Consider the following 70,117-nt stretch of genomic DNA (forward strand, 5'->3'; position numbering starts at 1 on the left):
CCTTTTACATTTCCATTGTTCTCAGAAGCAGAAGTCATCATAGTTTGATTAACTTCTATAACAGTGAATGGGAGATGACAGCAAATTAAATTTTTGTATTTCCATTTGCTTCATGAGTGTAATAAAAAAAATCCATGATGGCGTTTCTGCGACTTTTCGAAAGGGGGGAAAATATCGAGAGATTGATGTGGAGTTTGCGGTCACTCCCACAGCCGTTGCTTTAAAAACACCCTCAAAGCAGTGTTTTTCTTTTTTTATTTTTTTAATTTACTGCCTTGGTAATGTAACACACACAGTACAGTGTAATGAATGTGTATTCAATTATATTTATTTTTATTTTTAAATATGTGAAATATTACTAGATTTGCGAGACTGATCTCATGAAGTAGCGCGTGTATGACACGGCAATTCGTATTTCCATTTTTGGCGTGCTATCAAGACGCATAATCGCTTCAGCGTGTTTGTGAATGCCGTTGACTTAACGTTATTACTGTATAAATAAATATATCACTTACCTCAACCCCGTCCCTAAACCTACCCATCACTGGGGTTGATGGCATTTATGAGTGTTCCCCTACCAGATCGCTCCCCAGATGTAGATCTATGATCTACATTTTGCTTCGTTTCGCTCGGACATTTGACGGCGTGGACAGACACGCGGAATCACTTGGACATTAATGGCGTAGACGTACACGCATACACACGGATAGCTCAAAATGCGTTGAGATAACACGCCACTTGACTCGAAAGTGGCGTGTAAGTTTACGCAAAAGTCATGATGTCGTGTTGGCCACTTGGGTTGTTATGTTGGTTTTCCATAAATGTATACTGTTGTTTAAGGTTACGAATTGTAAAAATATTCCAGTAACAAAATGTATGCTGACCTACTTAGCACTTCTAGATCTAGACATGTGGCATAAAAATGAGACCACAAGGATTAACACCTCATCCACAAACTGAAGAAAAAAAAGACTTGTTAGCAGCTCATTGTCTCCACCCACCCGTATATATTTATACAGTGTTTTATCATGAGAGCTCACTGATCGTCTCCTTCATCATGACCATCATCATCAGCATCTCTCTGCTCCAGCTGGCCTCTCTGCTGCCACATCTGACCTTCACTGGTGAGAATGACTGAACTGAATATTGATTCATCACTAATTCAATGTCATATAGACTCTATTGCTGACGCCTCATGTTCCTTGTCATGGCGAATATGTCAACTAACAGCACCATTTCTCTCTCTCTCAGCTCATGTGGATGTGGGTATAGTGAATGGCACAGTAGCCGAACCCCACTCCAGACCTTACATGGTTTCTATTCAGAAGAACAGGCTCCATTTGTGCGGTGGATTCCTCATTTCTGATCAGTTTGTCTTGACTGCTGCACACTGCCATATGAAGTAAGACTTGTGTTTAGTCTGAACTGCAATTATGGTTGATTATTTATGGAGACTTTTAAAGGGATACTCCACTTTTTTTTTTTTGGAAATTAGCTCATTTTACCACTCCCCCAGAGTTAAACAGTTGGGTTTTACCGTTTTCAAATCCATTCAGCCGATTTTTTGATATTTAGAAGTATGTCAGTAACCAGACAGTTTCTGGTCACATTGACTTCCATAGTAGGAAAAAAATATACTATGGAAGTCAATGAGACCAGAAACTGTCTGGTTACTAATATTCTTCTAAATATCAGAAAATTGGCTGAATGGATTTGAAAATGGTAAAAACCCAACTGTTTAACATGAGCCTATTTCCAAAAAAAGTGGAGTATCCCTTTAATATAAAATGACAGTAGTATATAGTTTACACACTTTTGTTATCAAATCAGTATGCTCAATATGTTTTATTAAAAGAATGCATAAAACTTTGAAAAATAATTCTACTTTCTTTCAAAAGTGATGAAAAACTGACAGCCGTGGTTGGTGCGCACAACCTAAAAAATGAGAATGATTGTTCAGTCCGCATCGGAGTTAAGTCCTACATCAAGAAGAATGACATTATGCTTTTGCAGGTAAATTTCTACACTTGTTCCAGATGCAGAAGAAAGAAAAAAAAATCGAAACAATAAAAATAAAACATATAAAAACTCGCTTCCAGGGCACCTGCACTATAACCTCATAAAATTAAGAAAAATATAAACTGTGGTTTAATCTAATGAATGCTTATAATGAATGCTTTTTAATTACAGCTACGGCAAAAAATCACACGAAGCGAAAATGTAAATTGGATATCATTACCAAAGAAAAAAAACAAAGCAAAAAAAAAAACCCCCAAAAAAGATCCTGATTGTAGTGTTGCGGGCTGGGGAAGTCTGTACATGAACGGTCCAGGGAGTGATTGTCTAATGGAGGCCAAAGTGAACATATTGAATCACGCAGAATGTGAAAACCAATGGGGAAAATTAGGCTCACAGATGATGTGTGCATATGGCCATGGTGGATCCTGCGAAGTATGTAATCATTTTCAATGGAGTTTTAATTGTGATATTGCATTTTATTGATGTGTTGATCTGTGTTTTTAACAGGGGGATTCAGGAGGTCCTTTGGTTTGTGGAGACACTGCAGTTGGTGTCACATCTTTTGGTGACGATAAAAACTGTAATTCACAAAATCATTCTAATGTGTATACTAAGATTTCACCATATCTTCAATGGATACATAAAAAGATAAAACAATTTTAAGTTACTTTATTGAAAATAAAAAAGGGAAAGTATTTCCTGAATTCTTCCAAAAACACAACTTTTATCATTAAAAGCATCACATGGTAAGCATCAATCGGTCTGAGTGTCTTCATTTATCACAACTATTACATGTGGGGCATAAGTCATTTCATATTAACAAGTATGTCCAGAGGTGTACAGTAACGAAGTACATTTACTTGAGTACTGTTCTTTAAGGCTTGAAGCTTACGCTGCTATTTTGAACCAATAATCAGAACAAAAGGCAGTTGAAGGATGACTTGTATAATTCAAATATTTATCTGACTCCAATATAATGAATCTGACTCCATTAAAGTTGTTGTTATTCTTTAACCTCTTATTCTTTAAATGTTTCTTTCTTAGAACTGATAGGGAAACGTAGAATTTAACCTGAATGTTTAGATAATGAAAGTTATAATCACTTTAGCTTTCAACATCATCAGTGATAAAAGCAAGGATTCTAAAGTAATTTATTAAGTTACATTTTAAATATACAGACGATAGAATAGCAAAGCATTGTTAATCGAGTGGTATACCAACAGCAAACCCGACCGACAGGAAACCCAAAGATGAGGCAAGTGGGTCGTGATCAAGAGGGGGAGGAGAACATTCAACTATTTTCATCAACGCATGTTTAAGCGATAATACCTAGATTGTAGGAGACCTTAATATCTCTATTAACTTCACCATTGTTCAGTTCAGTTTATAAGCTGTCAGATGAGACCAAACATGGCATAGTTACATATTAGGACACACTAGTAAATGAGCCAGGGAACTACACTGCATGCGACCTTTTGAAATCCCATTGCGACCCTAATTTTTAATGGGTCGCAAATGTATCACTGACTATTTTGACGGGTCTGTTTTTTTAGTTTCTTTCGGGTTGTATTTAATCTTCTAAAACCTGTCGGATCGTCCGCTTTTTGTCCCGCCAAAGCCTTTTTTGATCGGCGAGTGTTGTATAGTAGAATGACTGATGCATTTGACAGGGCGCAAACGAGCTGAGAGAGCGAGGGAGAGAGCGCCCTGGCTGCGCACGCACACTCTAACGTCTTCACACAACACAAGCGCTGACTTGCTCTATCTCTCTCTCCCTCCCTCATCGCGCATATTATTCAAAATCAATGGACATGATTGTAAAAGGTTTGTGCCTTTATAATAGGCATGCTAATCACAATCATATAGGCTACCATCTGGGCCTGCATGGCGGCAGGAAAAAGACGCAGAGATGTAAGACACCGTGTCTCTACCTTACGGTGATTTTGCTACACCAAAGGTAGATTTGCGCTCTGGAGTTCGGCTGATAAACTCTGCCATGAGCTAACTAATTATATTGCTAGCGCTGATATTGACATCGACTAACGTTACATGATCACTAGTAGTTTTTTAGACTAGTTTTTTTGTGCTGTGTAGGCTGAATCGTAATCGTGTGATTCACGTCAAGACACCTGATTGGCTAATACTACACACTGAAGATAAATTAAATAATGTTTTATTAAATAATTACTAAAAATATCCCTCTCTTCATCCCACACCCCAAACATGGCATACAAAATGTTGTGGAACAGAAACAACAACCAGAGATATAAACTATCATTTTATGTTCATCACAGTTTGCCAACAGTACTGCATCCATGATTCTACATTGATTAAAAAAGAAAATCAAATGTATTTTAATGGTAATTATTTTATACGTAAATCATTTTTTTATAATTCCGATGAGAATAAAGTGTTAATTAAAATTAAGGAAAACAAATATATTGATCTGAAATATAGCAAATTAATTTTACATTAATTCAAGTACAATTACCGAACATATATCAGGGTCATTGTGTCTTTTTATAAATTTAATTAATAAACTAATTATATAAAACTATTGTCAGTGCACTACAAATAAACTGGTTCTATGCCTTTATTAATAAAATGTAAACAACTTAAAAATACAAGGCTTAAGAGATTTATAAAAATGCCTTCTGCATTTTTGTTTTGCTTTTCACTCCATTGTACCAAAATCGTACCGAACCGTCTGGACCCAGGTATGAACCCAACCGTGACTTCTGTACCGTTCCACCCCTAATGCAGTACAGTTTCATTATTACTCATTACTATCCAGAGAGCGGCTTACTATAAATAATTTGTGCGACCAAATCATGTTTTGCGCCAGTAACTGAAAAAGTTAGTAGCGCAAGTGCCACCAGTGGAAAAGGTTAGTGTAGTTCCCTGTGAGCAGTATGTAGTTAAAAACATACATCCTGTCAAGCAAATGATACACACGTCTCATTGAAGTGCAAATGAGACATTACCAACGTGTCTATCTTCAAAGAAGTGCAATCTAAAAATGCAGAGGCACCAAAGTCTGAGGCAAAGATTCAAGATCTTCAAACTACTAGCTGAGCAGTTAGCCCTGACTGAAAAGCGTAAAAATCCCCCCAAACATTTACAGCGATTGGACTAAGGGCCAATCCCAATTCTACCCCTTACCCCTTCACTTTCCCCTTCCCCTCCGTTTTGCGCGTCCACGTGAAGGGGTAGGGTTGTCCCAATTCTCTTTTGGTTGGAGGGGGAGGGCTAGGGGGAAGGGCCAGATAGCCCTTCAAACGAAGATTTTTCGAGAGCACACTTCAAACGAAGGGGTACGAGAAGTGTCACTGCTAACCCAGGCTGGCTGCCCAAGCAACAAAGGAGACCCATAAATTTAAGTATTTGTGGCTTTAATAAGTATTGTAACGACAAATAATGATTTGCTTTATGTTACATTCAATATTGTGTTCATATTTACGGTCAGTTTCTTCACAGAAACGTTTGTAAAAAAATCGCTAAAATTACTGTAGTTTGCTATAGTCCTGCAACATATTTTCGTCGTCTCCGTTGTTTCCTGCGAACTTCACAAGATAAATGCAAGAAAATAGCTGTAACCCACGCGACTGAGATAACTGCAGCTGTCGACGGCATCTTGGACGTTGTGATAAACAGCGCATCTCCTGTGACGTAGGCGCTAGCGACGACTTATAATGACGTTTAACGGAGGCGTAGTGGTGTCCCATTTCTTAGGGGAATATTTTCACCCCTACGCATTGCCACTCTGTTTCAAGGGTCAAGGGGAAGGCGAAGGGGTAGGGCTAGTGGAAAGTGAAGGGGTGAGGGGTAGAATTGGGATTGGCCCTAAAAAGCAGCACTTCTCAGATGAGGCAGCCTGCTCTAATAATCCTGTATCTTTTCAGACAGATGAAGCATGTGATAAAGTTTCGAAAACAGTGCTTGTTTCAGCCCTGAACGTGATATGGCACCCAAACGGCACAGAGTCAACCATTCGGCATCCTTTAACGGTAACTAAATGTAACTTGTTTAAAGCAGAGATCGAACCATTCCCTTTGAAAGGGCCATTTAAACCAAGGTAGAGACGCATTGTTAGTCGAAAACATGCATTCGATACTTGGCAAAGCAGCAAAAGGACCAAATTTGCATCACAACTGGCAAGAGCAATTTTTGTCACCTTAGGTTGGAGCATGGTCACACAAACACATAGCCACACAGCTAAATACAGTCACACAATCAGGTGTCTCACACAAAGCAGTGTGGAACCAGGGAGAACCCCTTCATCCATTGAAGTCTGACCAAACAACACCATTGGAGGTGACAGGATTGGACAAGAAAGGACAGATAATAGTCATGGGGAAGGTGCCACAGAAGCAGAAGTTTCTACATGAAGGAATGACAAGTCAACTTCTGAAACAGCTAAACCTGTTGCTAAAACTTACAGAAATAAAAACAAAACATATTTCAAAACAGAAATGATATCATGAATCCTACTTTTTAGACAGGTCAAAATAAAATGAAATAAAAAAAAAAACTGTGAAAAGCCTCCAGGATTTGAGTTGTAATATCTTCCTGCAAATGTTTGGCAAGTCTTATCTATCCACAGTTAGTTTCAAGCTCGCACCTGATTTCTCACATCTAACAGAATTTACAAGAAATATTAAGTATGGATTACATAATACATGTCACAGATTAGTCAACTCCCATCAAGAACGCAAACAGCACAGCTATCTTTTCCACTTCATTGCAAAGTGAGACCACCACGAAGCTGTGAAAGAGGAAGTTCGAGAGCTATAAGGGGCAATACCATGCAGCCTACTTTAACACTTTACAGAGAAACCTTCCCAGAACAGCATCATGATCATCTCCACGCTTTTGCTAGTCACACTGTTACCATCTCTGAGCCTTCAAGGTGAGTCTGATTAAAAAAAGACAGATGTCTATTGCATTGCCATTTTTAATGCAGATTTCATGCAGTGCTATCACTACTCTCAATATATTGATCTGAAGGAACATTTAGTCAAATCTAGAAGTCAAATTCTTATTTAACTAATTTCTCTTTCAGCATCTGTGGATGTGGGTATAGTGAACGGTACGGAAGCCAAACCTCATTCAAGACCCTACATGGTCTCCATTCAAAGAAATAACAAACACAAATGCGGTGGCTTCCTTGTGTCTGAACAGTTTGTCATGACGGCTGCACACTGCTTTACAGAGTAAGTTTTTTTTGTTCAGTTAGAATTTCGTTGTGAGTCAGAGTCTCAGGCTGTCGCAAAAGGGTAAAGGTAAAGACATAAAGGAAGTCTGCCAAATATAGTTTGAACCTAAAATGTGTTTAAACTTAAACCTAAACCAAAGTTACCAAACTAAAGTTGACCTAAATATTTGTGTCTTTGTAATGGAAGCATCATAACATAGATGGTTCTAAATTCATATTGTTATACTGCAGGTCAAGCCTAAAAAGCAAAACTCAATTTTGAGCAGTCCTTGTTTACAACTAAAACACGCTTTCTTCTTCGTCTTGACAGAGGAGAGAAGCTGACAGTTGTGGTTGGAGCTCATGACCATAATCATGGTACTAGCCGCATTGAAGTCAAGTTCTACCACATCTACCCTGGGTATGAGTCTAAGAGTCTGCTAAATGACATCATGCTACTTCAGGTAAATGATTCAGCAAGATTTTTCAAAGCAAAAATATTTAATTCTTAAGGCTGAATCCCAATACTCTGTCTTACCCCTTCCCCTTAGTTTTGCGCGTTCACGTGAGAGGAAGGGCTATCCCAATTCTCATTTTGATCTAGGGGTAGGGGTAAGGTGAAGGGGTATATACCCCTTAAGACCAAGAATTTTCACGAGCTTACTTGAAACCAAGGGGTAAGAAATGCACAAGTTTTTTCGCTTAAATGATTGATAAAAAAATATGACTGTCTTGTTTTGTGCTCTACACAATTATACATATATATTTACAACTATGTTGTTTATTGAAACGTTTTTAAAGTTTTTAAAAATCGCTACTTTGCTACGCTAGGCTATGCTAACGTTACATTGCTGATTTGCACAATCAGTCCCACATTTCAAGATCACCCAAAATGTCCAGGATTCAGCTTTTGCTTTCTACAGTCGCCATTCATTATGTGTACATTATTTGACACCGACACGTACGCGATTAGCTTCTCAGATGATGCATTCAGCTTCAAACGGATCCCGACTGAGACGAAAACACGGGAATATTAGATCAACAATACATTCAGATTCACCGATTTAAATGAAAGAATTCAGTCCAATTGAAACAACACCTTGTGCATCTAAACATAATGAATAGTGAAGACGGAAAGCTAAAGCCCAATTCCGGACATTTTGACGGCATCTTGAAAGTTTCAAGAAGTTTGTGATCAACACTTGTCGCCCCGGGTGACGCAGACGCCAGTTAAGGACGATGTAAGATGACGTAACCGAGTGGTGTCTCATTTTATAGGGGTATGTTTGCACTAGCGCTTACCACTCGGTTTCGAGGGACAAGGGCTGGGTGTAAGACAAAGGGGAAGGGGTAAGACAGAGAATTGGGATTCAGCCCAACTATATGCTATACAAAATTCGGAGGCAGGTGGTCATAATATTTTGGCTTATTGATGTATGTAGCAATTACAAAGTACTAGCACCTAGTATTCCCATTATCCTTATAAAATAATTAGGTTAAGTTTGTTATTGATATTAGTTTTGAAAAATGATCAGCATTAACGATTTAATTACTTGATGTAGCTGCGTTTTAAAGTCAACAAGACCAACAAAGTTGACTGGATCTCCATACCAAAGAAAGATAAGGACATCAAGGCCAAGGCCCAATGCAGTGTTGCCGGATGGGGGAAATTAACCACCAATGGTCCAGCAAGTGATAAACTTATGGAGGCTGATGTCACAATCTTTGATAAAAAAGCATGTCAGAAGTACTGGGGGAAGCCATACTCCACCTCAAGGATGGTGTGCGCATGGGGTCGTGGAGGATTTTGTCAGGTACAAAGTAAATTCTGGAGAAATCATAACGAGGGCTTGGGGCCAGAGGGGCGTAAGTGGCATTTTGGGCGAATATGAGTTCTTTATATCAAAATAAAGGTCTCTATGAGCTCTATCCAATGGTGCCAAAATACCTATCTGAGATCAAACTCTATTGAATAAAGCAACAAAAAGGCTTTTTATATATATATATATATATATATTTTAGAACATGTTCCTTGTGTTAACATGCCATACATTTTTTACTTAAATACTCATTCATGTAAGTATGCCTGTGGTTGCAATGTTTGTGGTTTAAGATTAATAATACAGGTTTTGTCTCTCCTGTAAAGTTTGTTAAAAGCCACTTATGCCCCTCTGGCTCCAAGCCCTCAGAAATAGTTCAATAGTATTTACAGCCTGTAACTTTCTCCACTTCTCAGGGTGATTCTGGAGGACCTTTGGTGTGTAAAAATGTTGCAGTTGGTGTTGTTTCATTCAATCAGCCAAAGAAATGTGACTCACCTACATTACCCAATGTCTACACCAAGATTTCCAAATTTCTGCCTTGGATAAAATGTATTTTGGGAAGTGTGAAGCAAAATCTTGATTAATAAACATTTTATTTTCTAACAACATACTCTGTTGAATGTATGCGTGGATTTTTGGAGATTGATTTGACATGTTGATCAGATGCGACACTTTTCAGTGGAAAGATGGCCTCGACCCTTCTCAGCAGGTTTCCTGTGGGGGGCTCAACGCTTCACATGTGGTCAGACACCCTGTGTGAAACACGTTTGCAAAGACATCTGAAATAGAAAACCTGATGACTGTGCAAAAGTAATGAGACGCATCACCATAGTTTAGAAAAGGTCTATTCTAACTGGAAGCACCTAAAAAAGCCACAGTGTTTGCACTTTCCAGGGAAATCTACATAAAAAAAATGACTCACTCACTTTTTTTTCCATACAATGAACAGTGGTAATGGCTGACTTATCCCTTTAAACTGTGAACACATTTTGTAACATAACTATTTAAATTTGATTATATTTATATTTACAGTAAAGATTGAATGAATTGTCTTCAACAATAAGTATTTATGTGCAGTTTTCCAGATTTAAACACTCTAGCTGCATAGAAGACTTGTCATGCATTGTAATCTATTGCTCTGTTCTTTGACTTTTTGTTTTGTTTCATTTTAACTTAGTATAAATCTTTTTTTCAAGTAACAGATATTGTGTCTAAAACATAACAGAACATCAAAGAAATGCAGAACTGTGGTTTACTGTGAAGCGAAGGCATGCCTGACCTTGTACTTTGAGCAGTAAAAAGGCAGTGACACATTTTGCACATGCCACAAGCACAATGAGGGGCTTTACTGCGATTCTGCTCGCCACGGCTATGATTCACATTGCACCTCACAGCTAGCTTTTTTCATTAGTAATGCTTGACCTTTACACATTGCACCAGTGCCATTACAGGGTCTTTTTTTAAGTGTATAGTTATTTTAGGTCGGAAAAAAATACCTATTTTTAGGTATAGGTCGGAAAAAAAACATGAACATGGAGGATTTCTAAATATGTGCCCACAGCTGCAATTTGCACACACAGTTTTTACAACATAGCTTTTTAAAAGAAATAGTTAACCCAAACATTTGTCAGTTTGTTGCAAACTCAAATGATTTTCTTTCTTCTTTGAAAAGATTGCTTTGTGTGAAGAACAGGCCAAAATGCAAGTAATTATTCAGTGAAAGTCTTTTCTCCAGTGAGCATTCCTCAAGAAATCTGCTGTAACCAGATCATTAAGTAATTCATGAATAAATTGTTCAGTTCGATTTGTGAATCATACCAAGCGGTTATTAAAAAAAGAACTGGCTCAAAATAATCATCAATTAACTGATCTGGTCAGTTTAAATCATTGGGCCCTATCATACAGTGCCGCCAGGCGCGACGCACGTGTTTTATGCTAGTTTCAGCCCGACGCAATTATCATTTTCACGTCCTGTGCCACGTTGTTTAAATAGAAAATGCATTTGCACCCATCTGTTCGCCCATGGGCGTGCAGGTCTAAAAACGAGGTGTGTTCTGGGGCATTGTTGGCACATTGCTGTTTTGAGGCAACTGAAATAGCAGTATTGTTTTTTTTTTTTATTTAAAAGGCACATTAGTAATATGCGCCTTTAATTCCGCTATATGTAAATTGCGAATTTGCCATGGCGTGACCGCAACTGGCTTTTAAAGGTAATGGGAGATGAGACTCTGGTTGGTTCATTTCATGTTATGCCCAAAATGTTATGTTATGCGTTGGGTGTGCTGACCATTTTTCCCATTGTTAAACTATAAAAGTGAGTTTGGGCACGCACTAAGCGCACTTGTGCTGCACACTTTAGACCATGCGCTTAGATCGTTAAAATAGGCCCATTGACTCACTAATTTGGTTGCAGTGGTTATCAAGTCAACAGCTTACTGAAGGGGAAGATGTTCTGTGAATAATGACTTTTACTGTCCTGCCTTTTATGAGCCATGCATGTTTACCACTAAATGGAAAGAAAAACTATTTAGAATGTCTGATCTTTGGTTCCACTGGAAGTCAAATGACATTAGAATGAGTAAATGTGAGTTTGACTTCCTGTGTTGTATTTGATTCCAATGAAGAGATGACTGTTCTTGAAGAGGAGTAGAGTAAAGTAGGTTTAAAGGGTAAGGGTTAGTAAAGCAGGTAATGAACTTCTGGCCTTGAGTGTCTCTACTGTTGACATCCACAACTGCAAGAAATCTTGGAAGAAATACAGACAGAACATAAATTGCCATATTGTAGGTTTTTAGATTATGGATTCTACTGAGATTATAAATGAGAACGAGAATGCTCAAAAACTACCTCAACATGTCTGTGCTTGCGTGTAGATTACTTTAGAGAAATAATGCATTCAGACAAAATCCATCTTAAACATGGCTGGGAGACTGAATACACCTCAAAGTTACCATAAATCAGACATTCGATGTGTAAAACTAGCTAATATTGTATACTAGATGAAATAAAACCAAACTTATCTAACATTTGCACACACACAAAAAAATAGGAAATGTACATCTAATGCATTAAATAAAGTAGTGGGACACTAGTCTGTACCCTATTCAAAATGCCACATCAAAATAAGCCATGACTTGGGGTTTAAATCAAACCAGATCACACAAAAATTGAGTTTTCCCCATAGTTTTACTAATATATGCTGGAGAAGATCTTGTATTCAAGGAAAGCAAAAGTTTTTGAAGCACACTATACAATAGGTGCCAAATTCCAGCCTGGTCTCATTGTTAATACGTAGCTATTTTACGTTTTTGCAAAGATAGAAAACGTACTTTTTAGTACGTTTGCATAGATGCTGAAACGTATAATATAGACGTATCTGCAACATTTAAACGTAACATTATTACGTTTTTACAGCTACAAAACGTAAAATATTTACGTATATTCTATATCATAAAGATATCTGGATAATTTCCCTTTTTACTATTTTATAGATAAATGTAAGATCCCGTAACCCTAATCCCAAACCTAAACATACCCATTTTATACTTAATATAAAAAAGGATAAAACGTAACAGACAGGTGTTGGGAAAGGGCAGTTTTATTAACAATATAGCATTAAAATATATTTTGAGCCACCTACTCCTACCCCTAAACCTACCATAACAATTCCTTAAAACTACGTAAAAAACTACAATTATGAAGAAAAACATAACTAACAGACAAGTATAATCACAATAATTTATTTATTGCGAAAATGTCAAAACCGATACCAAAAGCCGTTCACATGATGAAGCGTTGCAGTCGCAGTCTTCTCTCTGGCAGTATTGTAATAGTTTTGTATGAAGTACAGAGCAGAAATTAAATTACTAATGAAAATGTTAATCCGGCTTCGGTTGGTTCGCGCTTCTCCATTTCAAAATTCAAATGAACTAAACTAACCAACCGTCTACAGTCCTTCATGTCGCAAACTGTGACGAAGCAGGGAAGAGCCAATGAACGTTTGATATCGCTGCCGTAAAAGATGACGTATGGGCGCAATATTTGAATTTGAATTCATCACCAGCGCGGGGTTTGACTTGTAACGTTACGGTCGCTGCTGAGAATGGAGATCACGAGTCACGACTGGATAAGAGGCTGAAATCGCTGAATTAGGAGTTGTTTCTTGCAAACAACTATGGATTCTAAAGATTTGGATTACATCAAACTATTAAAATTGATGTCTTTTGTGAATTTTTGTTGTGTTTTATAGGAGAAAACGCTTTATGTGTCTCAAGGTAAATAAACTATTACAAAATGGTTGAACGAGTAACGTTAAAGAATGTATTTTTTAAGGTTTTATACACCATGCAGGCGAAACGAGCAAAATGTTAATATTTATGAGTATTATATCAATAATGCGACTGAAAACTTCATTAATAAGACAGTGGGATGCAATAGAGTCAAAACATAATGCTACGATATTAATATGCATAAATTGTGATACGTACAATGTGTACGTCGGTGGATTTGTTCATACGTAAATAAATTACGTTTTTGTGCTATCAATACGTAAATATTTTACGTTTTAGTACTGTAAATACGTCAGTATTATACGTTTCTGCGCATATAAAACGTAATTATATATACGTATGATAGAACGACACTTTACGTACACATACATACGTATTCTCATGAGATCACGTTGCAAATTCAGCATTTTGCGTCATCTCTGTCAGTCAGGATGTGTCATGTGGTAGAGACCTATATAAATGAATGTTGGTCTCTTTAGCAGCATATTGCCAAGATGACTACAGCGTACAGCCTTTTGCTCTCAGTGGCTTTGACAAGCTTGACACTGACTGGTTAGTAGAAATCATGCTTTACTGATAATACGATAATGACTAAACTGCTTCTGGTTAACTCAAACTTGCATCTTGATTGGTTTAGGCGCATTTGGAGCTGATATCATCAATGGCAAAAAAGCCAAGAAGAGCTCCATGCTTTACATGGCATCAGTTCAGATTGAAGGACAACACAAATGTGGAGGATTCCTGATCGACCCGAGCTACGTGCTCACGGCCGCACACTGCGATAAAAGGTAATATGATAGTTAGTCTACTGTTAAACTGGGATATGTTTGCTGTTCAACAAAACTGTTCACTAATCTGTAATTGTCTTAATGTGAAAGAGGCAACATGACTGTGGTCCTGGGCACCCACAACATCAGTTCACAAGGGGCGAATCTGAGAAGATATACAGTGCAACATAAACATAAGCACCCATCTTTCAAAAACGTGAAAACTGGCAATGACATCATGCTTCTGAAGGTACAATATTTCATTAATAAATTCAAATGTTTTAGAAAATATAATAATAATTATTAAGAGGTCATAATTTAAATACAATTAAATTCTTTATTTTGTTTGCCATTAAAACAGCAGTCTGTAGATTTTTTGAGGGTTACAAATGATCTAAAATACGTATTTGAACAAATACATAACCAGCCAGTGTTCAAACTGCACTTTTCTTGTGTGGAATTCTAGCTGTCCAAGAAGCTGAAAGCCAAAGGTGTGAAAACCATCAAAATCCGGAGCAAGGACAAACCACTGAAGCCTAAATCCAAGTGCCAGGTTGCTGGATGGGGTAAAACCGAAAAGGATAACATGGTGAACGATCTGCTGGTCACAGACGTGTTGACTATCAACTTCACAATCTGCAAGACTATGTGGGAAAAACTGCAAGTAAACCTCCCAGAAAACATCCTGTGTGCTGGAGGCTCCAAGACTAAAAGTGGCGCTTGTCAGGTACTTCTATTTTGGGGATAGTTCATAATCTGTGATTGTACGAACGATGTGATTGTAATCAATATCAAACATATTATTGCAGGGCGATTTGGGTGGACCGCTAGTGTGCAGTGGGAAAGCGGTGGGCATCGTCTCTTTGGATCGCTGCGACTACCCAAATGTTCCCAATATTTATACAGAAATTTCAAAATACAGAGTCTGGATCAAGAAGGTGATCAATGGAGGTGCCTGATATCGTTGAAACTGAATTGTATTGTTGTGCAGGGTGGGTTGTGTTGTCATTCAGTATCATTTTGTTGTTTCTTAGATCTTGTAGGTGCATGAGGCATGTTTGCTTCAGAACGTGCATTTGCTGCCACATTCCTTCCTCTAAGTTCTCATCATTCGTTGTATTTCCGTAGGTTGAAACAGATCTCTGCTCATCTATTTAGGCCATAATGCACACAAAACCCACAAACCCTGTATTTTTTCCACACACAAGTTCTCTTAATCTAACATCTGTTAATAAAACGTAAGCGGCCACAGAAAACTTTCAAAATGAGTCAAGACTTGCAGAAAATGGTTGGGGTCCATCTTGACACATATGCAGCATCACTCTGTGGTAAAGCTGAATAGTGTTACTAACTTGTGCTCTTATGTGGTTACCAGATCGTTTCCGAGATTAACTCCCATAGCTTTGTAAACAATGTTTAAAAAACACATTTACACAGAAGAACTCCATCAAAATAATTGGCATGATTTATTTTACATTAGACAAAGCAACACGGGATTATAAACTATACAAAAGACTACATTTGTGTCTATATGAAAGGTCAATTTTAATGAGCCAGTGCCAGAACACATATATTTTTATCTTCAAATTAGGATTCACCTTGAAGTTTTACAACTTCAAGATACATTTTTTAGTTATTTCTGCAACCATGAGCACAATTGCGTAAAACAAAAATAAAGTAGAAATTTTTGGTTTATACCATTATAATCTCCATATTACATTTTACAAACTTTCAATTGTTGTTCAAAACGTAATGTGATTCAGTATGAAGGGTGAAAACGCATTTGGACATCTCAATGATGGACATTTCATGCTTAAAAAATGTAATGCTTACTGTATTTTGCAAATTATGATTAAACATTGCTGATCAAATAAATAGTTTTGCTAATGACTGAGTCTGTATTTTCACAATGACAAACTATGGGCATGCAGAAAAACATTTGCATGAGCTGCTTGGGAGTTTAATATGGGTTAACTTAGAGAAACAATGCATTCATACACAGACATAAAAACTAGGGATGGACAGCATATTAAACCAGTGACTGAAATCTTTGGTTTGAAATGTTATTTTCCTTCAATAATATTCTAGAACTCTTAAACTAATGAAGTCGTTTTTCCTTTAAACAAACAGACATTGAACGGAGGAGTTTGGCATTCATAAAAGGTTAATTGATAACATTGGGAAATGTTAGAGTTAGATTTGATGATGTGGGAAAAACTGAATTTAGCCAAAATTATTTATTACAGTCAAGGCCAATACCTCAAAAGTGGGACAGGCCAAAAATCACAATATAAAGACGACATGTGATGTGCTTAATTGCACGGTTTCAAACATAGTTCTTAGATTAAGCCAGGATTAGGCCTTAGTTTAATTGGAGCTTTTAAGTGGCTTTTATAAAAATGGTCTCTGGCACCAAGACATTAGCAGCAGATCCTTCAAGTTCTGTTGAGAGGTGGAGCTGTTGAGGATTGATCGTGTTGGTTTAGCACATCCTATCGATGCTCAATTGGATTGAGATCTGGGGAATTTGAAGGCCAGGGCAACACCTTAAACACTTTATCATGTTAACTAAGAGTCAAAATCCAAATAAAGAAGTAGACATTTTACTTTCGAATTAGCGGCAATTCAGGGGCAGCAATTGCTCGAATGATGGCTTCATCAGCCAATTATTCTTAATGAACACCAAAACTAGTAAACCAACTAACCCTTCGCAGGTTCCCTAAAAGCATTGGGTTCAAATCCAAAATATTGCCAAAATAGGTGCTTTTACATTATGTTTTGGAACCAAATCTTCCGCCACGTGATAAGCGAAATGTGTCTCCTGCCGCTGAGCAGATGTGTTCAGCTTTTAATTGTAGAGTCTGTTCTCTAACTTGACTAAATGATTTTTATTACTATCAAAAATCAGAATGATGGTGGGGGCGGTGCAGTGGTGGGCAAGTGACGTAATCGGTGTTGCGGCTGAACACCATGTAACACAAGAGTATTGCAGCAACCCTGAGCAAAATACATCCTGCCTTCTTAAAAATTAAGCCAATTGCTGATTTGCAAAGTTATTGCGTCACTGCGGCTGCCGTTCCAAGCTGAGGCTCGCACTTAGGACTACACATGCATTGGCTGGTCTAGCCTGGAAATTAAGTTTTTTTTAAACACAATTTGAGTCTATGAAACAATATCTGTAGGACAGTGCGGGCCAGCCCAGACAGCAACATAGTGTCGGCCTAGATCTGGGCCATGTGAAATCCATGTGTACGAGATGTGGGCCGACACTATGTTGCTGATTATGTTAGCTGATTTAAAATGTGACTTAATTGTGAGTACAGCAAGCACTTCTTGAGATTTCAGGATTCCCCCATTCCAATAGATAGGACTTGGTCTTGGATGGCCCAGAGGCGTTGCTAATATGGCCGCAGAGTGAACAGACTTTCCTTGAAAAACTGAATAGTAATCAATCAGCGACTGACAAATGCAGATTCAAGTAGCTTTATTGACAAAAAGGCTTTACATTTCCAAAGCATTGGCAGGGCTCTGATCCAATTGTGTTGAGCATTGTCAAATTTGCAGGCAACAATGGGCAGCAGATTAGGCTGTAATTGGGTCAGAGCACGGTCAATGGCATTCAGCATTGTCAAATTAACAGTTCCTGTTTATGACAAGCACCAGTTTAGAAAACAAGCGCTCCCCAGCACTGGTGAGAAGTGTTGTGCTGAATTCTGACCACCGCCAGATTATTACTCCCCCTGAGTCCCCAGTATAGGTAAATTTAGGATAAGGCGTGGGAGTGGGGTTAGGGTTAGGATTAGGCAACCAGGTAGCGGACTCAACAAGAATTCAGGATAAGGCGTGGGAGTGGGGTTAGGATTAGGATTAGGCAACCAGGTAGCAGACTCAACAAGAGTTCAGGATAAGGCGTGGGAGTGAGGTTAGGATTAGGCAACCAGGTAGCAGACTCAACAAGAGTTCAGGATAAGGCGTGGGAGTGGGGTTAGGGTTAGGATTAGGCAACCAGGTAGCGGACTCAACAAGAGTTCAGGATAAGGCGTGGGAGTGGGGTTAGGGTTAGGCAACCAGGTAACGGACTCAACAAGAGTTCAGGATAAGGCGTGGGAGTGGGGTTAGGATTAGGATTAGGCAACCAGGTAGCAGACTCAACAAGAGTTCAGGATAAGGCGTGGGAGTGGGGTTAGGATTAGGCAACCAGGTAGCAGACGCAACAAGAGTTCAGGATAAGGTGTGGGAGTGGGGTTAGGGTTAGGATTAGGCAACCAGGTAGCGGACTCAACAAGAGTTCAGCACAACGCCGGTGTGGTGTGAGTTTACAACTGAAACTGCAGTAGGGAGGGGAGTTATAAGATTATCATGGGCGCTGTTCGCTCGTCAATTGTCTAAATATTTGTAACACTAGTAATTACTAGTACTGCAGAAAAAGCATAATCAGAAAATATTTGCATTGCCCACTGAACAGAGGTTAGTCTGCGTTAATACGTCCCTGCCTGAAAGGCATCGGTTTTACCAAGATATACTGGAGAAGATCTTGTATTCAAGGACTAGCACACTAGGCATTAGGTGTCATTTTACGTCATCTCTGTCTGTCAGGATGTGTCGTGGTATGGGGCAGAGGCCCATATAAATGACTGTTGGTCTCACTAGCAATCTTCAGTCTTATCAAGATGACTACAGCGTACAGCCTTTTGCTCTCAGTGGCTTTGACAAGCTTGACACTGACTGGTTAGTAGAAATCATGCTTTACTGATAATACAATAATGACTTACTGCTTCTGGTCAACTCAAACTTGCATCTTGATTGGTTTAGGTACATTTGGAGCTGACATCATCAATGGCAAAAAAGCCAAGAAGAGCTCCATGCTTTACATGGCATCAGTTCAGATTGAAGGACAACACAAATGTGGAGGATTCCTGATCGACCCGAGCTACGTGCTCACGGCCGCACACTGCGATAAAAGGTAATATGATAGTTAGTCTACTGTTAAACTGGGATATCTTTGCTGTTCAACAAAACTGTTCACTAATCTGTAATTGTCTTAATGTGAAAGTGGCAACATGACTGTGGTCCTGGGCACCCACAACATCAGTCCACAAGGGGCGAAACTGAGAAGATATACAGTGCAACATAAACATAAGCACCCATCTTTCAAAAACGTGAAAGCTGGCAATGACATCATGCTTCTGAAGGTACAATATTTCATTAATATAAACAATAGATACATTTATACTTTAACTATAGATGGAATACTTTTCTTGTGTGCAATTCTAGCTGTCCAAGAAGCTGAAAGGCAAAGATGTGAAAACCATCAAAATCCCAAGCAAGGACAAACCACTGAAGCCTAAATCCAAGTGCCAGGTTGCTGGATGGGGTAAAACCGAAAAGCATAACGTGGTGAACGATCTGCTGGTCACAGACGTGTTGACTATTAACTTCACAATCTGCAAGACGATGTGGGAAAAACTGGAAGTAAAACTCCCAGGCAATATCTTGTGCGCTGGAGGTTTCGAGACTAAAAGTGGTGCTTGCCAGGTCCGTCTACAGCAATATTTTTGTGAAATTTAATTTTTTTTGCTATTCTATTTACTTCTGAACTCAATTGGTAATCAATCTGAAATGCATTGTCTTGCAGGGTGATTCTGGTGGACCGCTAGTGTGCAGTGGGAAAGCGGTGGGCATCGTCTCTTTCAACATGGGTCGCTGCGACTACCCAAATGTTCCCAATATTTACACTCAAATTTCTAAATACACAGACTGGATCGAGAAGGTGATCAATGCGGGTGCCTGATATCTTTGAAACTGAATTGTACTGTTGTGCAGTTTGCTAAACTCAGATTTTATTTTGATGTGTTTCAATAAAAGCAAGAAAAGAACAATAAAGACTCAATAAGCAATAACTCAGCAATTCTTTATCTCTAAAGTGCCACTTCACAGAGAACGAAACCTTTCAGGGCTGTTTGATACTCAACCACAGCTAAAGTTCACAGCCATCACCACATCCTAAGTTGCACAACAGTCTTTTTAAACAAAAATAGAGGCAGCACTGGGGGGGAAAAAAAGGTTGAGAAGACACATACACTCCTTCAAAAAAATAAATGTTCAATTTTAAGCTTTGTTTAAAACCCCCCAAAGACACAAGCAATTGATTTGTCAAGGTGTCTCAACAGAAATTAACAGAGGTCCTTCAGTCTCATTTTGCTGTTTCTTTGACGGTCCCAAACACGTCGTTGGTGCATTAGGCAGGTTGAAAGAAAAAAAAGAAACTGCTTCTGAAAAAGTTCTCATCATTCATTACATTTCCTTAGGTTAAAACAGATCTCTGCTAAACTATGTAGGCCATAATGCACACAAAACCCATATTTTTTTCCACGCACAATAAGTTCTCTTAATCTAACATGTTCTGGTAATAAAAAGTAAGCGGCCACAGAAAACTTTCAAAATGAGTCAAGACTTGCAGAAAATGTTTGGGGTCCATCTTGACAGCTCTGTGGTAAAGCTGAATAGTGTTACTAACTTGTGCTTTTATGTGGTTACCAGATCGTTTCCGAGATCAACTCCCATAGCTTTGTAAACAATGTTAAAAAAAAAAACATATTTACACAGAAGAACTCCATCAAAATATTTGACATGATTTATTTTAAATTAGACAAAGCAACACGGGATTATAAACTATACAAAAAAATACATTTGTGCCTATATGAAAGGTGAATTTTGGTGAGCCAATGCCAGAACAAACCCATTTCTCAAATAAATAAGTCCAACAACAATATACATATAGAACACTCTTGTATTATTATCTTTAAATTTGGATTCATCTCAAAACTACGTTTCAGTTTTTTCTGGAACTGAAAAGCGCATGCGTAAAACAAGTGAAAATGTATACCATTGCAATATTCGCATTTGAATTTTTCAAACTCTAGTCTAAATGTTGTTCCTCAAAACTTAAACGGAATTCAGTCTGGCGTATATGAGGGTGAAAAAGCTTCTTGGTGTGTCTTCTAAGGTCTAAATGCTCATTTTAAATGGTTTTTAACATATTGCAGGCCTTGTTTGGTGTAGTCATTAATTGTGGATGGAGCAACCGATAGAGCGTGAATAGACTTCTGGACCCCTGAGTGAAAAAACAGAGCGATTACAAGACTACACTAAACTCATATGTGATGATAAAAACTGATTTTATAGATATAAAAACATTTTCCACCAAATAAACGATTCTTTACCTGAGTTCCATGCGTTCAGTGGGGAGAACTCAATTTTGGGCGTGGCTGGAAGCTGAAATATTGCATTAAATATGTTGAAACAGTAATATTGTGAAATATATATTCTATTTGAATACATTTTAAAATGTATTTTTTTCTTGTGATGGCAAAGCTGTATTTTCAGCATCATTACTCCAGTCTTCAGTGTCACATGATCCTTCAGAAATCATTTTTCATGCAAATCACACTTGCATTCTCTTGCATTATATATACACACACACACCACATCATTAAAAGAACGACTCGTCCAATGATTCAGAGTCTCTAAATCCCTCTTTTCACACTCTGCAGTGATTGGCCAGATGGCCCAGCCTGTCGTGATTGGTCTCCATCAACACAAACCACTGTGTATATGTTCAAATATATTGCTGTGCAAATGCAGGAACTGTATAGCAGTGTATATGTTCGCACAGCTGATTTGCACAAATATTAACGAGAGTTAGACTTACACAATATAAAACACAAAACTGTGTATTTTTACCAGCAGGTAAAAAATATATACGTCAATAATTAATCAGTTGGATCAAGTTGGTCCAAATAAAATGGGTACTGTCTAGGGACGGGCACAGTACTCGATCAGTCAAGTACTCGAACGTGACAGCGACGATCGATCATAAAAACGACGATCTGAGTTAAAAAAAAGACATTTATTTACTGTTGAATAAAGTTGCCTAAAAGTTTCATGTGTATTCATTTTTATGATGATGAACATAACAATTCATCAATCATGTTTCAGTAATTTAAGTCAGTTTTACTCTGACTGAAGTGTAATTTTAGCCAATATACTGTAAAATAAGATTTTGTTCTATCAGAAAATGCCAATGTAATCCAAGATATTGCTAAAATATCTCAAGGTTATACTACTGTTGTATAAATTATATTTTGATACATTATTAAAGTTTTTGCTGTCATTTTTGTTTACTGCATATAAGTATTTTTTAAACTTATCAACCAACTTATCAATCCTACTTTTTTTTTTTTTTTTTTAAGTAAGTTAATTTATTCTTTCCCTGCGGTCACATCTTTGTAAATAAACGCCTGGTGAGATTTAGTTGGTGTCATCTGGCGTTCTTTATATAACTTTACACTGCACTGAATGTCACAGACTTTCAGTTTCAGTACTTTTCGTACCTCAAAGCCAAAGTACTTCATCCACTCCTCCACAGCTGGTGGGATGGCTGCTTTAGCTCGGCCCAAGGCAACAGACCCCTCCTCGCTACCTCCAAGAAGTCCCGAATCATGTGCCACATATAGGGCTCCTCCAGCAATGGTCACTTTTGTGGCAAACCTAATATATACATAACCATTCAGTCATTCGAATTCAAAAAGCTAAGTTACATTGAGAAGTTGTCTGTTAGCACGCTAGCTATCCTTAACGAACTATGTAAATGAACTCAAATGCATGCTAATTTAATTTACAAGTATTATACATATATAGAAAACTATCAAAAATAATAATGCACAAAATATGGCAACCAATATAACTCTTAACCCCAGACACTTGAAAGCTAACTGCTAATTATTAGCACAACGCAATGACACTTACTTGACTACAGGCAAAATCTTGGCAGCCATGGTCATAAGAGCAACGGTATGCTAAAAAGTGCAAAACTGTGGAAAAAAAAAACTCAACTTCACTAAATATTTTGCTCTACTTGAAAGCGAATTCCACTGACAAGGACATTTGCACCAGTGGAATGATCTGGACTGGAACTTGGAAGCAATAAAGTTGGTTTTGAATGCCTGAAGAAGTTCGCAATCCGCAGATTCGACTAAATAAACGTCGGATGTATATACATGTTATTTGTGTTTCTGTAATTAAAAAAGTAAATAAATAAATAACGGCACACGTTTGTTAGTGTTAATAATAAACGACTTGGTTTTATTTATTTGTTGAATGTGTCGCCATGACCACTCCGTGCAGTTGTTGACAGCGTTGACAGCCGCTGTTTCAGTATTATTAATCGTTTTAATCATTAAGATGTAATTTTTAATGTAATATTTTGGTTTTATGTTAACGGAATCCCTTCCCAAGCTCTAATATTGTCCATGTCAAATCTAACAAGTAACTCAATAGCTTAGCCATGCAGAAGTTCCAGAAAATCAATCCTTTCATGACTTGTCTTTCGGTTTTTATTTTCTAATCTAGCCGGTCTGTTTTCTTTTTTTTTTCTTTCATAAACACACACAGAAAAAATATTTTTAAATAATAATGATGACAACAAAAATTAAAATAATTGTTAATGCACCAGTTTGTTGCTCTCAAGATTATTTAAACGCCACCTAAATCAGATTGTACTTTGGGTTGGCTCCGCCTGTTTGACACGATCTGGTTCTGCAGGTTCCTTGGTTATGTCGACTGGTTTTGACAGTTGATCAGTTCAAGGTCACATTTCTGTAAGCTGTTCTGTGGCATCTTCTACAATTTTTCACAAATGCATCTTTATGCCAAGTTACTGTTACTGTGCAGCATAGTCGTCGCTTTCATTGCTGTTCGATGGAGTGCTACGTCGTTTAATGAGGGTAAGTTAAACGGACGCCTTTTTGTTTATCTGTGCTGTAATAAAATGTAATCGTTGGCTATAACCTGTGTAATAATACCAGATTAAAGTCATGTGCAAGACCCATGATTATAAGTCAGTCCAGGATTTAGGAGGAAGAAATGTTTTTGTCTTCCCTTTTTTTTTTTTTGTTGTTGCAATATTTGTGCGTCTAAAAGTAACGTTAGCTAAATAGTTATAGGCAATTGCAGGTAATTAGAATAAATAGCTATTTGCACTTTTGCAGACTAATATTTTATATAGCCTAGCTACCTTGCAGTTGATATTGTCTGTTCTCTCTCTTGTATGTGGTCAAATAATATGAATTCTGAAAAAAATAATAAAGGAAATGTTCCTTTTGTTTAAATGTTTTGAACATGTTCCTCAAAACGCAAGTAAGCTTTCAGAAATGAAAAGAGCTCCATACATACTTTATAGAGCATATTATTGGACAAATATCTCCAATAATATACTGTAGAAAAATTAGGAGCTGAAGGAGTTTGAAATCAGTAAAAAAAAAAAAAAGAGTCAGAATTAAAATGTGAATTGTGAAATGCCATTCATCATTATTTAAAAAAAAAATGTTGTCACTTTGAGATGTTAAAATCAGCTCAGTGTTGCGCAAGGCAAGATAACAAAACGTATCTGAACAGTTGCAATGCATAATGTTATTTTATTACTTTATGTGCAAGTAGGTGTGTGTTAAAGAAAGAAACATGATGCAACTGCATGAACTTTGTAAACCAGAATGAACTGTTCCATGAACTGTTCCGTTCATAACAGATTTAATATAGTTGATTAATGCACTTCATCTAAGTGAAAATTGATTTTCTCCAATTGGCAACTCATGTGATAGATTTCTACATTTGATTGCCATCAACATGACTATTCTTCAGACAAAAGTGCCACACACATCACCACATATTTTGCTCATAAATGTAAAAATATTGAACACAGTTACCAAACATCAAGAATCAGTTCAAGCTTTTGTTTTGCTGTGACATTCATACAATTAAGTGTCTCTGCCCCTTAGGTTAACAACTGTACAAAGGACCTCGTTTTGCCCTCAAAATAAATACTGTTACCGCAGACTGTATATCATAATACAGAGAGACTATTGAAAAAGTTTAATATAACTTTCTACCCAATGGGCATGACTAATGGGAAACGGGCGGATATATAAAATCTTTTAACAAACTGAAATTGCTAAAAAGCATAGAGGGCTGGTTTTATGATTTGACCTTTACAATCATGAACATTAAATAGAGCATTATGAGGCATTTTATGATATTTAGTCAACATGAAACTGTGGTTTGTCTTTTTAGAGTCTTTGAAAGGTGCCCGAGTGTTGGTGACCGGTGCCAGCACTGGCATCGGCGAGCAGTTGGCGTACCAATATGCCCGTTTGGGAGCCCAACTCGTTATCACGGCGAGGAGAGGAAATGTCCTAGAAGAGGTCAATGAGCTTTACTTCTTTTCTTCATCATTTACATTTGATTCAAGGTGGTACGATTGTTTCAAAATGCTTCCTCTGACTGCAGGTTGTGCGCAAGTGCCTGGAAATGGGGGCTCAAAAGGCCGTTTTCATCCCCGCGGACATGGCGAATCCGCCCGATGCCGAGCGTGTGGTGCAGTACGCCATCGAACAGCTCGGGGGGCTGGATTTCCTGGTTCTGAACCACATTGGGCCCAGTCCGTTCAGTATGTGGAATGGAGATGTGGAGCACACGCGATGGCTGCTACAGGTGTAGAATCACAATGGGAGAAAAAAAGGTTTCCATAAAAGCGTAGTTCATCCCAAATATGAGATTTCTATAATTATTTACTCACCCTCATATTGTTTCAAACCTGTATGATTTTCTTTCTTCCGTGGAACACAAAAGAAGATAGTTCGCATAATGTCCTGACTGCTCTTTTTCCTATGAAAGTGAATAGTGGCCAAAAATTAATTACCATTTATAGTAATGTAATAACTAATTCATTAAAACAGTCCATATACTCAAAAATGACACATTAAAGGAGTAGTTCACTTTTAAAAAAAAAACTTTTGCTGATAATTTACTCACCCCCATGTCATCCAAGATGTCCACGTCTTTCTTTCTTCAGTCGAAAAGAAATTAAGGTTTTTGATGAAAACATTCCAGGATTTTCTCCATATAATGGACTTCATTGGGAACCAAGCGGTTCAAGGTCAAGGTTCTAGGACCCTTCGAGTCATGACTCGAAATAAGATTTGTTCATTTTGATGAACGAATTTGAACAGGAGAGTCACGAACGCTCATCACAGAACAGAGCAAGGCGAGCATTTGAGCTTATAAAACTGAAACTTTTTCATTTATTTTTTAAATGGCCGATCGTTTCGCTAGATAAGACGCTTATTCATCGCCTGGTGTCGTTTAAAGCCCTTTTAAGCTGCACTGAAAATGTCATTTGGGCCTTGAACCGTTTGGTTCCCAATGCCTTTAAGTCTTAATGGTAATATTTGGGTGAACTATACATGCTACTTTTAATCCCACATGGTCATATATGACCTGATCTGTTTTTTATTCACCATACTCTCTCTCTTATAGGTGAATTTTCTCAGTTACCTACAGATGGCTCAGAAAGCTTTGCCGACACTTGAAAAGAGTAAAGGATCGATAGTTGTTGTTTCCTCCCTTCTAGGTGATTCAAATATGAAACTTTTCTCACAGCTCTTGCAACCAACGAACAAATGCTGAAATAACATCTAACTTTTTTTCACAGGGAAAATGTGCAGCCCCTTCACTTTACCATATGCCGCTACTAAGTTTGCCCTCAACGGTTTCTTTGGAGGCCTCCAACATGAGCTAGCAATGCAAAAAAGCAATGTCTCCATAACCATCTCCATACTTGGGCTGATCGACACAGATAGTGCTATGGAGAAAATCAAGTGAGAACAAACTAACATCAAAGTCTTTGGTCAAATGGCCAAAAGTCATAAATAGCAGTTGTTCACTTACTTCTGTAATTCATATTTTTGTAACAATATCACACATGACAGCTCATGTTCCAGATAAAAGACACATTCTTCATGTCTCTTATGTGTTTAATGCAGAGGATACATCAATATGACCGCCTACCCTGCACACGAGTCCGCCCGGCACATAATCGAAGCTGGAGCATCTCGACAGCCTGAGGCATTTTACCCCTGGTACACCTTCTACGCCTGTCTCTTCAGGGATTGGTTCCCCTACTACAGAGATCTTGCAATTCAAAATTCCTACACATATGATCCATAAGTTCATACAGAACTAATTACTGAAAGCTGGTAGTGCCTTTGAAATCCATGTGTGGAGAAGTGCATTATGAGTGCATGAGCTCTGAAACAACAAGCCCTGGGGACAGTTACATAAACATATAGCCATTAAGTTAAAGAACAACTCTGGCGCACAATGAACCTTTGGTCTAATAACACATTGGTCCCTTGTCGACCGTTCTCTGAGATTTGTTTTCATGATAATCGAATGTAAAGAGTTGTATCTCTAAAAACTGTTTAGTGTATAACTCTTCTATATAGGGCATAGAGTAATGAAAAATAAAAATCGCTAGTTAATACCACTAACAAGTTCTCATTTAAGACTGTGCCTTAACAACTATGACCAACTAGCAGTTGGTTAGGTTTTATCAGTCTTATGTTTCATTATCAAATTAGACTAATCTACTTTTTTATTTTATGTAACTGACTTAAAATAAAACTTTTGAGAACCTGTTGTGAAATTTAGACTATTGATTAAAGTGTTTTATAGTACATTATCAAATAATTATTGCAGCTGTGAGGATTAAAAGTGTTTATAAACTTTAAGTATTATTATTATTTTTTTTTAATTTTACCATGTCTGTTCAAAACTGTGTGACCTTTTTTTGGAAGAAGCTCTTTAGTAGTTTGTATCGTCTGAAACATTCCCTGGGTTTTCTCCATGGCTGTAAATGACTCTGAACTTACCTCATGTTTTCTTCTCAGTGACACCTGACCACAACTAATATCACAATAAAGACTTTACACTAAATACTTTCTGCATTTATTTACACATTTTCCAAGTTTTATTGTTGATAAAATTCAACATTTCGAGTGTACAACATTTGATAACGATTAAGATGTTTAAAGGAGCATTTCAAAGTGTACCACACAACAATCCCAACCCCCGCGCTCTCAGCTATACTAAGTGCAAATCAGAAAAAGGCGCGAATACGAAACAAAGATACTTTGTGGTAACTTTAATAGCTATTACACTGATTCGAAACTATACATAACCATGTCATTAAGTTACATTAAACCTCTCCTCTGTAGCCGGTTATTTTCTTACCTCAAGCACAATTTAACGCTATTTCCTTTGAATGCTGTAGCACAATATATCCGGAAGAGGGCAGCAGTCTCTTGATAGTAGCGAGCGACATGAAACAGTCGTTAAGTGCACGTGTTCCCCATTCAAGGTTTGACCAGTTGGTGGATTTATTGTATGATTGACCGCCAAGAATCAAGATAAAGACTTCTCTTTTGAGGGAGTCCTTCATTAAAAAGATGCTCCATTTTAATTCCCTGCAATTATAAATTGGGTCATAATATACTGAATTCACCGAAGAGCTAGATTAGCTGAAATTATGCCAGGCTGTATCAATTCTCATGTAGGCTACTTGACTGGGTTTAAGAGGAAAAAATCAAACCCAGAACCGCCTCCTACTTAACGTGCACTGCCTTAAGCATTAGCATATGCTATCTCTTTTTTACTCACACTTTCCCCTTCTTTCTCAGACACACACCCACACATGCCCACATACACACACTCATGATGGGGCCTCCAGGGGGAAGGCGCAGGCCCGGCTGCCTGGGATAGCAGCCAGTAACACCTGCAACAGATTAGAGCCCCTAATGCTGAGCAATAAATCCCCCACCCTGTCCTGCATCACCATGAACATGAACTGCAAGCTCTATCTATCTATCTATCTATCTATCTATCTATCTATCTATCTATCTATCTATCTATCTATCTATCTATCTATCTATCTATCTATCTATCTATCTATCTATCTATCTATCTATCTATCTATCTATCTATCCATCTATCCATCTATCTATCTATCTCAGGACAGAAGTAGCATGCTTTATAATATAACTGTTTAGATCTTTTCAATATTTAGTTGATTCTATTCACAAAACCGGTTTGAATGATTTGTTCACAAAAACTAGTCCATTTTCAAGTCAACACACAGTCTGTCAAATTAGGTACTGATCTCAGTCTGTTCTATTATATCTCCAAATTATATACAGACATCTTTAAAACTAATTTTAAGAAACAACATAAACCCAGTTTACATCTGAACCTAGAAACAGTACCGCTGTTGTTCTGTTCCCAGATGTCCTGTTCAGTGTGGACAGTGCTAGTCAAGCGGAGGGTAGACGCAGGAGGGGGTGTTTGTAGTTAGATGGAAAGGGTGTGTTAGCCCACCCTCTAGCCTCCAAACCCCTTTCTCGCCATGCTTTTCAAATAGCACACAATGGTTGACACCTGTGTCCTTTCAGAGCGGCCCCTGTTATTGTTTACACACTCGGCAGAGGGGAGGAAGAGGCCACAAGAGCTGTGAAACAGGCCAAAGCTGCAGCCCTTCCCTCCTTTTAATTAGGACGCTTCACCCACCCAAGCACACATGAGGTGTGTGTGAATGTGTGTGTTCATTTCTGCACCAGATGAAATTTAAAGGAATAGTTCACTAAATGAATGTCCAATTCATGAAGGAATTGTTCTTATGACTCAAGGATTTTCAATGAACCAGTTGATCCAGTTTACACAACCAGTCTGAAGGATTGGTTCACAAATCAGACCGGTGCATTGTTAAGTTTAACTCAGGGACAGACAGACCAACCGACAGACAACGGACGGACAGACAACGGACGGACGGACGGACAGACAGATTGATAGATAGATCAATCGATAGATAGATAGATAGATAGATTAGATAGATAGATAGATAGATAGATAGATAGATAGATAGATAGATAGATAGATAGATAGATAGATAGATAGATAGATAGATAGATCGATAGATCGATAAACAGACAGATCGATAAACAGTCAGACAATTTCCAGCCTGATCTCACGGGAATTCGTACGAATTTTACGAGGTGGCTAATTCGTAACAATTCATACGACACCTCACTTGTACGAATTAGTACGATTTTGCTAAATCATACATATTTTACGAATTGGCCAATTTGTATAAATTCGTACGAATGATACCCCTTACCCCGCACCTAAACCTACCCATCATGTGGGTTTTATACAAATCGTACAAATTCGTACGAGTGAGGTCGTACGAAGTAGTATGCATTAGCCACTTTTTAATCATTCGTCGAATTCGTACGAATTGGTCGTGAGTAGGGTAGCAGTTTCCGAGCAGTGTTTGTACTTCAATAATGTGCCTAACAACAAAAGGAATCATTTATGCGGTTGTCTGTTGGCTTGGATAGTATTTGTGGTGATGTATTGATTAAATAATTAGGGGGCATCTGCCTTGAATCTGAATGTGTATTCGGGCATTATTCCGACATGACATTTCGGCCTGTATCTGAGCTTAATGAAGTCCAATGCACAATTATGCATATTTTTGTACCCTAGCCCTTCTCTTTCCCTTCTGTTTTGGGGGACTCATGGGTGGTAGGGTGGGGGTTAGATGAATTCTTCTTTCTCTCTCTTTTTCTCTATAAAGGAGAGAAATACCAATTAACAAAGGATAAGAAGTGAACCGTAAATACCCTCAACAAGGCCCAGCAAGAACAAGAACTGGCTTTCTCTCTCTCTCTATCTCTCTCTCCCCCCATCTTCTATTCCCTCCACCTTTCACAAAGGGAAGGCTCGGAGCTTACAAAGTGCCAATTAACACTGAATGTTTGGCCCTTGCGCTTCCCTCCCGGAGCCGCTGACAGCGATGGTGTTTGGGTTAATACCGAAGGCCTGCAAAGAATTATAATTCTCCTCCTTCGCCCCCCCTCCCCCATCCCTCCATCTCCTCCCATCCTCAATCCCTTTATTTTGTTTCCAATGGGGTGGTTTTACAGTTCAATGCACGTTCAAAAGGTGATATAAGATGACTTTCCAAAGAATTTTGTTTGGAGCGGTGGAGAGGGGCAGGGTAGGGGTTGCCATTGCGGTGGGACGATCGGTTAATGGACAGCAATCGGGGGAAAAAAGTCAGACAGACGACCAAGGCTTCCTTTATAGTGGTGTTTGGCATGCATTTTGGTTTTGAACAAAAAACAATCACTAAGGAATGAATTGACTTAACGGCTGTCCAGTGTTTATCTCCTCAACAAAATTACTGAAAAAGTTTGTTATTGAGGGGTTGGAACCGTCAAAGAGAGTGAGACGAAAAATTCATGAAACGGAAGTTGCGATAGTCTTTTCTTCCATACTAGAGCACGAATGCACATGCGCACTCTTCAAAAACGGCACTTTGACAGCAATTCTAACTAACCCCAACCACAGGATGAGAGCTGTCGTTCCAACTACACAACTTTGCGATGCTGTTTGCGAATGTTCGTTGGAACTATGGTTTCGGAAAACAACGACTCGTTGAACTAAGCTGAACTTGCCGCCATAGTTGGCTAACGATTTTTCCGGGAAACGCACCTCTGTGTAGTTTCAGTCTCTATGAAGCCCCTCCTGAAAAGCGCAATGTGCTCTGATTGGTCCTCTGGACCGTGTTGTGATTGGTCAACCGCCTTAAGCGTGTTTCTGAAGTGTCCTGTATCCAAGTGAAACGGCTAGTCCATGGGGGATTGAGTGGATTGTGGTTTGCTATTGCTATATATCACGTCAATAAAAGAAGAGAATGTCACTGTACGAGGGAGGGGAAGTTATTTTAATTAATGGTTATGAGGGCACATGAATTTAAAGAAATGGTGTGCATAGATAAATCATTTATAATAAACACTGCAATATTCCATAAAAACAAAAAAAAAATAGATTTGTAAATTTTGATTTCATGGTGACTTTAAAATTAAAAGAATTCACAAAATTGTATTACAATTGTGTACTCTATAGCATTATTTAACGAGCTCAAGAATTTTTGTTCATTTTGACACATTTAAATTAATGTAAGTGGTTGAATGTTTGAATTATGCATTATGTTAGTTATATGACATTATGATATTGCATTTGAAGGATATTTTGGTCAACAGACAAAAACACTAACTAAAACAATAACTGAATATGGCAAATAAAAACACACGCATGTTCATCAAAATCGCATGCATACCGGAGGCATCCAGTGGGCGTCACAATGCTGGTTTGGGTCATTTCGTGGACCATATGGCAGTGACATGGCTGTTTCTCTTCTATGCCTAGACTCATAAATCAGGAGGTTAAATAAAAGAGAGGGCAAATGGGGTTAAACCCTTGAACATGCCCACGTCTCCAGTCAGGACATCCTTCACCGTCAATGTGGGATTAGTTGATCATCAGTGAAGATCACAGTATAAAAGGAAAATGTGACCTCAAATTAACCTTTTCAAGTCCAAGTCTAAATGGATGACATTTTGCTGATGACAGTGAACTAGAGTCTGTAATTGTGGTGATCATGACCAAAAAAAAAAAAAAAAAATCATGAGGACAAGGACGATTACTATAGGTTAAACTTTATCAGGTGTGATGTAGAGCGAAACTGTACAGCAAATTTGGGACTTTTCAATGAGTTTCAAAGTCTTTATTTTGTTTTGTGGGTCTAGAATAGGTTTTTTATGCTTGATAAAAAAAAAAAAAAGTTGATATATTTTACATTGTTGCCGCACCTCTCTTCCCGGTCTGTCAGTGCATGTCCTGTACAACCACGTACTGTAACTCCCTGATGCATCGTTAGTCACGACTGTTCTCTTAAACCAAATTTCGCAAATTTGTCATAAATCCACTTTGGTTAATTAATTCACACAGTTGGTGGATTAAAAGTGCTGTTTTTGAAGAGGTCTCTATGGAAGAACAATTGCCTAAAGTTGAATCTGGAATCTGTTTTGGACTAAAAAGACCAGTCTCCTATCTAGATGAATGGGCAGAGAGTCAGAACTGCACTGTCATTGGTAACCGGGACATAAAAACTGCTTGTATATAAACAGCAGTAAATATGATAAAAATCGCTGAAAAACTTTGATGACTTTGCCCCAAAATAAGGTTTAGAAGATCTTTTTCCTCCGCTGTCGCAAACCTCAACTGTGCGCATGCGTCAGTGGAACCAAACAATAGGCTTATTTCCAGGCTTGACTGTTAAAAACAGACGATTGGCTTTCCAGCAGGAGGGGCGGCGCATGTGCATACAACCGCCATCTTTGGTTACGAGTTTTCCCTATATAGTTGTATTGAGGATTGAGGAAGTGGCATGTCTCTATATAAATTGTCTCTGACTTAGCTGATAACAACAGAACTTGCGACCATAGTTGGCTAAAGATGCTTTCGGGGAACGCACCTGTGTAGTTCCAGTCTCTATGAAGACCCTCCCTCTGAAAAGAGCAATGTGCTCTGATTGGTCTTCTGAACCAAAGTGTGCTGTGATTGGTCAACTGCTTCGAGTGCTTTTTGGAAATAATGATTATAATTCGTTACATTTATATTACGCTTCTGTACTCAAAGCGCTTTTTACGTAGCCTCTCCTCAACCACCACCATTACTAACTCAACCAGGCCACGTCACCTTTTTTTTTTTTTGCATTTGACTTGGGTGGGAATTTAATGTAAAATATCTCAGAAATGTAATTTTAAACTAGTAGTAATTAGTCTTATTAACATATGATGGTTCAGTACTGACTTCAAAGAGACAAAATGTGCATTTTCCCCTCCTCGTGCATCTGTTTTTGTGCCGGGTGGAATTTCCCAAGTGTGTGTCGTGTGAAGCACTGTGTCTGCCTGTCTGGGGCCTAGCTGACCTCTTCAGGAAGGTGAGTAGAAGCTAGAAAGAACCAGAGAGAAAGACAAAGCAACAGACAGAGTGAGAGTAAGAGAGAGAGAGAGAGAGAGATTGGTCGGCAAAGGCTGTCTGATGCAATGACTCATGAGGCAGTATAGAGGGATGATGTGAATGTCAGGCAGACAAGAGAAAGGAGAGGGAGTTCACAAACACTGTCAAGAACAGGTATAGGTCAAAGAAAAATATTTTGCTTATAGAACACACACACACACACAGAGCAACTTTGGGGTTGGTTATGATTTAAAAAAAAAATGTTTTTGTTTTTTTTTTGTTTTTTTTTTAAAGTAGTCTTTTATGCTGACCAAGGCTGCTACAACATAAAACTATTTTAATGTAGGCCTATTTTAAAATGTATTTTATTCCTGTGATGATTTTCAACATGATGATTTTCTGCTCAAGAAACATATCTTCTTATTATCAATGTTGAAATCTGTTGTTCTGCTTATTTTGCGGATGGAAATAAAGTTCAAAAGAACATAATAGAAATCTCTTGTAGCATTATAAATCAGTATGAATTAAATTTGGACAACAAATACTATCTATAAAAACCTTTATAAAATGAATACCCCTATACTATAATATGCAATTGTATACATTTTTGCTGGTCTTTAAAAAAAATCGCTGACCATGTCACAACGCTGACCATATGATGTCACTAACGGTTGCTGTCGCTCATATTTGAGTAAATATATAGGCTACATTTACTCACTTTATAGTTACATCATAAAAATGCATCAAAGTATCCTAAACATTTAATAAAATGAATGCATTGCGATTGCGTAATCTTGATATAACATAGGCTATCGATGGTCGGGTTTAGACGGCATGTCGCCTCACACAGCGCGAGAGCGGACCAATGGAAATGATTAAAGAAAAATATTCAACATCTGGGAGCGATTCCCCCAGAAGACGAATTTCAAAGTGTATGCAAACGACAGCGTAAAAAGCAATTGCACATGATCTAGCAATTTGGTATCTTATTCACATCTTGTTCCGTGACTTTTGACCGCGTGTATTCATACATTTATGCATGAAGGCACACGGTGTCACACGCTCACATACACACACACGCAAGCACACACACAGAGGCACTCGAACCTTTCTTGGGCAACCTGTTGTTTTCCTAAAGATGACCCTGAAATTGTTTAGACTGCATTGCATTTTGGACTAGCACAGTGAACAAATGTGAGCTGATTTAAGGTTATGTTTATTTACTGTTTTTTCTTCTTCTTTTGCTAGATAGCCTATTCTCCGAGTTGCCAGAAACAAATGAAACATATAGGATACGTTTAAACATGAAACTGTCATTGTAAAAAGCATACTGACCTTTTCAGGCTGATATTTCCTCAAATATCCTCTTTATTAATCGCTGACAGGATTGGCATTTGCAGCTCACTCTGTAAGATATTTAGAAAAAATATCTTAGTAAATGATAGCAGTCAATGGTCACCAATGTTATTTGGGTACTAATGTTCTTCAAAATATATGTTATGTTTCACAGAGCAAAGAAAGTTACACGGGTTTTGGAAGGACATGATGGCCATCAGGATAAAAGCATGATGAAACAACAAAATTTCATGATTTTTGGAACAGTTTTTTAAAGGGAAAAATGTTACCACATATTAATGCATGTACTATATATTAATACAATAGTTTAAAAGTTAAAGTCTAAATAAAGAATCTTCCCAGATAGCAAACTGACATTGAATCAACGTGGAAACGACGTCTCTCATGACATTGAAACAACGTTGATTTGCTCATCGAATTAACGTTGAACCAACGTCAGACGCGGCATTCTTCAAAGCTAAATGAAATCGAAAATTGGTTTGCTTTCATAACGTTGAAACAACGCGTTGATTTCAAGTTGATTTTCCGTTAGTTTTGAAAGAATGACGCATCTGACGTTGGTTCAATGTTAATTCGATGAGCAAAACAATGTCAGATCAACGTTGTTTCGATGTCATATTTCCACGTTGATTCAATGTCAGTTTGCTATCTGGGTTTTGTGGATTTGAAAGTAAATGTTCTTTATGGAACCATCAATGCCGTTATTTTTAAGAGTGCATGTGTACAGCATGGTCAGTGATAAGAGGAACGTTAAGTACTGCAAATAGCCATTGCCGAAAATTGCAATTTTTGTAAAAACGTAAATGATCGGATCGCCAACTTGTTTACTGATGACATGGCACGTATATCCTCCATCTAAGCTGCGGCTTTGATGGCAGCACAGTAGCAGGGTAATCTCTCTGCACAGTAGCTACTGTTCCCCTCCATCCACCCCTCTCTATGCCCCATGCTCCCCCAGCCCTGGTCTCCTTCACAGCTTGCTGTGACCCATCTTGCACCTCCCGGAGTCCACAACAGACGCTTGGTGTGTGAAGAGGGTCAGGAGTTCAGTGCACGACTCTAGCCGCCCCCCACTCTCTCTGTGCAGTGAGCGCTCACGAGGTTTATAATTGTCTGCTGTTGGCATCCAGGGCAGGTTCAAGCGCAGTGCAGTGTCACTGATTAGATGCAACTAATTGACAGGGCCTTGTTTTTACTCTCCTTTTCCCAGCTATAGCTCCCTTCCCGACAGACATACGCACACCTCCCGCTCTTCAATTTGCCTTTTTTATTCATTCTTTCTTCCTGGCATCTTGACCATTATATTTTTATATTTAAAGGGACACTTCACCCATTTGCATTAAGCTTTGTGTCTTTAGAAACCCAGTCATATATTTTTGAATGGTCATGGTTTATTCCCTTATTTCCCCCTGAGATGGGAGAAATATGAAGTGTTTTACTTCCTGCTTATTAAGACGTAAAAATCGTAATTTTGCGTCATAATAAGCAGTCGCATTTCATTGAAATGTGTAGAGACAACAAACTTAGCTCCTCATTATTCAAGGGTGTGGGACCCACTCACCCTACAGGCCTATTACAGATCAGTGGGTGGAACTTTACTTGCAGAAACTGAAATCAATATCAGCCATCCTGTTTGGAAGCTAAGCTGACAAGCGCTGTGGAGATAGTAAGTTATGACAATAACGGAAGAAACTAAACATGATATGGAAGAAGAGGATTTTGAAGTTCTGCTGCTCGAATCCAATGTTCGTGGGCTGTCTTTGCGAGTCTCAATATAGTGAAGAGCAGAATAACTCTGAGACTAAATCCAGAAGAACTCTGGTTTGAAGAAACCTTCCTGTAAAGCTACCTGAAAGACTAACCATTTTTATCCTGTCATCTACCCAACCGAATCAGGAAATGAAGGAAGGCCTTGGTTCAATTCTAATCTATAGGCAACGTGTCATTAGTGTCTTGCTAAAACCTAAAAAAGTGTGTGTGTTGCAAAAAACGAGAGCAGTAAGTGTAAAAATAAGAGAGAGAGAGAAGTGCAACAGCAGTAGAGCAGATGTGGCTGGAATGCAGCCAAATTCAACCTCTCTGCAGTCCATAAGCCTCATCTCAAGAGAACGCTGAGGAGACAATAAGAGCGAACGGAAGTCTTTCTAGTCTTCCATCCTCGTTCCGTCACCCGAGCATGTCCCAATGAACTCGGTGTTGATAAAAGTCGCATATTTCTCAGAGAAACCTTATTCTCTGACAAAACCATCGCTGTTGTGTCCTTGGTTTTCAGCGTGACCTAGTTTTCACGCAAGCAGATGTTTGGACTGATTACTAAATCAATAAATCAACCAAAGAACGAGTTTCCACATTTTATGCTCTCATATGAATGGAGAACAGCAAAGAGATGAGAAAATTGGGCAGCTGCCACCATCCGATGTTCTGATGTGGACTTTCTCAGGCGAGTGTTTGTTCTTTGGAGAACGGCTACGAACATCCGTCTGCAGATGGCCAACACATTGCATTCCAGACAGGCCCTTCTGTCTGGACTGGACCAGGAACGGTGCTTCATGGCTCTCCAGGGCCACATGGAACTGTGTCTCTCTCTCAAGCAACACCCGTAAGATCTTGTGTGCGTCACAGTGCAGTTTTTCCATTCACACTGGAACAGGTCCGTGGACATCAGGTTGCACCTTCTTGGTGTGTGTGAACGTGCACTTCATCATACTGTCTAGAAACCAATTATTTATAGTCTGATTATTCAAAGTTTGAAGGCTGCTGAAAATATTGTAACATAAAAACGCTCTTGGCAAAGTTGGGGTTTTGCCAACACTATCTCACGACCAATTCGTACGAATTTGACGCATGATTAAAAAGTGTCTAATTCGTACGACCTCACTCGTACTAATTCCTACGATTTGTCTAAACCCACGTGATGGTTAGGTTTAGGGGCGGGGTCAGGGGTAGGTCATTCGTACGAATTCATACGAATTGGCCAATTCGTAAAATATGCACGATTTAGCAAAATCGTATTAATTCGTACGTGTGAGGTCGTATGAATTGTTACGAATTAGCCACTTTTTAATCATTCGTCGAATTCGTACGACTTGGTCGTGAGATCGGGTTGGTTTTGCATGTACTTGTTGAAAGACATGATGGCAGATGACCTCACTGTATAAGGCTCAGTTGCAGAGATTTAGACTACCCAAAATATGACCTTTGTGGACATGCAGTCTCAAACCCTTTACTAGTCACTATACTGAGCTGTGACATCAAAGATATAATGCATTTCACACTACAAAAAAGAATCAGACTCCAGGGGCGTATTACGGAAACTTTCTATCTTAAAGGCCTGTTCACACCGGGATGAATTTCGCGTGCGTTATTCGCCGACGTTTAACGCCTCGTGACTAAACAAAGGGCGCCAATGTGAGCGTGCACACCGACACGTAAAACGCCTTGGATTCGTTTGACGCACTGCATCAAAAACTATCCGACCAATGAGATTGGCGCTTTTTCTCACGTGTTTGGAGCTTCTGAAGTTACAGTAAAAAATAACTTGGGGGCGCTCAAACACCAAACGGTCTTGCCGAGCACACATATGCAACGGCGAAGAAGATATACACCAAGTAGCGTCGCCGTCTACACAGCCAGGAAGAAATAAGATGAGGAAGATGCAAGGCAAGATGAGTGTAAAGCTGCTGGTCTCGTTGTTGCTAGAATATAAAGAACTACATGACAAACGTGACAGGGACTACAAACATCTTGATAAAAGAAAACTGATAGTGGCATTGCAGAGCAAATTGGCATCATCTATTGTCAGGGAATTAATTTGCATGTTCACTCGGCTTATCATCAGCGAAAATCACATTGAAAAACGCTGACGGGTGTGTACGGCCTTAAGTCTTAAGTTAAGATCTAAAGTTAATTTAGGATTTTTCACAAATTCGTATAACAGAAGCAAATCTTAAGTTGATTTAGGATTCTTATCCTATATTACAAAACCTCTAGCCTAGAAATCTAGATGCACCCTAGCGGCAGCAAAAATTATTTCGCAGCCAGTGTGGTCCATAGCAACTCTCCATAGATGTTTTAGCTGGAAAAACCAAACTCTGGTCAGGCCAATCACATTGTGTATAGAGTCGGCGGGCCGGCTATCACAATGACGACAGAGTTGCGACGGTTCACTGCTACTTGATAACAAAGAATGGCTGCTGCTGGCGAACAGCTGTCTTTCGATTCGGCTTTGACCGCTACTCTGGATGATTTGAACATAAGCTTTTCTTTGAAACCAGAACAAAGAACGGCACTTGAGTCATTAAAAAGAAAAAGAAAAAAAGTTGTGTTCGAGTTTTGCCGACTGGATACGGTAAAAGTTTAATCTATCAACTGGGAAAATGCAAGAGACTCAGCCTTCACCTTCTTCATTGCTCTGATTGGTTGTAGCGCTATCCAATTGCATGCAGAGAGAATTTGAAAGTCAACCGTTTATCCCACCCCTCGGATTGAGCCCTGTCAATGAGGAGTTCCCAGACCTAACATCTTGATGAAATCTTCTCCTCCATTGAATTCGGTAATCAACTCTCAGGTCTGTTACCAAGCAACCAATGATGCCCAAACAGCTCCTGTGGAGTACAGAAAAACTGTAGAGAAAATGGAGATACAAAATAATTGGTGCTTACATTAAGTGAAGTTTTGATAAGCTTGTCTTCAAAGTGCAGCACATCATTTGCGCGTTCACAAAGTCTTGTATTATTGTATTCATCTTGTATCATTAATACTTGTAATGGCATTCTCCGGCAGGGCAATGCTTTTGTGATTGTCTTTCAAATAATTTTGAAATTGGGACATTATAGGGGTAGACAGTTTTGAGGATTTTTTTTTTTGTGGACTTAGGATGCTTCTGTAATACCCTTTCCCATCTGTATTTAAGATAAGATTATATGCAGTTAAGAAATGTCCTTCTGTAATACGGCATTTCAGAATGTTTGTAAACAATAGGCACCGAGATACTTCCGGGTGGCAGAACGCGAGCGGCTTCTACTGACTAACTGAAGAGATCCAGCCGGCAACTAACAGTTACATAGTTAAACACATTGTTGTTGATCAAAGCTGAATCGATGATGAAAACGTCTTGTGTTTGGGGTTGCGCTGCCAGATTTACAGCAAAAGGTGTGGGGGTTGTATCGATTTCTTGTGGGTGAGGAGGTTATAGCGAGTGTGAACATTGTGTCGTCAAAAGTAGGAAATCTTAATGATGTCCTAAATTATATGATTCATCCAACGTTTACATTTCTGTTGCCAACCCCTTCAACTCTGCTTCGTGTATTCTCAAAACTGTCCATCTATAAAAACATAGCAGAGCATTTATCTTCAGCCGGGACAATCACTCGAGACGAATATTAGTAAACTTGTCTCTTTTGAAGATCAGACTCATTGCCAGTCACTGCCTGAAGTAAAAGAGGGCAGCCCACTCTCACGCAATTGTCACTTTTCACACACCACACATCCATTTTCTCACTCAACTTACCGAAATGTATATTCCTCATATACTGTATAATATCGACCAATCAATGTTTTTCAACCGCGCAAACAGGTTAATACTGTATAACAGCTGGAGAACAAATGTCACATAACATTTACCTCAGGAAAGCCATTTAATGACCATGACAGGCCACGTTATTTTGGCTAGAAAAAAAAGAGCTAGAGAGTATTTTTCTAATTATGTTTAGGCCTACTATATTACACATTTATTATATTTTTTACTTTTGTCATTAAAAACAGTTGTTATTATAATAATAATAAAAAAAAAAACGCATTATTTATTTATTTTTATTACATTTTTATATTTGACGGTGGGTCTCCCTTTCAAGCAATTTACTAGCGTTGCCATTGGAATGCTTCGGGTTTTGCCACCCGGAAGAACGTCTATTACTGTAGTGACGTCATCGTGAATTGTCGTATAGATTTGTCCTAAATTAGGTCTTAACTGAAATTGCCATGATTACCAAACAGATAAAATCGGATTGTAAAGTTAGTATCTTTCTGTAATGTGCCCCCTGGTAAACATCTGTGATATATGTCTCATCTTGTTCTGCTCTTATTCATGTTGTGGCGGTTATCAAAAAGCATTGCATAATGGGACGCGCCCCTTCTAGATAGATAGATAGATAGATCTAGAAGTGACACAGACAGACACATACCGTAGGCCTTTAACCAAAATAGATTAGCTCTGGCTAGCATGGAAATTCATGCATTTTTTACCTAGCATGTACATCAGGCAACACAATGGCTTATAATGGCCCGTTAATTTGTCACTGGACATATATTGGATTTTTGCCATGTATTTGCTGAGAACTTTGGCCTTTCACAGTATTTCAGCCAGTTTACATGAAAAGACACTGGGAATTTGAGATTTACCAGTCAGAGTTATAATTTGCTCAATTCGTTCCAGATTATATTCCTGTTGAAACCGCCTCATCTCAGTCCAAATGCTCTGACGATGAGACCATTTGAAGAGAAAGAGCTCATTATTACATGTGCCGTATTCTTTCAGACAGTTTGTTGAGATGGAGATGGTTCCAAGTAGCATCTGCACGGCTCAAACGGACCAGATGTGTCTTTGGCACCACGGCCAAGTCTTTAAGCAGCAGCGGACCGTGCTTGCTGCCTCCCTAGGGTGCCTGGAATAAAAGCACAACTGTTAACAGGTAGCCCCCACCATTTCTCACACCCCTTATAGACTGCACATAGGAACAGGCGGAATTGTTGAGGTCTGCTGAAACAAACAAAGAAGCAGATGAGAAAAAACGCCAACTTCTTGCAAGGAGACTCACTCAAAACTACTCTAGACTTAGACCCCCTCCAGCTTCATCCAGCTCGGACCCCTAAACTTCGACAAAGGCACGACAGAAAGTTATTTTCATAACCTCTTTTAAACGCAAATAAAACTCACGGGGAAAAGGATTTGGGCCAAATTTGTCTTTTACACTGACGGAGATCGCCAAAGGCAGGGACGTGCACAGGAATTTTGAGGGGCAGTTGCTCTGACCTGAAAAAAGGGCACCCCCCCCCCCTCCTCCTCCCCCCTCATGGGCTATATGAAGGAATATATTCAGTTGAATTTGTCACCTTCCAAATTGCCTTATCTGCCCGTGTTTATGTCCAAACGCAATGCCTCATCTTATGGTCTTATTATTATTTATAAAGATTGCAAAATGTCAGAGATGAGACAAATGAGCAAAAGAGTTCCTCATATTGTTGAATGGAAAAACTCGAAAAAAACGCTTAGATTTCGGGAAAAAATACAATCCTTTTTTGCCAATCCTGACCTCCCCCTGCATGGGGCCCTAAGCAAAATTCTGCTAAGGGGCCCTCTACCTGATCTGTGATGCCGTGAGCCATGTAAACCATTTGCCATTGCCACTCAATACCGCCCATACAATCCTCCCTCCTTTAAACAAAACAGTCAAAGAACAAGTACAACAATATAGAACAGAATGAGGTTCAAACAAACAATATTTACTGAATAAAGCATTTTTATAGAATGTTAAGATAACAAGTGAATATTAACGTAAACATAAATAAGAAGAAAATAATAAAGTACAACCCTGAACTTTGGCTTTTGGGATTAATTTTGATTCACTCTACAGCCAGGGTATTTTCGGAATCAGTAGCCTATGATTTTTATTTATTTATTTTTTTTATGCATGTTGAAGCAAATCTTGATTTATTGTTATTTACTGAGGGATTTGCATTCATATTGACCAGAATGTCCAGCTAATCATCATTTTAAATTCAATATAGCCTATAAATCAATAGTCAATCAATGTCAAATTGCCAATACATTGGTTTCTATCTTGCATAATTAGTGCAGTTGTTTAGAGTTTTTAACTAAACTGAGACTAGATAATCAGTGTCTTTATAATGTGTACTTTGATTGGGAGTGCCATCATTCACATATTGTACAGTATTTCTGGTCTCCACATTTCTGCTTGAAAAATGCCAGTTTCATTTCGTGCACGCGCATATGAACGCAACACACGCGACGTCGTTATGTTTTCCGAGCTGCAGTAAACAAACACTGTTGTTGCACTTTGTCGTTTCTCAAAAACAAAACGTAATAAATAATGGTATTTTACTCTCACTTTTGTCAGGCAAAAAGTGATGCAAGAGATGCACTGCCTGCCCAGATAGGTTAGCAAGACCAAAAACCATCAAACTTTGCTGACATCAAACTAGAGAGGAAAGAACACATGTTTACCTGACTGCTGTTCCCGCAATTCACTCTCATGTTTTTCTTCTTCCTCTTTTCGTGACGAGAAGGAAAGTTTCGCTTCATTTTGTCATGGACTTCGTACACAACATTAATTAGCGCGCGACACGAGATGGAGGCGCGGCCTGAGTAATTTGCGGTGCCTTACCATACACACCGGTCGCGTGCAGTCTATGGTCGCGTGCGGCACTGCAGCCACGTAAACAGTTTGACTTTCACTTTCAGTGCCCGAATGGAAGTGAATGAGGCTTTGCGATTTTTATATTATTTTTTTGTCTAGGCCTACGTGAAATTCTCCATTGTACGATTTTTTTTTTCCTCGGAAGGGCAACCTGAGTCGAGAAGGGCATATGGGCAGTTGCCCGGGCAACCTGAGCAACCCCCCTGTGCACGTCCCTGGCCAAAGGGGATCGTCCAGATTGGAATGTTTGACTCCCATCCTCCCAAAGATCAAGGGGGGTCTTAAGCTACTCAACCAGAACTGTAAGGATTATTGGCTTTTTACAAGGAGGCCACTTGTGTTATCCGAAAGACTGAGCTTGTTAGCTTCCTTGTCTGCTCTCAAGTCCAAAAAGCCATGCTTTCTAAGCGTTCCGAGATCACTGAGGTCAATGACGTGATGCTTTCTCCCTCTATGTATTCATTTACTAAAAATGCATTACAAATATTTATATAAACGAAAACTTGAATGCACTTCATATATGATTAGCATGCATTCATATTTATGTTTCATTTTTTCGTTTTTGTGTGATTTAATGAAAATGACATATGCCAGACTTTTCCAATCATTTATGGCGCTTTTCCACTACACAGTACCAGCTCGACTCAACTTGGCTCGGCTCGCCTTTGTTTGGTTTTCCACTGTGAAAAAGTTGCACCTGTTCCTGCTTTCGGGTACTTTTTTGTACCACTTCTGGCGAGGTTCAGAGTGATACTAAAATGTGACGTGAAAACAATGCCGACTGCTGATTGGTCAGAGAGAATCGTCACCATTCACTGCATCATCATTACACGCACCAGATGGAGTATCCAGAATAACCCTGCCATTTTTAAATCGTTTGGCCAGAGATTACTAAAGATACTAGATCCTAAACTAACTACTACTATTATTATGGCAACTCGGAAGAATACGCCATGGTCAAACGAGGAGGTGCAGACTTTCCTTTGTTTGGTGGCCGAAGAGAGGATCCTGCGAGAGATTGATAAGGTAACGAGGAACGAGCCGAGACGAGTCGAGCTGGTACTGCTAGTGGAAAAGCGCCATTGGTCTGCTTAAACCCCTCCAATATTGACTGCAAGTTTGCATTAATTTTTGAGTGCAACTCTCACATTTCAAAGTCTCCACCCACATTTCGAAAGTATCTACCCCCTAATTCTTTTCCCTTTTCAGTCATCTGTTAGGCTGTGTCCTAAATCTAAGTAAGTAGGTACTTATTTTGAATAAGTAATTACTTTACAACCGCTAAAAAAGTATGGTCGATATTGTATGAATGTGTGTATGATTGTAATCATGACGTACTACATTTGGCATGTTGTCCTTATTACGTGACCTACCAGCGCCAGTTGCGTCGCATCACTGCCATTCATAAATCCTCTCCCGTGGCCTCATGGGACAGTAAAGATTTTCTTCTTTTTCTTTATCATGGACACTACTATACATCAATGACCTACTAAACATAAATCAACATACAAACTACAAACCAACTGGAAGAAATACTATTCTTGAGAGAATTAGCATTACTAGGCATTAACTAGCAATCTTGTTGCCTTTCAAACACTTTCCAGTTTGAGAACAAAAAGTGTGATGAAATCCAAGAGGTGAGAGGAAACTATAGGTTTCTTGTTGAAAGAACACCAGTCATCATTCAACTGCCCATGTTTTCAAATAACAGCCCTTTGAAAAACACTCTAGAAGATACTGAAAGACATGCCATAGCATTACAACACCAAACAGAGCTTAAGACTCGCCACCTTGGCTGCTGGCGGTCGGCTTTTATCGTTTATACATACCTGCTGATGCAGAACATGTGTTTTATAGCTCAAAGGGAGATGTTACAGCAGCTTAAAAACAGAAAAAGCAAATAATGTATAGAAAGTGAATGGGCATGAAAACACACGTGAAATGAATGTGTTTTACCTCTGATGGTCAGTCATGCATTTCTGTTTTGAAAAGCCATGCCAGTTAGAGACCAGTTCATATGTGTTGTTTTTTCTTTCCCTTCTTTTTTTTTGTTTTGGTTTCCTCCTCCCAAGCTGCAAGTCTTTAGTCAAAGTCTTGCTTTGACAGGTGAAGATCAACCGGAGCCATCACTATTGGCAACCATGTGGGACTGAAGGGAAAAGGTCAGAACGGGGTCACCGGAGGCTCAGTCATTCTATACCTATTCAATAATATGCCCAACCCCCACCAGGTCAAAGGTCCCGCACAACATACCTTACCCAAAGTTCTCCAATTAGCCCTGGATCACAGTCTGGAAATTAGATTCACAATGTGAGGGGGGATTAAAGAATTGCATGCTGGCTGTATACCTTTATTAGGCAGGGGATTGAAATGCATATACAAAATGATTAGTGATAATCCAGAAGTTAGGGAAATAAGTACAAAATAAAATGAATTCCGAGACAATTTTAATAATGGCAACAAGCTGAAAATTTGAAAGGAAAAAAATAACAAAGTTGAGGCAATTTCAAAAAGAATTACAATGAAGCCCATTTCACCTGTCAAAGATGAAAAATTTCATTGGAAAAGTAAAGTATACTTAACGAGGCTGTACTAAACACTGGGCATTTAGCAGCAATTAACACTTAATGCCTAGCACATGGTTGAACATCGTTCTAGCCAACAATTTTCTTCAATCACTCACTTTCACATTGCATACTAGGATTAGCACACTAAACCACACTATCAGTCTGTACTAGTAACTGCATTGTGGATTCTAGAAACCCTAGTGGAGGCTGTTTTTGTGTTGTGTTGTGTAAAGAATCAAGTCCAACGATACAGGGTTTCCTTAAGATCAATATGTAGGAATATAGTATATAATTGTGCATCCCTAATAGAATAAATAAGTTAGATCATTGAGGCCTTGTTTACACCTGGTGTTTTAATCCGTCTCTTTCGTCCACTTTCAATCACTTTCGAGGGAAACGTCTATGTATGGGGCGGGTAAATGTATGGGCCTTTTCAGATCTTTCGATCTAATGGATGAAATAAACTAGCGCAATTTACATATGAACTCGAAAGGAGACGACAGAAAAGCATACAGAGAGTATCAGCTTTCGTTTCTTCTCTGATAGCCACAAGGCCACGCTGAAGCAGTGAGTGAGCGTTAGAAATCAGGAAGAGTGAGAGAACATTGTGCTTTACATGTTTTTGTCTTCAAAACAGACTTGGGTCTACAGCCGACAAAGTTTTAAATCCAGTCGGGCGTACGCGTTTCCCATTATGTTTACGCATTAAGTCAGTAAGCAGAGAGTATCCAGTATTTTGGGATTTTGCCTTTACACTATTAAAGCAATCTGGTCAATGCGTTTTCAACATTATGAGAATTTATTATCCTACAACTTTAATATCGTACTTGTGAGTGTACTCGTATCATAATTATGACTTTAATCTTGTGATGATTTTATTTAGTCTTGTTAAAAAGGTCTATTATGAGATTATTCCCGAAACATTCAAACAGCAAAATATTGGGAGTAAATCCTGTCGAAAATAAGAGGATTGTGCTTATTTCAAAAACTAGCATTTGGACATGACAGCAGACATTGTGTATTCCAGTCCACTTGTATTCGACTAGCGCATCAAACTTTCCATCAAGGCAGAACATGGGGAAGGTGTTAAAGGAAAATCCCACCATCTGTGCGTTCCTTAGACCAAACTCTTCTCCTCCCCCAGTCCAAGTGCTTTTCAAAAAAGTCTCCAGGAATTCCACTTCAGGGACAGACACAGATAATTGGTCGCAGATTTTTATTGGAGGGACACAAAGGGACCTCCTATCCTCCCCAACGCAGCTGTCCCATTCACACCCCACAACGGACCTCCAATGCATCTTCTCCCCCGCAGGGTCTACACAAACTAGGCCTCGAACACGGCCCCTTTCATTGGTACAATGAAGGCCTCGGATGCATCCCCTTCTCCTGACCCGAAGACCCTTTCCTCTACCACCCTGTGGATCTATCAACTTCAGAGGACTGCCCTGAGCTACTATTTGTCCACCCTTTGATATCGTGAGAGCCATCAATTAGAGATCCCAGGGTGCGCTTTGGAGATGCACCTGTTGGAAGGATCGCAACTCGATCTGTGACAGTTGGTGACGAGGGTCGTGTAGACTTGATTATATTTGTGGTGGAAGCATGACTTCTTTGATGAAAAGAGACCTCCTACTATTTGTGTAACCTTTGGAATGTCGCGGTCCATTTTTTGGTCCAGATACTTGACATCAATTTTTAGGTCATCTAGACCACACCGAGAGATGAGTCTCCATCTGTTGGATTGATTAGTTGATTGATAGAACAAAGAAGAATTAAAGATGCTTAATTTAAAAGTGAATTGCACCACCGGTTTGTGTACACTCATAGAGAATAATGTGTGCAACACGGCGCTTCTCGTCCGGTGTGCGACCCCCTTAAGAAAGCATGCATGATGGGGGTTTGTGAATAGAATAACCAAGAACAGGATTTCAATCCTGCATGTTCTTCACCCACTATGGCTTGGAAGTAAAAGCACAGTGGTTGACCAATGCAATTCCTGATTCAAAGTCATCAGACTTAAGTATGATTTGGATCACTAGGAACTACAATCTAATAGTCAGAAGATTTAAATGGACCACAAAAGATTCTAGCACAGCCCATGCAGAGCAATTTGAAATCGTTCACAATAAAACCAAAAGGCATTTCTGTTCCTGCCATTGCCTGATGTGCAAACTTTTTTTTTCTAAAAAAGCATATTGTGAGGAAGTAGTGGGGGGCAATGGGGACACTCTGGAAACAGTTGAAAGGAGGGTAACACGTTTTCAGAAAGACTGTTTCCTGTGCTTTCTCCTGGCTCTACCTTAATGGATCGCATGTGTTGAAATGATGTATTGGACAGAGAAGCAAAGTGTTGAAAAACTACACAGGGACTACAAAAGGTAGAAAAGATCCCTCTTTGTGAGAGGCATGAAGACATTGAGTGGAATTTTAGGGGGAAAGGTAAGATGGAAAGTGATTGTTATACCAGTCACAGGCAGTCTTGCAGTGATGGTAGATCTCTTATGCAGCCTCACTAGGGTGTCTCAAGAGACTTTCGAGAGGCCAGAGGTCAACCACCCCTTTCCTGACGTGCCATATGTTAAAGGAATTTTCCAGTGCATTGTGGGAGTTAGACCCCTACAACTTTAAAATTACTAACACATACAGCTCCAATGTCTTTCCAGCCAATCTCTCTTTTCTGGCAAAAAAAAAAAAAAAGAAAGAAAAAAAGAAAAGAAAGAAATAGTCGTCTTTATAGCCATCCAGAGCTCAGCTGCTCCCAACAGCCTAATTATTACTGGCTGTGAATACTTATACCAGTACAAATATTAGTACTAATATTAATATAAACCACTTCCAAATAAATGTATAAATTATATATAAAATATATATGTATACCTTTATAAAGTATCGTCGTTTATTCCTACATTAACATAATAAATGTTAATTATAAATATTGTATTAAGTTGAAAATTATATTGAAATAATTTATAATATATTTACATATTTTTCTCAGTCCTAGTACGCACTCTTGAATAAGAATTAAATGTTTACATAATGAAGAGAAATACTGAAAATAAATGAGAAAGAAGAAGAAATAAGTTAAAGAGTAGAGAAGTCTTCAGCCATAGTGGGTCTTTTGTTTCTGTTACTGTCCCCTCCCCCTTCCTGTTTTTCAGAGAAACTCTCTGACAAGGCTAATTAACTGTTATTAGTAATAATACCCTCTCGTTATAGGTGGTGGCTGTCTGTTAAGCTAGTCAGACTGAGAAGCGGAGGCCGGGAAGCTAATACAGACATGGTGGTTGTGCTGCTAATAAGATAAATTGTGGAGAGATTAAATGCTAATATGTTGTTACTCAAGACACTGCAAGTTTAGAAGTAAACTATAGTTTAACTCTTGCCAGAGTTTTTTTTTTTTTTTTTTTTTTTGCCACCACCAGCATTCTATGAGTCAATCCAACCTCAAGGGAATTCGTACGAATTTTTTTGGTGGCTAATTCGTAACAATTTGTACGACCTCACTCGTACAAATTAGTACGACTTTTGCTAAATCGTACATATTTTACGAATTGGCCAATTCGTATGAATTCGTACGAATGACCTACCCCTGACCCCGCCCCTAAACCTACCATCACGTGGGTTTAGACAAATCGTACGAATTCGTACGAGTGAGGTCGTATGAATTAGTACGAATTAGCCACTTTTTAATCACTCGTAGAAATTCATACGATTTGGTTGTGAGATAGTGCTGTACCATAGAGCCCCCATGTTAAAATGCCCAACTTTACAGCAGAAAAAAAAAAAAGTGTACAGCCTGGTACAAAAAGTGGTTTTGGTCTATATAGCTATTTTTGCACTTCATGACAACTGAGAGGGTGTGAATTTTCTTTATAACTCATCCTTTTAAATTATATTAAGCCTTAAAGTGACAGGTGGACAGTTTCGTCAATGGCGGGGAAGGAGTTAATTAGAGAACAACATAGCCGGCTCCCCTAAAAAAATAAAAAAAAAAACCCATCATTTTTACAAATCGCAATAAAATATGAGATGGTTTTCAAACAACGTAACCCGGCCAAGCTGATATATGTCTGTCAGCCAGCGTGTGGGAAACAAGCCAGAAGAAAAATAAACCTGTAGAGGCTGAAGAAATACCATTTCACATTAGGATTCAGGACAGCTATTGACACAGAGCTCTAATTTACAATCGGTTCGCAGTTTCGAAAGTGACAACAGCCTCGAAAACAGCCCGAGATGGCTGAAGTGGTGAATGGGATCAGTTGGCAAAAACCCTGAGGGGCAATTAGACGGGGCCTTGAAGCAACAGTGGGTGGCGAGAGCCTTACGCCACAGATGGCACCAGTCAGCTGCTCTTGGTCCGCATGGACACAGTGGTATGCTGCCTATGCAAACATGCAAACGCAAACAAATGAAGGTATGTTCTTCACATTTTGCCCAGCGCGTATCCCGCACATACGCACGGACGCATGGCCACACACAACTTATGAAGTCATGCTTGGCCAATGCCTACGGACACAAGTTCTCTTGTCTCTAAAACATAAAGCCTGTCTATGCATGTCCGGGAACAACAGTATGAGGACAGCCAAAATGGAGTCCCTCAGTTGGCCGAAGTACACTTAAAACATACCTAATGGCATAAACATGAACAACTGTGTGGAAAATGGGCGTAAGACTTATTCTCACGCTTACTCATGTCCCTGTACTACCTACTGCATTTACAGTGCAATAAATCCAGTGAAGGCACATATAATACAGACTATGTGGTGTAGCGCTGGGAATTTGCATTATCAGTCTTGAACAGAAACTACATTTAGTATGCGTATTGAAACTGCATTTAGCACACCGTAACTGCAATGAAAACAGTCACCAAAGTATTATTATTATTTATTCAAAATTATTTATTCAAAGTTGTTCCAAACCTGTATGAGTTTCTTTTTTCTGCTGAAAAAAGACAAAATAAGGGATTTTGGGGGCCTGCTGTTTTGCAATGACATTCTTCAAAATATCCTCTTCAGGTTTGGAACATCATGGGAGTAAAAAAAAATCCATTTTTGGGTGAACTATTGCTTTAGAAGACTTGTAATTTAGTGTCTAAGTGGTATGGACTAATTTTATGATACTTTTACGACTTTTTAGAAACTTTACAACTTCTGGTATCCATTCCTGTTCATTGTTTGGACATTTGAAGTAAATTTCTTTGTTCATCAAAATGAACAAATTTTTTTCCGATTCATTTGGTTCATTCAACGAACGAAACGAACGAATTGACTCGGAAAAAGATTTGTTCATTTTGAACAGGAGAGTCACGAACTCTCATCACAGTACAGAGCAAGGCAATCATTTGAGCTTATAAAACTTAAACTTTGTTATATATTTATTAAATGAGCGATCGTTTCGCTTGACAAGACCCTTATTCATCGTCTGGAATTGTTTAAAGCCCTTTGAACAGTTTGCAGTTTGTACTGAAAGTGTCTTTTGGACCTTGAACCGTTTGGTTCCCACTGAAGTCCATTATATGAAGAAAAATGCTGGAATGTTTTCATCAAAAACCTTAATTTCTTTTTGATTGAAGAAAGAAAGACATGGATATCTTGGATGACATGGGGGTGAGTAAATTATCAGCAAAAGTTTTTTGAAAAGTGAAATTTTGTCCTCTTGTGGTGTCCTCAAAACGAGGCTCACGTACATAGACAGAAAATAACTTGTGAGACAACGTGAGCATTATTGTAGACTACAGCTCTATTTCTTGAAAATAATTTTGCCGAGTGATTATATAAGCAGTTGAATAGTCAGTGTGTGTGGCAAAAATCCTTTCAAGGCCAAAATTTGAAGGCTGGATTTACGATGTGCCACCAGAGGGATTAACTGGCTGTCGCTCATGTTTATTTATTCAAATGTTTGTTTTGGTTCAAGGCTTTTTTTGACGAATGTGCCGTGCGATGGATTTAAAGCGTGTGAAGACTGTACGGATTTCAACATCTCTGCTCCGCTGGGACGCTGACTGAGGGAAACGCTGATGAATATTTTTGACTTTCTTTCAGATTACGCAGGCTCAATGATTCACGTCGGAGGCTTGTCTTGTCACCAAATGAGCAACTGGGCCATAGATTGGCTCTCCGGGGGGGGGGGGGGTGCTGGTGTGTTTAGAATTATTGCATGGGCGTGGAGAGGATTTTATTTGTCTATCAGGTGGTATTGGGGGTGAACCCTTAAATCTGACAAATTGCTGAAAATTGCAGACATGCACTCAATCCTGTTTGGACGCTCTTGGCACATCTGGTTGTGATCTTGGCACAATCCCCCTACCCCCTTCCTCCTTCCTCCACAGCTCATTGCCATACTTTTTCCCTACCCTTGAGAAGAAAGAAGATGCTCTCCACTCTCTCACACGTTTTGGGTTGGGGGTCGCGCCTCGTCGATGAGTTGTTCGCAGATGTCTCACATTGAACATTCCTCTGTTCTTCTCAGCTTTGTGAGCAGTGGGTTTTAATTGAGAACTTGGGAGATGAACGCAGCACTGTGACACCGCTGAACATTTCAAAGGATCTCCGAATCTGGCAGCTGTAAACAAAGCAGATAAAAAGATAAATGTTCTTGCATTGGGCCCATACACAAATGATTAGTTGCCTACTTCAAAAGCGCCATGTTGGGGGCCTAGAATGCTTTGCATGGCCCATTGGGTATTAGGCTTGCCTGAGTGTGCTAGATTACTTCATTTTCTGTCCTCCTACAGCTTGTATACTGCAGATTTTAAGAGTGAACTACCCTTATGCATAGATAATGGCTTTTTAAGTGCAGTTAGAATTAAACAAAGAAGCTTAATAGCAGCTTCATAGGGTTTTCCTGAAGTTTCCATGGAGACAGTTTAAGTTTAATAGACTGTTGGTTCAAGTAATTGGAGAAACCACCTAACCACGACAACTTATGTTGGTAATTTTTTTTAAACATGGTTTTTGACAAGATTCCAAACAAACAAATACACAAGATAAGAGGTAGCCTATATTATAGGAACATTTATTTAATTATGTTAATAATTGCAATTCAAATATACATTAAATGTTAAAACATGTAATATAAAAATAATGAATTGATATAATAAATTGGAATCACATAGAAAGCTTTTAAAAGGTCTTGTCTAATAACAGCAGTTAACTTCCAGCTTCACATTGTTTGGCTAAATCTTTCGAACATAGCTGCTGAGTTCCTGAGCTCTCAAATTCCTTCTTTCTCAGTTTCCTGCCCTCAAACCAGCCGACCCCCTAACAGACCCCACCAACAACCCCCTCCCAATTGAGCCCATTTAAAAATGATGATGTCACCACTGCTCTGCTTTCCTTAATTTTTGCACTTCCATTGTTTTTAAATATTAACAGGTGCTGCACGGTCTCTTTTCCCAGCCATCTCGGATACTGTCACATCTGCTTCAGTTTGTTCTGTCCCTTTGTGAATTTGTTAACATACATGCGTGTTTCTTCGACAGACAGACAGACAGACAGATAGATAGATAGATAGATAGATAGATAGATAGATAGATAGATAGATAGATAGATAGATAGAAAAATGACAGACAGACAAATTATAGAAAGACAGAAAGAGACAGAGAGAGATAAATGACAGACAGATAGATCGATAGCTTCCATCATAATTCTGTTTTAAAATGCAACTGATAAACTTTGAGGGGGATCATTCCTTCTGAATCATTCTGCTTTCATAAACTTTAAAGCGCAGAAAAAAATCCTTATGGATAAAACTGCTGGACAGACCCCAGGGGTTTTACAAGCCAGAAGAGACATATAAGGCATTAACTAGAACTGTTCTGAATGCCTTGCACTGCAGCTGTGCACTAGCGCTACACAAAGCAGAACGAACATGATACACATTTCCAGTCACATCGTGGGATGCATAGCTGTAACAATAGAAATTCTGTTCTCCGAAAAAGCTGTGCCCACTCCCGCCCCGTCCCTCAAGGTCCACCCTACACCTGCTGCATGCAGTGAGGGCGAGGAACAGCTGGGGGCACGGTGGGACTGCATGTGTGTGAATGCATAAGTTTGTGCTGATGTATGTGCATGTGTTAAGCTTTACGCGTTTGTTTATCTGTTATTGCGCATAGCCATGCGCGCGTGGAGACTGGCATGAAGCGCTTGCTGTCGCCAGAGGCTTTGGTCGGATGGATTCTTCTCATACAGAGAGATTCGGAAAAAATGTGAAGCGAGCGAGAGATTACGCGGCTTCTCCATCCAACGCCATCTCAAATCCAATGGTGCCATGATGCTGCTACTGTTTAGGCCCCTTTTGTCCATAGAAATGTTTGTCATGTCTTAAAGCATTGTCGCTATAGCATGCGTCAAATTTGGTCCCTGGATTCATCAATGGAAAAGAATGCTTGTTTCTGTGTGAGCACGAAATGTGCATTAGACTGAGGATTACTTGTTGAAATAGCAATGGATCAACTCAAAGGCAACACTGGCTTGATTTGTAATCACTGCCATCTGAATGAATGGCCAGAGCAGCTGTCTATTTGAACAGCTGCCTGAGCAAAAAAAGATTTTATAGAAACTAAAAAAGAATCTGGACAAAATTAGCACGCTTAAAAACCTTGAGTGATGCAGTTTAGCTTTGATAGATAGATAGATAGATAGATAGATAGATAGATAGATAGATAGATAGATAGATAGATAGATAGATAGATAGATAGATAGATAGATAGATAGATAGATAGATAGATAGATAGATAGATAGAAAGACAGAGAGGTAGGCAGGCATATAGACAGACAGACAAATATATTGTTGGTTTAACTTAAAAAGATTAAGTAACCTGGTTGCCTTAAAATTTTAAGTTGATTGAAATGGAAAAAGTGAGTTAATACAATGGAGATTGATTTAATCATCAGAAACTCAAAAAATAAGTTATCTGAACTAAATAAATTATTTAAGTTGATTTAACAAAAGAGAAAATGTTGTGTGACAAATCTTGATTTTTTTTTACAGTGCAGACAATTATAAAATAATAGATGTCCCATAAAGTATACCGGCAGATGCCACTTGAGTTTAATTGCTGCATCTAATGCAATGCCAATCATTTTAAGGTGTGACTTAAGTGTCCAAATACTTTTCTGAGCCCCTATACATTTGCTGTAAGACTACAATGACCATTGTAGAATATGGGACGCTGGCCAAAGACGACATATGTTGTCAAATCCTTTGAATGTGTATAAATGTGTATGTGTGTGTGTGCTAGTGTGTTCAGGATTTTTTCATCTTTTTTTCCAAACCCGCCCTTACCCGATATGTAGGAATTAGCGTACATTGCTTAACTACAAACCAACCCTAATCAAAGTGCCGATTCTTTAAAAAGACAGCTGTTGTCATGTGCTTTAATTCACAGCTATCTCCCTTTGTCAAGCAAAGCTGGACACAGTTGTCTGGTCGAGGCAGCAAGGGAACAGGGGTTAACTGACTTCTCTCGGTGAAATGGTGTTTTACACATCCATGCCACATGCCCATCAGTCACAAAAATCAGAGGTAAGTTCCATTTCATCTTTCTACCATTCGCTTTGGGACTAGCAATGCCATTACTCATGTCATTCGATACTTAGTGGCCCTTAAAGTGAACCCTTGGTTGTTACTACAGTAAAGCTGGGTTGCCTGTGGTGCTGTTTTAGGATTTTAAGCCTGAAACTTCTCTGTTATGCACTTTGTTCAGAAAACAAATGCTTTAAATGCAGAGTTTAGTCAATTTATATATATTATAAATTGTATTATATATATATGTATATATATTATATATATATATATATATATATATATATGTATTATATTATATATTATATATTATAAATATTATATTATATAATTTATAGTAGTATGAAATGTCAGTGTCAAGCATTGGAAAATCTCTGTCATATGCATTTTAGAGTTTAGACAAACTTATACTAGAAGTTAAGTTGAATTGGTGAATTGTTGAAGAATGATTTTCTTCTTTCCACAAGGAATAGCATAATGCAAATTTTAAAGAAAAGTATATCTATCTATTATTTATTATTTTAATATATTATTTTAAATAAGTTGAATTTTATTTTAAATAAAATAAAAGTGGAATCTTAAATATACTTTAAATAATGTTAAATGTTTCTTACTCACCTTCATGTTGTTCCAAATCTGTCAATTTTTTCTTAAAAAAAAAAAATGGTTGTCAGTGTTTTACAATGGTATAAAACAGATATCAATTTTTCGAAAGGTTGGTAGATCAACATTTTATCAAAAAATGAAATACAGTTTATTACTGTAAATTTCAAGTTAAGTCTGTAAAACCATTAACGTTCCTACCGTATTTTTAACTGTAAAGTTATGGCAACCACAGCTGCCGTTTTTTTTACCGTAAAAATTACGGTTTTATTTTTTACAGTGTAGAAGCAATGTATGTTTGTTCTTTTGAGTCAGATCTTTTCAACAAATCAGTTTACAAAACTGGTCGAAATGACTGGTTCACAAATGGGACTGATTCGTTTCTTAAATTCACCTGACTCAATTATTTGGTTGTACAGGTTAATAGTCCAATGGAGGAGACGATTACCCGTGAGTAACTACTACAGTAAAATTTTAGCCTATTTCTTGTGCAAATCTACTATTTGACAATAGAAGATTTGGAATATAGAGCTCAAGTTGTAGAGTGTACCACTTTTTGAAACTTGAAAATAGGTAGAATAGTGAGCTCTTCATTACAGAGAAATTTGTCCTTTCTTAAACTTGGCGACTGGAGGAGTGGCACAGCTGCCATCCACTGAGATGAGTTTGGTAGAGGTAAACTTCAGTACTTTAGGCAATCGAAAAATCATCGGCTAAGGCCAAAATTCTCAAAAGATGAATACAGCTCTATCGAATGTATTGTGTTCCCATGGCTTGAGCCCGGGGCTGGACTTGAAGGTCTGGGAGTGGGAGTCGCGTTTGATTCCACAGATTTATTTGGTCATAGAATGCTCCCACAGCTGAGAGGTTTGAAACGAGAGCCTGAGCAGGTGCTGTTGTGGGAGGGAGAGAGAGAGCGAGAGAACTTTAAGAGTTTTCATTGCTTCCCTCTTGCATTTTTCCCTTCTTGCATCAGTTATTGTGCCGTGTACTTCAGAGAAAATGTTTGAAGAGACTATATGCACCTCTAAAGAGTCATTTTCGAACTGCAATTAGTGCATGTAAACATGCACTGTAAAAATTTACAATCAAGTACAATCAATTTGGATGTTGAGTCATTTCAACTTAAATTACATTTAAATTGTTGTAAAATGTAAAAATATATGTTGTCACAACTTAATCATATAAAGTTTTACTAAAAAGTATTGTTGGTTTAACCTGGCTGCCTTAAAAATGTAAGTTCATTGAAATGGAAGTTGATCGAACAAATGTAGGAAACTTGAGTTTACACTAAAAAAATCATGTTGGTTCAACTTAAAAACATAAGTAACTTAGTAGCCTTAAAATTTTAAGTTCGTTGAAATGGAAAAATTGAATTAATACAATGAAGGAGAACTTACAGTGAGTCTACTGTATTTATATATATAAAAAAAACGTTGATCAAACAAATGTAGGGAACTTGATTTTAAGAAAATGTAATATTAAGTCAACTTTTAGACCATTTGGAATAAGGAACTCACCCAAAAAAAATGTTGTTCCAAACCAGTCTGGCCTTCTTTCTTCTGTGGTACACAGAAAATATATCTTGAAAACGGTCTCAGTGTTTTCGGTGTTGTTTTGGACCCCACTGATATGGCTGAGAGAGAAAAAAAAAGAGTTCTTCTTTAAATAAAGAGACCTTTCAATCTCCAGACCACACCTAAGTTGCTTAAACTTATAACCAAAACTTGTTTGAGTTAGATAAAACATCTTGAGTGGACTTACCTTGAAATGTTTTATGTTGTATGTATATGGCTGTTAATCGGAAACCTAAAGTTCAACAACAAAGTGTTTTGGATTCACCTATTGTCAGGTATGGATGGAAGCAGCTCAGAGTTGATCCCACAGATTGCCTTCGCTTAAGCTCAGCCTTTCTTAGAGACGAGATCTAAAGCTTCTCCTCATTCTGCCTTTGTTTACTTCCTCTATCTTTCTTCACCAAACTGAGAAGACCTTATGACCCTGACTCTAAGGTTACTTGTGTGTTTATCTTTTTAAAAAGAACTGAGCTTGACACTATGTCAACAGCATCTCTTGAGCAGAAGGAAACAGCTTTAAGGGGGAGTGAGAAAAAAAAAGGATTGGTGTTTGACAGCGCACCACCTGAAATTAGGTGCAAATGCTTACTACTTTCAGTCTGAACCCAACAATGTCAGTGCACAGAAACTCTTTTCAAATGCAACTACTTTTCCAATGTACTTCAAGTGCAATCATTACAAATTAATACACAACAATTCTCAGGTAGAAAGCAATCCACTTGGGCCCACATAGAACTTATCTTTCCGGACCCCCTAGGGCTCAGTTGGGCATCAATCAAGCCAGTTAAGTGGGATCCTTGAGCAGAGATGGTATCAGTGGCAGCCTCTTACAGGCACACACTTCTGTCCCTGTTATCTATGGTAATTGCTCTGAGACTCTATCACCAGTGCAGCAAATCTCTCCTCTGTGACTCAAATGCACTACTGAAAAAAAGTTTCGTTTTAGCCTAACAGTGTGGGTAAACACATTTTTAGGCCTCATTTCTCACAGTTGCACAGTTGAAGGACACTAGACACCACTTTCAACATCCGTATTTTTCATGCATTCGTATTTTTAAGAGGCTTCAAAAGCTGTGTCCAATCAAACCTTTTGATATTTTGGCAAGTACATAAAATAATACAATCTAGTCTTAGTTAATGATAACAACTGGGCAGGACCTGTCAGTGGCCCAATATTCCAGTGCCCTCCATACCAAAATGTGATGGGCCTAATAAGAAAAACAAGCAGCGCGGTGTGGAGCTGCTCCCACAGAGTGAGCACCTTAATGAGGACCATATGGAGCTGCCCAGACATACAGTCAGTGGAAACCCAATGCCTCTTCCTCTTTTTCTTCCCTCTCCTACTCTCCTTCTGTCACTTCCCTGCCTCTCTGTCTCTCACTCTTACGTCCACTTTCGAATTTATAGATGAACAAAACTTCAGGCGATTGTTTTCTTAATGATTACGTGTGCAGTTTTTTCACCTTTAAAAACGTTCGCCAGCTTAATATGCAGAGACAACTCTAAGTTTGTAAGTCCCTTGAAAAGTGTAAACACCGGCTCTGTGGCGTAATGAAAACATTGCTATGTTTGTTTTTACATCCCGACTATCCCAACCAGCCCGACCACAGCAACAACAGCTCAACCAATGGTGTGAGTTTGGGCTGTTTTTTTATTTTTTTTTTCAGCCAATGACAGATGAGGGGAGTCTTTGGGAAACCTGTTAGAAAAGAATCAGTATTCAATTCCATTGGCTAATGGTTTGTCTCATTTTATTTCACTTCTTTTTCTTACCTTACGCGGAGTAGGAGTTCTGGGCTTTTAGCAAATGACCTTCTTCTCCTCTCTTCCCAATACTTCATCTCACTCTCTGTCAAAAAAAAATGTAGTTTCTTTATTTCTCTGGTTTCTCAAATGGAGACTCTCCGTCCCCTCTCACTGGCCTGGCATTCAGTCCTGCCATGAAGCGGATGGCTAATTTTACCAGACTGACCTCATTCCACTATTGTATAAGAACAAGTGAGTCAGTGTCAGGAGAAATGTACTGGCTTATCCCTTCTTTTCCGTTCCTTTCTTTTCTCTTTCTCATTTTTCTTTCTTTTTTTTCCTGATTCATCTTTGTAATTGACTCCCTCCCTTCTTGTTTCAACCAGAGGAATATGTATATTCGCTGGGTCATGCAATGTAATATGCTCACAAATGTGGAGGAAAGAAAGAACCCTTTCTCCACCCATCAGCCTTGTCAAGTCGTCTACTGGCTTGAGGTGCTTGTAAGGGGCTCACTGATCCATCCACCTGAGTGAATGAGGTTTTTGCTTCAGTGGCCAGATTCTGAATGATGCCTCTGTAGTATCAATACCACTATAGGCCTGAGACAGGAATGACTTCATGGGGCAGCCAGTTCTCCAAAATTAGTAGTCATTACTAGTACCATTGCCCATGCACAGATTCCTGTAAGGGAGAATGAAATGCAGTTAAATCAGACTTCAAGTGATAAAAACCAACTTGTGAAGATAAAATGTAATAACAATGTAATCTCAATGTATTTTTAATATATATTTATACTAGAGCTGCACGATTATTTGATAAATCACTGATCCAGAGAGAGGATGTCATGTATACATTATTTTCAACCACACAGTATCATTATTTCTTTGTTACAAACATTCGAAATGAATCATTTATTCAAGAGATTTGTTCAAAAAGCTGATTCATCCTGTCACGAAACAAGTCAAGTCTATAGAAATGAGTCATTGAATCATTCATTCATTCAAAATATAAAATAATAATTCAAATTAATTAAATATATTTTTTTTTTTGACTGCAGCACATTTTGTCAAAACCTGTAATAAATCACACATTAATTTGTTGGGTTGTCTATTCAGAATTGTGGGATAATTGTAATCGATCATTTTAAAACAAAAGATATTCAAGATTCTCAATTAATCCAGAATCATGCAGCTCTAATATTTATATACACACATATAAAAAAAATTAGCTATTAAATCAAAATTAATGTATACCTTTTGTGTTTGCTCCAAGGGTACGGTTTCAATGGACCCTCAAAACCCTTTAAAACGGTAAGCAATATATTGTTTTGTTTCCATAATAACAATGTAACCTCATATGTCAAAGCACTAACCGCAAACATGATCAAACCGTAACCAGCTCAAAGTAGTTCAACAAATATATTACACTGGAGAATGAAGGATTAGCATCCTGAAGCCCATCATGAAACTGAACCCTCAGGCTCGGCTAAGCTATTTTCATTTCTTCAGATCAGAATAAGCTTTGTAGACTTTAGCTGTCCAAAGACATGCTCTTGAGGGTTATTCCCATGCCTGTTTTGGTATGTTTAATTCTTTATCAGTTCCGAAAAGGGCATTTTCTATAAATAAAAATAAAGTATTGGTCTGGATTTTACTATTTGACTAAAAACAACTTCATTCCAGGCATGGCAACATTTAACCAATGACAATCACTGTTTTTTAAAAAAACGAGACTTGTTCTGTTGTACAACCTTAAAATTACATTTTCTCTTATTGACAAAATTGTTGATTCTTTGATTTGCTTATGTTGCACTGCATAACTCCTATAAAGACGTGACTGAGCACTTGTCAGCATTCATGGAGAGGGCTGGCGACTAGAAGCTCCTCCCAAGCGATGCTTTCAGCACTTTTCCTTTGAATGACAGTGGCTGGGGAAGGGAATGAAAAAGTTGTGTGATTTTTCGCAGCCTCTACGCCGATGAGCAGCAGTTGGAGAACTGCAATCAAACTGAATGGATTGGCATGGGGAGAAGCGGCACTCTCAACCTGGCTAAGCGGCAGCTTTGGGACTGGATTTGTCTTTTAGTGGTTTCTATGTGCCTGTTACTCCGACCAGGTAAATCTTTTTCCTTTTTTTTTCGCTCTTATTTTGCATGCACACATCACGGGACGAGCGATGCTATGGAAAAAATACACTGTCGTTTTGAGTGAAGTGGTTTAATCTAGTTACAACTATAAAATGTATTTTTAAACTTTAAACGCACTATTTAATGCAATCGGCCATCACTAATATTAATGAGCTATTTCATATGCATTTAGTTCTTCTCTAGGCCAAAGTTGTGCAGCTAACTCGCTAGCAAATCAGCGCCGTGTTTGTGAAAGATGTAACGTTAAACCCAGTATATTATTTTAAATACTGGCAGTGAAAACCAAATGTTATAACTTACTTGCCTTCTAAAAGATGTCCGAGGTGAATCTTTACAATGTAGTACTGGTATTTACGCGTATTGCAGAGTTCAGTTAGATAACGTTATTGTATTAGTTTGGGCAAAACTTTGGCTAACCTGGCTAGCTTCTCGCCGTGTCGATTTTTAAAGCTGTTTACTTCGAAACAGCCCGTGACTGTTGACGATGAAAGTGAGACTTAATGAGTAAGGAATAATCTATGTGTGAACTTGAACAGCAAATTTTACGTTACTCGCGCGTTTTAACCGCCTACGCCTCTGAGAGAGAAGCACGCGCAGGATGTTTTTGTGTGTGTGTGTGTGTGTGTGTGTAGCTCGACTGTTTTTAACGTAAGCGAATGACAAAAAAATTTTATCTAACAGATTATTTTTTTTGTTATTGTTAAGTAAATAGTTATTAGACTACAATAACAAAACATTCATAATTAATGATTTAATATATATGTATTCATTAATAATTTAACATTAGTCATATGTTTAACGTGTATGTAAATGTATACAATTTTAGACTGAAATACAACTTTGTCTAAATATAAAAAACCTCATAATTTAAAGGGTTTAGGTATTGTTTACAAGTCTGTATGATGGCCCACGAATTCACAAAATATACAATCTGAGGAAAGTTAGGCTCTATCAAACTTTTTCTCTTTTTTTGACATCCTGACAGATCACTATTTTACCATGTGTTTACAAACTTAGTCTAGCTAACTAGCAGGAAAATGTACATGGACACCACACACTATGCTCTGTCTCACACATTTACATATCTTATCACATAGCCTACATTTTGCATTAATTTCCACAGAGTTGTAGTTGTGTGGATGAGGATTATTGTAGAAAATAAACTGTATTTGGCATTAATGGCATTACTCGCACAATACACTAAAGTCATGGAAATGCATTGGTCAAAAGGTGTGGAAACCCTGTAGAATACAATTACTGTTTATTCGTAAAGGGAGTTGTTAATATTTTTTACTTATGATACCGAAATTCTCATTTGTTATTGTTGGGCCTCTATTCATAGCTTGTAAAAGTCATCATATGAAATTAAGGAGTTTCACACCTTTGTTAGACCATAAAGCATTCAAGACGAGGAAAGCAATCGCCAGCTTGTAGTTCATTGGTTGCCTCGCGTAGCAAGTGACAGAATGACAAAATACAGCAGTTCTGTAGCTGTTAAAGAGGTTTAGTGTATAGATCGCCAAGCCTAAGAACTTTAATTATGTATATCTCCATCACCAACCAACCATCAAATAATGCTTCTCTCAGTTGTAAATGTGTCTCATTAATGCCTAATTCCTCTTGATTCTCAACAGTGTTCTGCCAAACATGTCGAATTCAGCGCTGTAATGCAGAGTACGTGGCCTCATTCTCACCCTCCGGTGGCTTGCAAGAGGAGGTGCTTCCAGATGTGGACTACTGCATCGCTCTGAGGGCCTACTCGTTGTGTACGCGTCGCACGGCTCGTGGTTGTAGGGGGGACTTGGTGTACCACTCCGCTGTATTCCGTATTAAAGAGCTCTTTGCACAGCACAACTGCTCAAGCGACGGCCCAACGTCGTCGGCTAAAGCACCCAGCACTTCCAAGCCGCCAGTGGTGGACATCTGCAACTATGAAAGCAGGGTGCTCGCCTCAGGACCGGCGGCCCAACAGAAAAAGTACGGACATTGTGGATTATTCGGCGATCCTCACTTGCGGACTTTTCGAGATGAGTTCCAGACATGTAGGGTTGAGGGAGCCTGGCCTCTCATCCACAACCGATACCTTTCAGTTCAAGTCACAAACGTACCGGTGGTTGAAGGCTCCAGTGCTACAGCAACCAACAAGGTTAGTTGTATAAACAGCCTTCCTGTTCAGAAGCAGTGTCTGATACTCGTTGTTTTATGAGAATGGGTAGTTCTGAAACCCAGTGCAAGTGATAAAAATGTGAAAAACAAAAGAAAATGGTCATTATTTATAAACCTCTTCTGCAGAACACAAAATATATTTAGAAGAATTTTTCATTTTTGTATCCATACAATGAAAGTCAATGGGGTCCAAAACCTACATTTTTTGGACCCCATTGACTTTCACTGTAAAGAGAAAAACACTTTATTTCAAAATATCTTCTTCCACAGAAGAACGCAAGTCACATTGCTTTGGAAATCACAAGGAAACTGAACTTTTCCTTTAATACCATATAAACGTGAATGCCAAATTACATTAGTTTATAATGTATTATAGAATTACTGATATAGATTAGATTACCAAATAAATGCAACTGAAACTTAAGGGGGAAATGTTATTCCATGGTCCAAAGAAATAGTTCAAACCAAAAGCTTAAGAGAGATAGTCAGTCAAAATATGATGTCATTAGGGGGATATTTTTCTCTCTTCTATTAAGGGACGTGGAGTTAGACTCTTGAACCGTGGCGACTATGCAGGACCAAAAGACTATAATAGAATCAGCTGTTTCACAAAGAGTTTTAAATGATTCAGTTTCCAGTTACAGTCAGTTAGTTCCTGGAAGATTAACAGACATGAAGTGTTACGGTAATATAGGAATGACAATGTCTGTGTATTTTCATTAAGTAATATAACACCAGGGGCACATACAACTTCACAGCGCCATACACTTTGTTGAAATCAGTGGCCCCTGAAAGATTTTTAAAGTGTTTATGAGAATAATTGTTTAAGGATTTCTCATTGGCCCAAGAAGAGCTCATAAGCCGCATAGCTCATCGACACAACTCATTTTTATTCATTGAGTTCCATCAGTGCTATTTATTTAGCCTTAAATGTAGTGGATATACTTGGACTAATTATGACTAAATCTTTTTGACAGTTGATGGTTTACAGCTCCATGACCTGAACAGAGTTTTCTAAAATTGTGCCGTTGGATATTCCATTGATTAATCACTGACTTTTACAATAGAGACTGGCTGACGAGCCCAAATTGTCAGTCTGGGGGTTTCTCTGTTCTTCTACTGCCATCATGTGGAGACAACTATTTTTCCTCAATCTTCTTCACTCTTGCGAGCTCTCTTCCAGCGTTATTCTACTATTATTTATATACTGCTATAGATTATATTAGTATAGTATATATTATATTAGTATACATACGTTTTTGTTAATATTTTGAATTTGCTGCTATTTTGTATATTCCTTTTATGTTAAAGTTTTAATAATTTTGTTATGTGCTTTTGTAATTTTTAGGTTTCTGTGTGGTTTAAAATATTACTATTGTTTTTAGGTTTAAATTATATTGATTGATTATTGTTTTTAATTCAGCTTTAATTCAAAATGTTTTGGGTAATTTTCTCATCCACGTTACATCATTTTCCTCATCAAATTTAGTTTAGATTTTTGGCCTTTTCACCATTTTATAAATGGAGATTTAAAAAAAAAAGAAAGAAATAATTTGTCCGTCCACACTGCACAATGTGAGACAATCACAGCCCATCAGAACATTTTTGATTTTTAATAGATTGGTATCATATAATTCAATAAAGTGTAGCAGGAGCTTGGGCCAATGAGGTCGCTGTTGGTTTGGATGCTTCATTTGTTTGTTTTACCATATTTGGCTCAGTGTTGTTATATTTAAGTAAATCTTAAACTATTAATAATGTTTATGTTAATTGATATAAATCTGAAATAAAATAGGTTTAAGTCAAAGATCTAAAATTGAAATATAAAAAAAACTAAACAAAAAAATGTCAAAAGTGCATGAACAAAATAACTAAAACTTAATAAACAATAAAACACGCAAATACAAGCTAATTCAGAAAACGAATCTACACTATAACAGTATAAATCATTTCAAAACACCACTGACCAGGGCTGCGTTTCTCAAAATCATTGTGAGATAAGTTGAGCGTAGAGATCATTGGTGCCAATAGTTCTGCTTTTGAGAAACATAGCCCTAGTTAACTTAAAGGGATACTCCACTTTTTTGGAAATAGGCTCATTTTATCACTCCCCAAGAGTTAAACAGTTGGGTTTCACCATTTTCGAATCCATTCAGACGATTTTCTGATATTTAGAAGTATTTCAGTAACCAGACAGTTTCTGGTCTTGACTTCAATAGTATATATTTTTTGTCTTACTATGGAAGTCAATGAGACCAGAAACTGTCTGGTAACTGATATTCTTCTAAATGTCAAATAATCGGCTGAATGGTTTTGCAAAACAGTAAAACCCAACTGTTTAACTCTTGGGGAGTGGTAAAATGAGCCTATTTCCAAAAAAAATGGACTATCCCTTTAAGATGCGTCGCACCATATCGTTTTTAAAGCAAAAATTAGGCTGCACAAAAACACAATGTTGAAACAATCCTCAAGCCGATTGAAAGCAATTTCATGTATTGATTTTCCGCGTGTGCTATTACTCACCATTTCCCTGTTTAATCTCCCCCGCAGATAACCGTCATCTTCAAGTCCTATCACGACTGCACCGAGCAGAAGGTGTACCAGGCCACCACCGAGGACCTGCCGTCAGCGTTCCAGGACGGCACGCGGAGCGGTGGGAAAGGAGACGGCTTGTGGATCGTGGAGGGTAGCGGAGGTCTAGGCATACGGCAGGTGAAGATCCACGCTCGCTACCTGGGCACGTCCATCATCGTGAGGCAGGTGGGCCGCTACCTGACGTTCGCCATCCGCATGCCCGAGGACTTGGCGGAGGAGAACGGCGGCCTGCAGCTGTGTCTTCACGGGTGTCCCCGCAGCGAGGTCATCAAAGCTCACGTGCTCAACCGGCAGCAGAGCCTGCGTCCGCCGCGACTCACGGGCGGTTGGTACGGGGAGGACGGCGGCGGCGAGCTTCAGCCGGGACTCTCGCCGCACGTGGACATGTTAGAACGCGCGACCACGAAGTGTCGAGAGATGCTGCAGGTGGAGGATGTTTATTTCCAGTCGTGCGTGTTCGATCTCCTCACGACAGGCGACCCAGAGTTCTCCATGGCAGCGTATGGCGCCCTGGAGGACCTTAAGGCACTTCCGCCCAGCACTCTGAAACAAAGTTTGCCTAGGACTCCACCGATTTATAGTACAGGAACGATAGTTACACCTTCAGTTTTCACAGTGCTGGTTCTTCTGCTGCTGTTGAACTGAAGGAGCTGGTCTAGACGCCAGCTTGAAGATGGATACCCAACCAGCCAGACGGTTCCGTCAACCGTGAAACCCTCCTGGAAAGACAATCAAACTGACTTCAAACTGTCTGCAGAGTTAAGACTGATCCGAAAGGACTCACTTCCATTTAAACAAGCAGTGTTTTATTTCTTCAGAACGGATGATGGCCTCATGCTTTTTGAATGTGAAATCGACAAAGGCGATCTCGAATCTGGAAACAATGAAGGCAGCTAACATGCATATCTATTAGGTTATCGCAGATTGAAAAGTGGAAATTGTTGATACAGATGTGACGATAATAGATGAAATTATCGTAAAAGACACGTAGTATGTCCTATAATGCACAAATTCTTCCAGAATCACACGAGTTTAGGCGCACTTCAAACTTTCTACTCGGACACAGGAAAATATATGTTATTTACACGGGATCCAACAACTACATGAAATGCTACCTATATCCATATATTTTTGGTTCTGGGTCCACACATCCACACACAAAGCTACAGCCACGGTAGAAAAGACCTCTTCAAGCTGCTCTGCTTATTAAGGAGAAAACAAAACAAATTCTTTATATAATAATATATTGAAAGAGTGTATATATGTGTTTTATATGTGTACATTCACCTGTGTATAGTTGTTTTAAATGTGATGTTTTGAAGCAGTTTCATCTAGTTAGATAATTTAGTTTGTATAAAACATAACTAATATGTGGTATATATTGTGTAATCTGTTGCTTTCCATATTAAAAAAAAGTTGTGACTACCTCATGGTCTTTTTCTTTTTCCCTGAATTTGATGACGCTTTCCGATCCATAGAGGGTGCTATATAGTTGAAAGTGTAACTCGACATTTTTCAGGTTTTTGTCCTTAAAAACACTATTTCTTTACACTGGTGTTAAAGTGTCTTACTGGCAAACATGAGAACTTGAGGTAACGTCATCACAACATTTAGTGCGATTTATGCAATATGTGCTGTCAGCCATTTGTTATAGCCCAACATACTAACCAAATAACAACATGAAAAAATAATTCAAGTCGAAATTACTCTGTTATATGAGAAGACAAATCTGCAGAGTTTGCAAAAACTATCATAGAAAAAGCATAAAAATAGGTTGTAATGTTTACCATTACGGTACCAATCAGAATCTAGTAGCCGGTTTCTAGAAGGCCATGACCCTTTTCATAGACTAATGACATGTCCTGTAAAGTTTTTGATATTTTCATTTTATAAAAAATGTATGTACATTTATAACACTATACTAGGTATAATATTACATTTTCATCAAATTACAAAACCAGTTAAAGGTGTTGTTCACTTTTAAATACACTTTTGCTGATAATTTACTCACCTCCATGTCATCCAAGATATCCATGTCATTCTTTCTTCAGTCGAAAACAAATTAAGGTTTTTGATGAAAACATTCCAGGATTTTTCTCCATATAATGCACTTTACTGGTACCAAAACGGTTCAAGGTCAAAAAGACGGTTTCAGTGCAAACTGTTCAAAGGGCTTTAAACGATTCCAGACGATGAATAAGGGTCTTATCAAGCGAAACGATCATTCATTTAAAAAATAGTCACAAAAAATAGAATTCGTGACTCCCCTGTTCGAACTCGTTCATCAAAATGAATGAATCTTTTTTCCGAGTCAATTCGTTCATTTCGTTTGTTAAATGAACCAAATGACTCGAAAAAAGATTCGTTCGTTTTGATGAACGAGTTCAAACAGGAGAGTCACGAAGGCGCATCACAGAACAGAGCAAGGGGAACGTTTGCACTTCGTCCACTGACATGATTCAGTCATTTCTTTTTTGCAAGTTTTCTTTCTTTTTTCTAAAGGCGACCATTTGAGCTTCTAAAACTTAAACTTTGTTATTTTTTAAAAAATTTTTTAAAAAAGTTTAAAGCCCTTTGAACAGTTTGCACTGAAACTGTCTTTTGGACCTTGAACCATTCATTATGAAAAATCCTGGAATGTTTTCATCAAAAACCTTAATTTCTTTCTTTCTTTTTTTTAAAAGCGAACAACTCCTTTAATGGTGCTGTGTGGGTATTTCTTAATACAGCGGCTGTGGTAATGATGGTAAGTGACATCTTTCTCTTACTGCCGTTATCAATCTCTCTCTATAATTGTTTTTTTTTTACTCATTTTGACACTTGTCAAAACACCATTGTGGGAAATGGGAACACACATTCACACAAAAATACATTCAACGCTATAGAAGTTTACCCAACTATGGTGACTTACTTCAGAGAAACCCGGAAATGTGAAAAGTGACACATTTCCGTGTCGCATCAGCTTTTTAAGGCCATTTTCAGTTAATGTTTAATCAGATTCGATTTATCAACGACACAAACAGAACCACAGAAATGCATTGGCCGGTTAGCCATGAACACCGTTGACGTTTGCCCTTCTTCACAAACGTCAGCAATGCTGTTTGTGCGTCTAGTGCTCATGTTCCTGCAAATGTGGACCTTTCAGGCCTCTAGCACGAACTGACTTCGGGGTCGCGTGACGGAGATTAAAGCGTCGTCGGTTTAACCACATTCATCATGCTAAACTAAGCGTTTTCCAACACTGCCCTTCTCTTGTACTTTGCCGCTCTCGGCACTCCATCACTCTCGAGTTTTAACTGCGCCCGATATGAGGAGAAGAAAAGAGTCAGGTTCTTCATAAGAGCTGTCAGAAATCATCACGTGCATTTAGTGCAGGCCTGTTGCTAACATGCTGACAGCTATGATTCTTTTTTACACCAGCACAACGCCTGGTTTTATTGTCTTTTTATACCACGTTTAATGTGTTTGGTCTTCCTGCTTTACAATGCATTCCGTCTTTTAATTAGTCCTATTATAATGCTCTTCTGTTCTATATACAATATTTAATG

The 70,117-nt window shown here is 38.5% G+C and overlaps 7 protein-coding genes and 3 long non-coding RNA genes across 10 annotated transcripts; 6 read left to right on the top strand and 4 right to left on the bottom strand.

Moving 5' to 3' along the window:
* Positions 1 to 1,024: 1,024 nt before the first annotated feature.
* LOC120495207 (chymotrypsin-C-like) lies at positions 1,025 to 2,752 on the top strand. Its single transcript, XM_039694649.2, has 5 exons — positions 1,025 to 1,124; positions 1,252 to 1,402; positions 1,899 to 2,013; positions 2,191 to 2,451; positions 2,527 to 2,752. The coding sequence occupies exons 1-5, from the start codon at positions 1,058 to 1,060 to the stop codon at positions 2,680 to 2,682; spliced, it is 750 nt and encodes a 249-aa protein (XP_039550583.2). The 5' UTR covers positions 1,025 to 1,057; the 3' UTR covers positions 2,683 to 2,752.
* Positions 2,753 to 6,790: 4,038 nt separating this feature from the next.
* LOC120495289 (granzyme B) lies at positions 6,791 to 9,646 on the top strand. The gene is made up of 5 exons (XM_039694782.2): positions 6,791 to 6,928; positions 7,082 to 7,232; positions 7,545 to 7,677; positions 8,776 to 9,027; positions 9,450 to 9,646. The coding sequence occupies exons 1-5, from the start codon at positions 6,874 to 6,876 to the stop codon at positions 9,618 to 9,620; spliced, it is 762 nt and encodes a 253-aa protein (XP_039550716.2). The 5' UTR covers positions 6,791 to 6,873; the 3' UTR covers positions 9,621 to 9,646.
* A 4,171-nt stretch (positions 9,647 to 13,817) lies between these two features.
* On the top strand, positions 13,818 to 15,976 carry LOC120495287 (granzyme B-like). The gene is made up of 5 exons (XM_039694780.2): positions 13,818 to 13,877; positions 13,963 to 14,113; positions 14,204 to 14,342; positions 14,559 to 14,819; positions 14,902 to 15,976. The coding sequence occupies exons 1-5, from the start codon at positions 13,820 to 13,822 to the stop codon at positions 15,049 to 15,051; spliced, it is 759 nt and encodes a 252-aa protein (XP_039550714.2). The 5' UTR covers positions 13,818 to 13,819; the 3' UTR covers positions 15,052 to 15,976.
* Positions 15,977 to 18,727: 2,751 nt separating this feature from the next.
* On the top strand, positions 18,728 to 19,992 carry LOC120495286 (granzyme B). Its single transcript, XM_039694779.2, has 5 exons — positions 18,728 to 18,820; positions 18,905 to 19,055; positions 19,146 to 19,284; positions 19,367 to 19,627; positions 19,728 to 19,992. Exons 1-5 carry the CDS (start codon positions 18,763 to 18,765, stop codon positions 19,881 to 19,883), a joined length of 765 nt encoding a protein of 254 aa, XP_039550713.2. The 5' UTR covers positions 18,728 to 18,762; the 3' UTR covers positions 19,884 to 19,992.
* A 712-nt stretch (positions 19,993 to 20,704) lies between these two features.
* On the bottom strand, positions 20,705 to 23,082 carry micos13 (mitochondrial contact site and cristae organizing system subunit 13). The gene is made up of 4 exons (XM_039694781.2): positions 22,901 to 23,082; positions 22,486 to 22,642; positions 21,316 to 21,367; positions 20,705 to 21,206 (listed from the first exon to the last, which is right to left on the bottom strand). The coding sequence occupies exons 1-4, from the start codon at positions 22,933 to 22,935 to the stop codon at positions 21,109 to 21,111; spliced, it is 342 nt and encodes a 113-aa protein (XP_039550715.1). The 5' UTR covers positions 22,936 to 23,082; the 3' UTR covers positions 20,705 to 21,108.
* Positions 23,083 to 23,669: 587 nt separating this feature from the next.
* hsd11b1la (hydroxysteroid (11-beta) dehydrogenase 1-like a) lies at positions 23,670 to 27,922 on the top strand. The gene is made up of 6 exons (XM_039694778.2): positions 23,670 to 23,877; positions 25,220 to 25,350; positions 25,436 to 25,639; positions 26,465 to 26,558; positions 26,640 to 26,805; positions 26,971 to 27,922. The coding sequence occupies exons 1-6, from the start codon at positions 23,790 to 23,792 to the stop codon at positions 27,152 to 27,154; spliced, it is 867 nt and encodes a 288-aa protein (XP_039550712.2). The 5' UTR covers positions 23,670 to 23,789; the 3' UTR covers positions 27,155 to 27,922.
* Positions 27,923 to 51,853: 23,931 nt separating this feature from the next.
* LOC148995803 (uncharacterized) lies at positions 51,854 to 57,267 on the bottom strand. Its single transcript, XR_016169828.1, has 2 exons — positions 56,352 to 57,267; positions 51,854 to 52,769 (listed from the first exon to the last, which is right to left on the bottom strand). It is a non-coding gene; the product is annotated as an uncharacterized LOC148995803 (long non-coding RNA).
* Positions 57,268 to 57,856: 589 nt separating this feature from the next.
* On the bottom strand, positions 57,857 to 61,563 carry LOC120495365 (uncharacterized). Its single transcript, XR_005626038.2, has 4 exons — positions 60,916 to 61,563; positions 59,687 to 60,343; positions 58,101 to 59,612; positions 57,857 to 57,972 (listed from the first exon to the last, which is right to left on the bottom strand). It is a non-coding gene; the product is annotated as an uncharacterized LOC120495365 (long non-coding RNA).
* Positions 61,564 to 61,642: 79 nt separating this feature from the next.
* rgmd (RGM domain family, member D) lies at positions 61,643 to 67,997 on the top strand. Its single transcript, XM_039694892.2, has 3 exons — positions 61,643 to 61,777; positions 63,443 to 63,954; positions 66,525 to 67,997. The coding sequence occupies exons 1-3, from the start codon at positions 61,684 to 61,686 to the stop codon at positions 67,212 to 67,214; spliced, it is 1,296 nt and encodes a 431-aa protein (XP_039550826.2). The 5' UTR covers positions 61,643 to 61,683; the 3' UTR covers positions 67,215 to 67,997.
* LOC120495366 (uncharacterized) lies at positions 63,864 to 66,573 on the bottom strand. Its single transcript, XR_005626039.2, has 2 exons — positions 66,498 to 66,573; positions 63,864 to 64,026 (listed from the first exon to the last, which is right to left on the bottom strand). It is a non-coding gene; the product is annotated as an uncharacterized LOC120495366 (long non-coding RNA).
* Positions 67,998 to 70,117: the final 2,120 nt, after the last annotated feature.

This window comes from Pimephales promelas, chromosome 2, assembly GCF_988280905.1.
Source record: "Pimephales promelas chromosome 2, fPimPro1.hap1.1, whole genome shotgun sequence".
Classification (NCBI taxonomy): Eukaryota; Metazoa; Chordata; class Actinopteri; order Cypriniformes; family Leuciscidae; genus Pimephales; species Pimephales promelas.

Bases quoted from the DNA above. Each gene is read 5' to 3' on its own strand.
- LOC120495286 (XM_039694779.2), top strand. From the start codon at position 18,763: ATGACTACAGCGTACAGCCTTTTGCTCTCAGTGGCTTTGACAAGCTTG. The intron at 18,821-18,904 runs GTTAGTAGAAAT...TGATTGGTTTAG, and splicing joins GACAAGCTTGACACTGACTG to GTACATTTGGAGCTGACATC. The intron at 19,056-19,145 runs GTAATATGATAG...TTAATGTGAAAG, and splicing joins GCCGCACACTGCGATAAAAG to TGGCAACATGACTGTGGTCC.
- LOC120495207 (XM_039694649.2), top strand. From the start codon at position 1,058: ATGACCATCATCATCAGCATCTCTCTGCTCCAGCTGGCCTCTCTGCTG. The intron at 1,403-1,898 runs GTAAGACTTGTG...TTCTTTCAAAAG, and splicing joins GCTGCACACTGCCATATGAA to TGATGAAAAACTGACAGCCG. The intron at 2,014-2,190 runs GTAAATTTCTAC...TTTTAATTACAG, and splicing joins ATGACATTATGCTTTTGCAG to CTACGGCAAAAAATCACACG.
- rgmd (XM_039694892.2), top strand. From the start codon at position 61,684: ATGGGGAGAAGCGGCACTCTCAACCTGGCTAAGCGGCAGCTTTGGGAC. The intron at 61,778-63,442 runs GTAAATCTTTTT...GATTCTCAACAG, and splicing joins GTGCCTGTTACTCCGACCAG to TGTTCTGCCAAACATGTCGA. The intron at 63,955-66,524 runs GTTAGTTGTATA...TCTCCCCCGCAG, and splicing joins GTGCTACAGCAACCAACAAG to ATAACCGTCATCTTCAAGTC.
- LOC120495289 (XM_039694782.2), top strand. From the start codon at position 6,874: ATGATCATCTCCACGCTTTTGCTAGTCACACTGTTACCATCTCTGAGC. The intron at 7,678-8,775 runs GTAAATGATTCA...TACTTGATGTAG, and splicing joins ATGACATCATGCTACTTCAG to CTGCGTTTTAAAGTCAACAA. The intron at 9,028-9,449 runs GTACAAAGTAAA...TCCACTTCTCAG, and splicing joins GTCGTGGAGGATTTTGTCAG to GGTGATTCTGGAGGACCTTT.
- micos13 (XM_039694781.2), bottom strand. From the start codon at position 22,935: ATGACCATGGCTGCCAAGATTTTGCCTGTAGTCAA. The intron at 22,643-22,900 runs GTAAGTGTCATT...TGTATATATTAG, and splicing joins AAGATTTTGCCTGTAGTCAA to GTTTGCCACAAAAGTGACCA. The intron at 21,368-22,485 runs GTACGAAAAGTA...GCAATATTTCAG, and splicing joins TGAAGTACTTTGGCTTTGAG to CTTCCAGCCACGCCCAAAAT.
- hsd11b1la (XM_039694778.2), top strand. From the start codon at position 23,790: ATGCATCTTTATGCCAAGTTACTGTTACTGTGCAGCATAGTCGTCGCT. The intron at 23,878-25,219 runs GTAAGTTAAACG...TTGTCTTTTTAG, and splicing joins TGCTACGTCGTTTAATGAGG to AGTCTTTGAAAGGTGCCCGA. The intron at 26,806-26,970 runs GTGAGAACAAAC...TGTTTAATGCAG, and splicing joins AGTGCTATGGAGAAAATCAA to AGGATACATCAATATGACCG.
- LOC120495287 (XM_039694780.2), top strand. From the start codon at position 13,820: ATGACTACAGCGTACAGCCTTTTGCTCTCAGTGGCTTTGACAAGCTTG. The intron at 14,114-14,203 runs GTAATATGATAG...TTAATGTGAAAG, and splicing joins GCCGCACACTGCGATAAAAG to AGGCAACATGACTGTGGTCC. The intron at 14,343-14,558 runs GTACAATATTTC...GTGGAATTCTAG, and splicing joins ATGACATCATGCTTCTGAAG to CTGTCCAAGAAGCTGAAAGC.